Source organism: Harpegnathos saltator, unplaced genomic scaffold (assembly GCF_003227715.2).
Source record: "Harpegnathos saltator strain DR-91 unplaced genomic scaffold, Hsal_v8.6 scaffold212, whole genome shotgun sequence".
Taxonomy (NCBI): domain Eukaryota; kingdom Metazoa; phylum Arthropoda; class Insecta; order Hymenoptera; family Formicidae; genus Harpegnathos; species Harpegnathos saltator.
This window is the reverse complement of record NW_020229998.1, coordinates 257165-324382: the sequence shown is the minus strand read 5'-3', so window position 1 is coordinate 324382 and position 67218 is coordinate 257165. Positions and strand designations below refer to the sequence as shown.

General features: G+C 41.6%; 10 protein-coding genes and 1 long non-coding RNA gene across 33 annotated transcripts; 7 read left to right on the top strand and 4 right to left on the bottom strand.

Moving 5' to 3' along the window:
- Nucleotides 1–2855: 2855 nt before the first annotated feature.
- Nucleotides 2856–3408, top strand: LOC112588413 (uncharacterized). Its single transcript, XM_025298236.1, has one exon. The coding sequence runs from the start codon at nucleotides 2889–2891 to the stop codon at nucleotides 3348–3350; it is 462 nt and encodes a 153-aa protein (XP_025154021.1). The 5' UTR covers nucleotides 2856–2888; the 3' UTR covers nucleotides 3351–3408.
- Nucleotides 3409–5835: 2427 nt separating this feature from the next.
- Nf-YC (nuclear factor Y-box C) lies at nucleotides 5836–8490 on the top strand. Of its 4 annotated transcripts, none has more exons than XM_025298239.1 (5): nucleotides 5836–5896; nucleotides 7111–7243; nucleotides 7322–7789; nucleotides 7871–8098; nucleotides 8212–8490. In XM_025298239.1, the coding sequence occupies exons 1-5, from the start codon at nucleotides 5850–5852 to the stop codon at nucleotides 8383–8385; spliced, it is 1050 nt and encodes a 349-aa protein (XP_025154024.1). In that variant the 5' UTR covers nucleotides 5836–5849; the 3' UTR covers nucleotides 8386–8490. The 4 variants fall into 4 exon arrangements, with proteins under 4 accessions (XP_025154024.1, XP_025154025.1, XP_011143087.1 ...); XM_025298240.1 differs by having other exon boundaries at nucleotides 7871–8044; nucleotides 8212–8485; XM_011144785.3 differs by lacking the exon at nucleotides 5836–5896 and adding an exon at nucleotides 6384–6753 and having other exon boundaries at nucleotides 8212–8489.
- Nucleotides 8491–17302: 8812 nt separating this feature from the next.
- Nucleotides 17303–27294, top strand: eya (eya transcriptional coactivator and phosphatase 2). Of its 13 annotated transcripts, XM_025298234.1 has the most exons (10): nucleotides 17888–18011; nucleotides 18295–18380; nucleotides 23523–23644; nucleotides 24153–24318; nucleotides 24489–24672; nucleotides 24780–24915; nucleotides 25051–25137; nucleotides 25819–26084; nucleotides 26306–26762; nucleotides 27056–27294. In XM_025298234.1, the coding sequence occupies exons 3-10, from the start codon at nucleotides 23533–23535 to the stop codon at nucleotides 27235–27237; spliced, it is 1590 nt and encodes a 529-aa protein (XP_025154019.1). In that variant the 5' UTR covers nucleotides 17888–18011; nucleotides 18295–18380; nucleotides 23523–23532; the 3' UTR covers nucleotides 27238–27294. The 13 variants fall into 13 exon arrangements, with proteins under 13 accessions (XP_011143099.1, XP_011143089.1, XP_011143097.1 ...); XM_011144797.2 differs by lacking the exons at nucleotides 17888–18011; nucleotides 18295–18380 and adding an exon at nucleotides 17303–17584; XM_011144787.2 differs by having other exon boundaries at nucleotides 17304–18380.
- Nucleotides 27295–28941: 1647 nt separating this feature from the next.
- 26-29-p (C1 family peptidase 26-29-p) lies at nucleotides 28942–32883 on the bottom strand. Its single transcript, XM_011144804.3, has 12 exons — nucleotides 32741–32883; nucleotides 31859–31911; nucleotides 31581–31748; nucleotides 31293–31465; nucleotides 31006–31110; nucleotides 30775–30934; nucleotides 30447–30639; nucleotides 30160–30377; nucleotides 29989–30089; nucleotides 29730–29861; nucleotides 29428–29617; nucleotides 28942–29347 (listed from the first exon to the last, which is right to left on the bottom strand). Exons 2-12 carry the CDS (start codon nucleotides 31896–31898, stop codon nucleotides 29163–29165), a joined length of 1665 nt encoding a protein of 554 aa, XP_011143106.1. The 5' UTR covers nucleotides 31899–31911; nucleotides 32741–32883; the 3' UTR covers nucleotides 28942–29162.
- Nucleotides 32884–32910: 27 nt separating this feature from the next.
- On the top strand, nucleotides 32911–34732 carry LOC105185370 (trafficking protein particle complex subunit 2-like protein). 5 transcript variants are annotated; one of them, XM_011144801.3, is made up of 7 exons: nucleotides 32911–33099; nucleotides 33220–33343; nucleotides 33789–33832; nucleotides 33947–34119; nucleotides 34206–34293; nucleotides 34376–34455; nucleotides 34532–34732. In XM_011144801.3, the coding sequence occupies exons 1-7, from the start codon at nucleotides 33061–33063 to the stop codon at nucleotides 34572–34574; spliced, it is 591 nt and encodes a 196-aa protein (XP_011143103.1). In that variant the 5' UTR covers nucleotides 32911–33060; the 3' UTR covers nucleotides 34575–34732. The 5 variants fall into 5 exon arrangements, 4 of the variants coding, with proteins under 4 accessions (XP_011143103.1, XP_019697999.1, XP_011143105.1 ...); XM_019842440.2 differs by having other exon boundaries at nucleotides 32977–33112; XM_011144803.3 differs by lacking the exons at nucleotides 32911–33099; nucleotides 33220–33343 and adding an exon at nucleotides 33354–33506.
- Nucleotides 34733–35102: 370 nt separating this feature from the next.
- CCT2 (chaperonin containing TCP1 subunit 2) lies at nucleotides 35103–37729 on the top strand. Its single transcript, XM_011144805.3, has 7 exons — nucleotides 35103–35257; nucleotides 35608–35917; nucleotides 35994–36427; nucleotides 36506–36583; nucleotides 36726–36950; nucleotides 37026–37407; nucleotides 37533–37729. Exons 1-7 carry the CDS (start codon nucleotides 35255–35257, stop codon nucleotides 37703–37705), a joined length of 1605 nt encoding a protein of 534 aa, XP_011143107.1. The 5' UTR covers nucleotides 35103–35254; the 3' UTR covers nucleotides 37706–37729.
- A 585-nt stretch (nucleotides 37730–38314) lies between these two features.
- LOC105185374 (NADH-cytochrome b5 reductase 3) lies at nucleotides 38315–42092 on the bottom strand. Of its 2 annotated transcripts, none has more exons than XM_011144806.3 (4): nucleotides 41839–42092; nucleotides 39733–40065; nucleotides 39478–39666; nucleotides 38315–39027 (listed from the first exon to the last, which is right to left on the bottom strand). In XM_011144806.3, exons 1-4 carry the CDS (start codon nucleotides 41866–41868, stop codon nucleotides 38644–38646), a joined length of 936 nt encoding a protein of 311 aa, XP_011143108.1. In that variant the 5' UTR covers nucleotides 41869–42092; the 3' UTR covers nucleotides 38315–38643. The 2 variants fall into 2 exon arrangements, with proteins under 2 accessions (XP_011143108.1, XP_011143110.1); XM_011144808.3 differs by lacking the exon at nucleotides 41839–42092 and adding an exon at nucleotides 40261–40915.
- Nucleotides 42093–43474: 1382 nt separating this feature from the next.
- On the top strand, nucleotides 43475–44367 carry LOC112588412 (transmembrane protein 60). Its single transcript, XM_025298231.1, has 2 exons — nucleotides 43475–43820; nucleotides 44019–44367. The coding sequence occupies exons 1-2, from the start codon at nucleotides 43602–43604 to the stop codon at nucleotides 44193–44195; spliced, it is 396 nt and encodes a 131-aa protein (XP_025154016.1). The 5' UTR covers nucleotides 43475–43601; the 3' UTR covers nucleotides 44196–44367.
- On the top strand, nucleotides 44086–46527 carry LOC105185375 (uncharacterized). 3 transcript variants are annotated; one of them, XM_011144811.3, is made up of 5 exons: nucleotides 44086–44239; nucleotides 45308–45553; nucleotides 45622–45756; nucleotides 45834–45939; nucleotides 46066–46527. In XM_011144811.3, exons 2-5 carry the CDS (start codon nucleotides 45314–45316, stop codon nucleotides 46227–46229), a joined length of 645 nt encoding a protein of 214 aa, XP_011143113.1. In that variant the 5' UTR covers nucleotides 44086–44239; nucleotides 45308–45313; the 3' UTR covers nucleotides 46230–46527. The 3 variants fall into 3 exon arrangements, with proteins under 3 accessions (XP_011143113.1, XP_011143111.1, XP_011143112.1); XM_011144809.3 differs by lacking the exon at nucleotides 44086–44239 and adding an exon at nucleotides 44793–44960; XM_011144810.3 differs by lacking the exon at nucleotides 44086–44239 and adding an exon at nucleotides 45130–45173.
- On the bottom strand, nucleotides 44153–44782 carry LOC109504026 (uncharacterized). The gene is made up of 3 exons (XR_002162849.2): nucleotides 44634–44782; nucleotides 44477–44543; nucleotides 44153–44229 (listed from the first exon to the last, which is right to left on the bottom strand). It is a non-coding gene; the product is annotated as an uncharacterized LOC109504026 (long non-coding RNA).
- Nucleotides 46519–49567, bottom strand: APC4 (anaphase-promoting complex subunit 4). Its single transcript, XM_011144813.3, has 7 exons — nucleotides 49333–49567; nucleotides 48722–49104; nucleotides 48441–48641; nucleotides 48028–48309; nucleotides 47731–47954; nucleotides 47099–47670; nucleotides 46519–47017 (listed from the first exon to the last, which is right to left on the bottom strand). Exons 1-7 carry the CDS (start codon nucleotides 49436–49438, stop codon nucleotides 46614–46616), a joined length of 2172 nt encoding a protein of 723 aa, XP_011143115.1. The 5' UTR covers nucleotides 49439–49567; the 3' UTR covers nucleotides 46519–46613.
- Nucleotides 49568–67218: the final 17651 nt, after the last annotated feature.

The following is a 67218-nucleotide window of genomic DNA, read 5'->3' as shown; positions in this document are numbered from 1 at the left end:
TATACACTTTTAACAATTTCGGATAAATTTCTGTTGGTGTTAAACCATCCGAAACAAAAAATTTAATCACTGCACGATATTCAGTTTTTTTCATTTTAAAAAAGACATTTTGATACATCAATATTATGATACATCAATATTAAACTGCTGCTACTACTCGAATGCTTGATAGATCAAAATAAAATTTTACATGGGTTTATATCAAGGATGCCACTTTCCAATACAATTATAGTTTGACAGTTTTAATGCCATCTATGTGCCAGGCCGAGAAGTTTTCAGACTGCCCTCGTATGTTAGAAAAATTCAAAAGGATGCAATATATTGTCACATATTATTTATATATTTATATATTATATATATATAAATTAGAAATTGAGAAATGTCAAAATAAAAAACTCAGTTACTTTTATTTAAGAGATTTCATATTTTTTATAGAAATAAGTTCTGGATGGAAAAGTTATTTAATACAATAAATTCTCTTTAATTTTTATTAACTTTCATTTAAATCATTTAAGCATAATGTTATAATTGTAAAACATGCATAATATTGCAATAAAGCACAATTTCAACCAGTCTATAATATATTGATTTGGCCAATAAGCCCGTACGGTTTTTTACTTACAAATGATCGATGATTATTTATATATTAGGTGCGCAACTAAATTCTCGCTGTTTTTTTTTTATGAAAATGCAGCTTTATTGTGAAAAAATGGTTACAAATGAATCATTCAAAATATTGCCCATCGCTAGCGACAACTTTTTCCCATCTTTCTGGCAGAGCTCGAATACCGTCACGGTAGAAGTGTTCGTCTTTTGAGGCTATCCACGAATCAAGCCATTTTGAGATGTCTTCATATGAGCGGAACTGCTGATTAGCCAGACCATGTGCCATTGAACGGAACAAGTAATAATCGGACGGCGCAATATCTGGGGAATATGGCGGGTGGGGTAGGACTTCCCATTTGAGCGTTTCTAAGTAGGTTTTAACGGGTTTGGCAACATGAGGCCGAGCGTTGTCATGCTGTAGAATCACTTTTTCGTGCCTCTGCTCGTATTGTGGCCGCTTTTCGCGCAGTGCTCGGCTCAATCGCATCAATTGAGTTCGGTACCGTTCCCCAGTGATGGTTTCGTTCGGTTTCAACAGCTCATAATAAATAACACCGCCCTGGTCCCACCAAATACACAGCAAAACCTTCGCAGCGTGAATATTCGGCCGAGCCGACGACGTAGAAGCATAACTGGGCAGTCCCCATGATTTTGTTCTCTTTGGGTTGCTGTAATGAATCCATTTTTCATCACCCGTAACGATGCGATGAAGAAAACCCTTCCTTTTTTGCCGCTGGAGCAGTTGTTCACAGGCGAAAAAACGACGCTCAACGTCTCTTGGCTTCTAATCATAAGGAACCCAAGTTCCTTGTTTTTGAATCATTCCCAACGCATGCAATCGCTTGGAAATGGCTTGGCGGGTAACTCCTAATGCTGAAGCAAGCTCTTTTTGCGTTTGGCACGGATCCTCATTGAGCAATGCCTCCAATTCAGCGTCTTCGAAGGTTTTTGGCCTTCCTTCACGCGAACGGTCGTCAACATCGAAATCACCGTCTTTGAAGCGACGGAACCAATCACGGCACGTTGTTTCACTTAGAGCAGCATCTCCGTAAACTTTTTGGAGTTCTCGATGCGCTTCAGCCGCCGTTTTCTTCGAATGAAAGAAGAAAAGCAACACTTCCCGCAAATGACGATTATTTGGCACAAAATCAGACATTTTCACACAACCAAAAGTATATGACGCAAAAACAAAATCACTAATGTGTCAAAGCGGTTTGTTTACCATATGTCTAAGCTTGGTTCATGACGTTTTGGTTATGTCACAATCGACCAGCACTTACTACTGGAGCCATCTCTTGAAAAACAGCGGGAACTTAGTTGCGCACCTAATAGAAGATAATAACTTTAATCAATTATGTACTGGCCGTTGTTATCTACTATCTTTTGCCATCTTTCGGGCAGCTTCATAATTCCTCTTTCAAAGAACTTTCTGTCTTTCTGGGCAAAATATTGTTCCAAGTATCGTTTGACAGTTTCTTCACAAACGAAATGCTTTTCATTCAAGGAATTTTGAAGGGAGTGAAACAGATGGTAATCTGAAGGTGCAATGTCTGGAGAATACGAAGGATGTGGTAAGACATCCCAGCCTAGCGCCAATAATTTTTGCCGGGTTTGTAGAGATGTGTTCAGCCTAGTGTTGTCATGGTGAAAGACGACACCTCTACGATTCATAGACTACGTTTACACAGCTTCTAACTTCGGCTTAGTAACTACCGTAGTTAGTGCAGTCTCGAATCCGATTAGAGTATATTTTTAGATGTAAAAGAATATACCAATCGAATCAAAGAATTCACTAACTACGGTTGTTACTAATTCGGATTAACCTTGCCGTGTAAACGTAGTCATTGTTGCTAGATGCAATATATTGCGACGCTACAGCGCATGCGTGACATGACGTAGAGCTCTACGAAAACATATGCCAATGACGGCAATAAAGCGCATCGCAGGGTCCATGGAGGGGCCTGCGCTATCCGATCAGCTGTTTTCCCGCGTAGTTTTCCCGCGTTTCTTGCGCGAGTGCTTTGGAATGCCTTATCCCAGTGTATTGTGCAGTAGATACTAAGTAACAGTTACGTTACATTAATATTATAATTTCTCACTCAACTATGTAACTGTTACATAATATTTGTATTATGTAACAATGACATTGTTAAGTGAAAAATTGTAATGTTAATGTAATGTAATTGTTACTTAATGTTTAGTACGTTTTAACATAAGCCCAGTGATAGTGTGATTAGTAGTGATAAGTAAAAGTGCAGTGTATAGTTTATTTACCATAAAATATGGATGAACAACAGCCTTCAACATCAAGTGGCATTGAGAAGAAGAGGAGGAAGAGCGCTACATTTCAAAAAGCATGGTTAGATATGAATATTTTTAAATACTGGCTAAAACCACACATAGACACAGAAAAAGCTTTCTGCTCGGTTTGTCGCACAGTATTAGCATGCGGCAAGCAAAATTTAATAGCACATTCTCAAACAGAGAAACATGTTTGGAATATGAAAACTCATAATGTCAGTTCATCTGTTCCATTAACTGTGACAGAAAGTGCATCAGAGGATCATGCTATTAAAGTAAAAATAGCCGAGATAAAATTAGCTGCATTTTATGTGACTCATAATATAACTTTGAACATAGTTAACGACATGATCCCTCTTTTAAAAGATATTTTCAATGACTCAAAGATAGTCAGAGATCTGAGACTGAAACGAAAAAATTGTACGCAAATTATTAAAAATTAATGGCATTAATATGTATTTATAAGAATATTTTGTATTTCATATTTATTGTAAGAATACTAGTAAGGTTTTTCTGCAGTTTCCCTTACTTTTACGATGAATGTTGGTATTCATGTAATTACCTGCAGTCATTAGAAAATAAAATAATATGCTTATTAATTATAAACATTATTTTGTCTTTTCACAAAACCTTTATTTTCTCCCTATAATTCTTACATTTTTTATTTCAGATAAAGGATTTTACGTTCATATTAGACTATAGATTAATAATTACTATCGGATTAATTAAAGTAACCACGATTTAGATTATCTAATTTACTCAATTGCAATTCTCAATGCATAATATAATACGGGCGCTATAATATCTTAAAAAAGATACGATACTGAGACTTTTACTCAAGCAGCGAGCTCTACATCATCTCACGCATGCGCTGTAGCGTCGCAATATATTGCATCTAGCAACTATGCTGCGATTCACCAATTCTGGACGCTTCTCGTGGATCGCTGAATTCAATTTATCCAGTTGACTACAGTACACATCTGAATTGATCGTTCTGTTTTTCGGAAGTAGCTCGTAGAACACAACACCCTTCCAATCCCACCAAATTGAGAGCATGATCTTGCTCGGATGAAGCCCTGCCTTCGAAGTAGTTTGTGGTCGTTCGAGGCGCTGCCCCCACGATTTTTTGCGTTTGATGTTATCGTAGACGATCCATTTTTCGTCGCCAGTTACCATACGCTTCAGAAATGGATCACTTTTCTCACGTTTTCCGAGTGAATCGCTGATGGAAATGCGTTAGATTAAATGAGCTTCGCTCAGTTCGTGCGGAACCCAAACATCGAGACGGCTAACATAACCAAGTTGATGCAGATGATTTTCCATGCCTGATTTCAATATTTGGAGAACGTCTGCAATTTCCCGTATCGTGTAGAATTGGTGTCGATTATCGCCTTCAATTTGTCGCTGTCGATCTCATTTGGTCGGCCTAAGTGTGGTTTGTCTTTGACGGAAAAATCTCGCAAACCACCTTTGGCACACGCGTTATTTTACGGTATCCTCATCATATATTGCACAAATCTTTTTACAGGTTTGCGCCGCGTTTTTGCCTTTTTTAAAATAAAAAAGTATAATATGCCGAAAATGCTCGTTCTGATTATTCATTTTCAGATGACGCAAAACACACAAGATACACAAGCAATATTTACATATATTTTTTAAATGCACGTTGAAATGTCATCTGTCAATAGGCCTGTTCCTTTTGTCTGCACTGCTGAACTGGTGCAACAAGTTGAAGTGAGAAAACCTACGTTTGTTTCACTTTAACTTAGGTCCAGTTCCACAACTTGCTTTAAACCCCGTTTAACTGGGCCTTAATGCACCAGTTCAGCAATGCAGACGAAATGAACAGGCCTAATGATTATACGCTTTCAAGACTTTCGACTGAAGATAAAGCTTAGCAGAGCGCCTTGAAGCCATCTATCGAGAAAAACCGCACGGACTTATTGACCAACCCAATATATCACGCACAGAATTGGACGATTCGGTCTTAAATATATGTGGTAAAGTATATACGGGAAAGAAGAGTTTTGATATTTTAGAACCAGTGAACAATAAGTGTTCAAAGCTTCTAGAAAATTGTTGTAAAGGCTCGTCTACAATAGCTGTAAGAGTATGGCTGTAAGGCTGTAACGTAAGCTGTCAACGAATGAAAATATTTCATTTCGTGTCTTGCAATCTTACAGCCTTACTCTTACAGCTAATGTAGACGAACCTTAACACATTTGCGATTACATGTTCTGGAAAAATAAAAACAGGAAATACGGTACTCACAATCGAATCTAATTTTAATTCTTTAACCTACCAAACAACAATAAGAACAATAGAAATCGTTAAACGAGTGCGATGCAAAGTCGCCAAAAGGCAGGAGAGGCCATAAAGACCTCTTGTTGATCTTCTTACTAAATTCTTACTGGACCTCTTAAGCTCGTGTCAGACTATGTATTGGGATTGAAATTGGATTGAAATTTGACCAGTTGGAAAAAAGAAAATAATCTCAAATATAGTAAACTTTGCCCTGATTGGTTAAATCCAATACTCAATTCCAATCCGTAGTCTGATACGGGCTTTAGTGGGAGGCCTGCAGAATCAATATTCGGGATTCGAAAAGACTTCACAAGAAGCTTTGAACTCCTATTGTTTATCCGTTTATTGCTCATCAGGTTAATTTGTGTAAAGATCATGCTTCGCTTGACGCATCGAGCGAAGATCGATCCGTGTCACACGAAAAGACCGAGCCGGGATGCATTCTGAAAGTTGCAAAAAAAACAGGCACTCAGTATTGGCCTCGTTCAGTAGAACAAAGTGATCAGAGAGCGCTTAGTGATTATTGTCTGTGATTGGAGCATTCTTTTAGATTCTTCATAGACCCAGAAGTATTTACCAATCAGGAGCGAGATTCAGTGGTAAATCTAGTAATGTTGTCCAACTGATGAGTCTGCTGAATGCAGCCTTTATGTCCACGACCGCAATTTCAGTGGGATCTTGCAAGGTGACTAATGTCCGTTTGTACCAACCGTGGTTAATTTAACCGACTGGTTGTTCCATCGGAATGGATCAATCGCACTTAACAATTCTAATTAACGACAAATGCAATTGGTCAATTCTGTTGGAATAACCAACTGGTTAAGTTAACCAAGGTTGGTAGAAATGGGCATAAAACGGGGATAGTTAACTGCAGTTTATAGTAAAAGTGTCCCTTAATTGATCCTGGGTTAATTAATCTAAGTCCATTCAAATAGGCTATTATATTTAAAATTGCTTAAATTCACTTTCAGATGCTACGTTGTTCGTTTTATTGATTACAAAACATCTTATTTGTGTTATTTATCGCTGCACTCCTGCACTAACTACACTATCTCTCTTCTCTCTCATTCCACTATATATTTCAGTGACATGAGTTTTTTATCTGTTGGGGACAGTGTAAATTCTCCATAACTATTTTTCAATGAAGAATAAACGTCGTATATTTCAGATATTAGTAGAGAGTAATCGGCAGCGAATCAGAAGTCGTGTGAACGTATACACAAAGAAATCAACAGTCGAAGCTTGTAATTTTTGTGTTGATTAGTTTAACGTTATCGTTAACGTATTATTTGTTAATTTTACATATTTAATCAAATTTTCAACACAGTACCTAAATTCAACCATATTGCGAATGTAGTAATATTTACAGTAACAGGAACGCATTGTAGTTGGTTCACGATGTAATAGTTTATTTCATTGATTGTAATTTGAAAAGGCCATGGTTGTTACGATCCGTCATAAATTTTTCGTATGTTTTTAAATTCAATCTTTGTGTAATCACAAAAAACAGTTAACAAAGATGTCTGTGTTCTTTGTAAATACGTAAGTAAACATCTGCCTGTTCTCTTTTAGGTTATATCCTATTAAACAATATATAAGTATTTATATACGCAGCAACACTAGTAGATTACACACATACAAATAGGAAAACGTAGGATTTACAGATATAAAAATTTATCGATATCAATAAAATATTGTTTTAATTAAATTAAATGGAACAAAATATGTTACTTTAAACTGCTCTTAAATTACTAACTTAAATGCAAAATGTTCAGTTTAGTTTCAGAATTGGTGCTACATCTTTCATAGATTTGTTTCTGATTTAGTGAAGATAAAAAAATTGAAAACAATAATTATATACTGTATTATTTTACTTACAATGTTCATTATTTATAATAGTAATCAAGACAGTGAGGTAGAAGGAGATTCCAATGGTGATTTGCAAATTGCATCACCAGGCAATTCTGAGGCTCAACAATCTTTGACTCAGTTTTGGCCAAAAGTTACTGAGGAAATCAAGAAGATCACAACCGTTAGTATCTATACTGTTATAAAAGTTTATTAAAGTTAAATTCTTCAATATTTCTATAATCAATCATTCTTTTTGCAGATGGACTTGAAAACACAATCTTTGCCATTAGCTAGGATAAAAAAGATTATGAAGTTGGATGGAGATGTGAAAATGATTAGCGCTGAAGCTCCTATGCTTTTCTCCAAAGCTGCAGAAATTTTTATACACGAACTAACTCTCCGAGCATGGGTACATACAGAAGACAACAAACGACGTACTCTCCAACGAAACGACATCGCAATGGCAATTACGAAATATGATCAGTTTGATTTTCTCATAGACATAGTACCTAGGGATGAACTGAAGCAAAGCAAGGCGCAAACTGAAAGTACTGTACGCACATCTATGAATTCGGATCAAGTGCATTATTACTTTCAGTTAGCACAGCAGCAAGCTTCAGCTAATCAAAATGTACAGAGTAGTAATACTGCTGCACAGCCCATACAAATCGTGCAACCTTCCGCTGGACAAATCCAAACAATCAACATCGGGAGTCCTGTAGAACAAGTATATTTCCTCTTTACTAATCTGAGGAAGATTAAAATGGTCTCGCATATTCAATGTTGTCTTTTTCTTTATAAATCTTAGGAAGCTACCAGCACAAATACAACGCAAACGGTCACAGTGCAAAGTCCGCAACAGTCATCAGGTCAACAAATTATTCAATTGCAACAAGCACAACAATCACCTACTTCTCAAACAAGTGGACTACAAATCATACAACAAGTAGTTGCTCCCAGTGGTGAAGTTCAGAATATACCAGTGAGTAGTCAAGTTCTGAATATATCAGGATGTAATAAAGTTCAGAATATACCAGTAAGTAGTGAAGTTCAGATCATACCTTTAAGTAACAAATCCAGATTTTTATTGTATTATGTCTGGCTCATGTTGATGAGCTAATTTTCCTCTATATCATTGTTTTCTTTCAGATTCAGCTGACTCCCCAACAACTGCAGATGATTCGCATGCAGGTGCAGGGTGGAGGTAATCAGCCGATAATAATACAGACCGCTCCAATTCAAACTCAGCCACAACTTATACAAGTTGCGCAAGGCGCGCAAGCTCCAGTTTTCATACAGACCACCAGTGCCGATACAGAGTAATATTTATAATCATATTTGCTTTAGAATAAGATTACGACATTTAAAATTAAAGAAAAAAAACTATTATATAGTTTCGAACTATAAGATAAGAAAATGGATATTATCATATAAAAAGAAATATATTTCTCTTTCGTAAATTATCGATGATGTTTATTTCATTTTCCAGTTTTTCCTTTCTCTCTATTCATCCTGTCATTTACATTTCAATTAAAGTAAGCAAATCACATTTACCAAATTGACAAATTTGCATTTACTAAAAAAGTTTCACTGCTATATAATATCTCCTTAACATCCCACAGAATATTTTTTCGTTTTCATTAATTGTTTATTATTTATTACTGAAATATTAAAAATCCTTGATGAAAACAATATTAGAGATTAAGACAACGTGCTAAATAAATGACAAACATTTAAAATATCACCAAATCTCTTACTAGTTTGGATATCTTCAATCCTCTGTGTTTTACATATAGACATATTACGTCTAATATTTACGATATTCTGTACAAAAAATTTAATTATTAAATTATAACTATGTATATATGCCCCAGAATATCGACCGATATTTTTTATAAATAAATATATTCAATAATATATTTATATCTTCGAAGCGTGTAACGTACAAATATTTGCAATCAAATCTATAATATGCATATATTTGTTCGTGGCGTGCGATAATGCGTGCTAGCGTTGTTATAAGACGCCGATCGAAGGGTTGGTCACTGAAGCGAAATGAGGTGAATCGAGGCGATGTAAGGTGAAGAATAAAGATAAGCAGCCAACGCAAGATGTAATCTGATTCGTACGTCGCGTTCCTTAGCCGCTGGCTGCTTCGCATGGCTGAGCTTAGGACTGGCTGGTGCAACTTGTATTATGTTTCACGTTGCTGCGGTTCTTGTCTGGCGAGTCCTGAGGCACAGAATCTTCAATAGCCTCGAAATGTCACGTATAACAGTAACTATACGCACTTTTATTAAAACGTTATAACGCGCGCTCTCAAGGAAAACGTTCCATTGGTCTCGCGGAGGAATGTGCAACGAATAATTTATATGAAAAAACATCATTTTACATTTGCGTGCGTACGGGTGTGTGTGTGTGTGTGTGAATGTGTGTGGAATGTCCCGATAACGTTGATGATAAACGAACAACATTTTTCTCCTCGACAACAAGCGACACCCATTTCGTGAAAGGTAGAATGGATGGAACAGAAATTAAAGATGCATGCCATATTTTTGATTGCAAATATTTTAAATTATGAATCTATCTTTTTCTCTCTTTTCGGTCCCACTTCTCTCTCTCTTTCTCTCTCTCTCTCTCTCTCTCTCTCTCTCTCTCTCTCTCTCTCTCTCTCTTTCTCTCTCTCGATTCTCCCGTTTTCTTGTCTAAGCTCACGCCTTTTTCGTCCAGGTCAAAGTTCACCTGCGATTACGAGATACGGAGAAGAAGAAAGAGAGAAATAGAAGCAAATATGCAAATTTTACAACAATTCTCGTTTTCACGATTAGACGTTCGATTTTAATGTAAGTCGATCCTTTTAATTTGATTTTAATTCATCCATTAGTCATAGGAAATTCCAACTCTAGCGTGGAGAACGACCAAGTGGGATAAGAGATAAAATGAGAGAACTCCGACCGAAGGGACGTTGGAGACCGATATTTGCCGATGTATTAAAACACGATCGATCGAAATACCAATTCGTCGCGAGACCCTCGAGTATATAGGGTGCTGAAAAACCACGCATACGTCAACGTCGCTTATATATATATTTGTATTCTTTTCTCGCTCCGATTGGGTATCGTGCCTTCTGTCGAGAAAACTTTTATTTAGAATTTTATTCCTTTTACCGTTTCTCAATTCTCAACATTGAATAAGATGGGTAAGATGGGGGTAAGTTTATTATACTTAAAAAAAATGACATCGCGATACATCTCGTTTCGTTGAACAACCATTCCTGATCCACATTTACGAGGATGTTTAATTCTCTGTCATTTTCGAATACTTTCATCGCGAAATTCAGACTTTATCGCGAACGCGTGATTCTCCCCGCAACCGCGATCTCCGTATAGCTTCAAAAGACTACCACGACACTAAAGCGCATTCCCTGAACGAAATGAAGCAGGACACATGGGGTAAGGGCGAGACACACGCGGTATAAGCCGGCGTGTCCTTTTTATTAGCACGGAACAAAGATGCGTTCCCATTTAGTGACGCTGCCGCTGTGGTCCTGGTTGCCAGGGGAACGACGAACGCGCAACGTCGCGACGCCGCCGCCGCGCGTTGGATTCGACGCCGACCGAGGATTTTAATCGAGACGAGAAAATGCGTGGTGACGGAAGAGGAGTCGAAGCACGACGCCGATGCGTCGTCCTGCCACGCTTGCGACGAGACAAATGAAAGAGAGGAAGAAGAGGACGATTTTGGCGAGACGATTGTCGTCGTCGTGTCCTCGCGGAATAAGCGGAAGTCATTAGCGCGCGGCCGCGACATCGAGATTCGAACTCGTCGCCGTCGGGTCGACGAGGCGACGTGGCCTCATCGGGTGTGCACGCGGTATGCGCGCATGGCCGATTTAAATTTCGACGGGCGCAGCCTCCCGATAGAGCCTCCACCTCGCCACCTCGTGATCTACGCCACTGTCGGAATACTCGGATTTCACGACATGTTTACAAAGATCCTAGAGATAAGTTGAGAATGGCCGCCGCAGAGCCCCATGCCTCCTCCATGGGTGTAAGGTGACAGCTGCCTGCGCCTGCGTTACATGCACACACAGGGTGTCCCGCGCCGAAAATCATTCATTCGTCACTCGTTGGCGTGCGAGGACGAGCTCGAACGGCGAGAATGCGACTCAATTCGCGCGCGTGCGGAATGCCACCGCCACCGCCGCCGCCGTCGCCGTCGCTGCCGCTGCCGCCGCCGCTGCCGCCGCCGCCGCCGCCGCTGCCGCCGCCGCCGCCGCCGCCGCCGCCGCCGCCGCCGCCGCCGCCGCCGCCGCCGCCGCCGCCGCCGCCGCCGCCGCCGCCGCCGCCGCCGCCGCCGCCGCCGCCGCCGCCGCCGCCGCCGCCGCCGCCGCCGCCGCCGCCGCCATCGCCGCCATCGCCGCCGCGGAAAGTCGCCGAATGATCCCGTCTGTTTGGCCGCGCGTGCCAACGATGACGTGCTACTTGTCGACGACTCGTTGTTCACCGGGTGAACTCTCCTCTTTGACGCCGCTGATGATGACTTCCGGCACCGATGCGCGCCGGTTGTCACTCTTGTCCGGTTTACGAACTGGTGATTTACGAACTCGACGACTCGCACTCTGATAGCATATTCCGCGGGTCTACTAAAAAAAAATTATGTGAGTCTAAGGAAGTTTCTAGAAATGGATATCTCTTTCTCTCTTCTTCTCTGTCCTTCGTGAAATTTCGGGTCTTTTAATCGTGGAAATCGAACATTGACTCCGTCGACTCTTTTCTTCTTTCCTTACATGTCCGTTTCTTGGGAAAGCTTGTCGATGATTTGAAAGATCGATACCGCGCTCGGGATCAAAAGAATTAGATGGCTGATGGTCTTCTTCTTTCTCGCCGTGTTTCGGTGCTTATAATTTAATTGAGATCGATCCTGATTCCGTCGCCAAGAGATAGGCCAACGGAGACTCTCGGAAAAATAAGAAGCTCCCGGTGCACTCTGTGCACGGCGAACTATGTCCGATGTAAAATTAACAATTCAAGAATCAATAATTATATTTAGAATATTCGATGTGCTTTCACACTTTCATAAGTATTCGTTGGTACTTTGATCAAAATGTCGCAGCCCAGTGTGTGGGAAAGCTGACGCAGAAAAGTCCGCTTAGTTCCATCCAGTCTCGGAAGGGACCTCCTTCGAGCACGTCACTTCCTACCGGGAATGTTTCCGAGAACACATTTTTTGGCCGGTCCGTTGTAAATATACCGGTAACCAGCGGTCTTTGTTCTTAGCAACGGAACACCCTGTGTATAACCAAGGGAGAACGCACGTTTGTACATACCTACCTACCTACACACGCACCGATGTCCTCACGTTGCACACACGTTCACTATGTCTCTCCACGTCCCAACACGTCGCGCACATCGGTAAAAGGTAAAAGAGAGAGAAAGAAAGGGAGAGAGTAAATGTGTGTGTGTGTGTGTGTGTGTAAGAGAGAGAAAGAGAGAGAGAGAGAGAGAGAGAGAGAGAGAGAGAGAGAGAGAGAGAGAGAGAGAGAGAGAGAGAGAGAGATGGATGCATATCCCGCTTACTTAGCTCGACCCGAAACTCATCCGCAGGACTTCCACACACACACACACACACACACACACACACACACACACACACACGTGTGTGCATTTACCTCCGCAGGAACGTACTTTAGGTACGTGTCACGTGTCCGGCGCGAAAAGCGCGCGTTAACTGCAGCGCTTTAAGAGCGTGTCCGACTCTTCTCACCGTCTAATCTCTCGTGAATTCATCCGGAGGAATCCTGCAGAGTTCAAAGTAACGCGCTTGGCCTTTAGCTTGGCGCGTCCGCGCGGAGGTCCGGCGGCAGGCTACGAAACAACCCTTCGCTGTCATTACCGCCGTCCTTTTCCTTTACAGCTTTCCAATCGATAAATGCGTCCGTCTGTCCATCCCGTTTCACCGGTCCTCCGCGGATCTCTATCGACCAACATATACGTGTGAGTACTTATCGATTATCAACAGCGATAGCTTTCGGCAACACCCTGATCGTCATCCTCCGGCGTGTACGACTCGGCTTCGTCTTCGTCGACTCCGGCGACATATATGTTTCTCTCTCTCTCTCTCTCTCTCTAGAATTTTCCTAGAGCGCTCGTCTATACATGATGTACCTGGGTGGTCGTTACACTACGTGTACACATTTGCGCTCCGTGTGTATACGTGTGTGTCTATATACGTGCATATAGGTAGTAGACCACAAGCCTCCCGCATACTTCGTGAGACTCGACCGAACTTGCTCGCCCTCGACCGCGAGGGCTTTCTTTCTCTCTCCCTCCCTCCCTCCCTCCCTCCCTCCCTTCCTCCCTCTCTCTTTCTCTCCGTCTCTCTTTCTCTCTCTCTCTCTCTCTCTCTCTCTCTCTCCTCTCTCTCTCTCTCTGCCCCTCGCCCTTTCTCCGTCTGTCTTTCTTCTCTCTCGCGGTCTCTCCGCCGGTGTCGGATTTGTCTGCGCGCACGAGAGAGCAAGTATATACGCCGCTTCTCGCGGCGCGAGCTCCCATGCCATTATATCATAAAGGTACCAACCACCATTCCGCCATCTCTCCTCCTCCGCTCGGCGGCGGTGGGTCGGCCGACCTACAGGATGTCGACGCCATGTCTGCCTCCAGACAGCGCGCCTCTCCTTATCACCCGCCTTACGGTCGTCTTACGTCTTGCGCGACTCCCCCGGGAGACGCAATGACATCCGCGCCACGTAACGATATTTCCGATATTTCTCTCGCGCGAGCACGATGTATCGCGTCTGTCTCCCCGGGCTGTCGCGAGTCGCAAGCTCCTGCGGGAAGAAGCGTGGTGAATTTCATTGGCCGGCCAACGGCGAACAATAGAACGGCCATTCGCGAGGATCCCGTATTTTTGTCGAGCCGTCGTTGTTGAAATTTGGAAAAATACGCGGCTTCTATCGCAATATCGACGAAACTGTTAATCTGAATTTAAGTTTTTGAGTTTAAATCCGCGTTGAAGTTTCATCGACGTTGCTAGAAATGGGTATTAGATACGCAAGGTACTTCACGTCGGAGGAGGTGAACGTTTGTGTCTCTTTAAATACGCGGACTTTCGCGCGAGGATTTTCAAGGGTACAACCTGTCGACAGAAGACTCGACAGAACGGGATCCGCTGTCTCCGCGAAAGGCGATGTCGCTTCGGAATACAGGATATGTGCGGGTGAAACAAACGGATAGAGCGTGGTCGCAATGAGACCAGCCGAACGCAGCTGTCAAAGAGATAAATGGAGATCGCCGGTCTGTAAACCCGAAGAGGCCCCCGTTGTCCGACGTACCGTGAAAACACAAAAACTGGATTATCCGAACCCTCGCGTTTACTGACCTATTATGTAAAAGCATTATTCCTCTTTGTCATTCGTCACAAAGCCTCGATCAAGATGATCGAGCATCCCGCGATTTTCGTCGTAACGGCGCGGACGAGGATTCACTCCTCGATGGGAACGATTCTCCGGAAAATTGTGCGCTGTTGGAGAGACGAAGAATGGAAAATGCTCGCGAAATGTGGGGCCACGGGACGTTGCACCATTATGAATGTCTCGACATTCTTTCGTTATTACTATAAAATACTATTATTAAATTATTCAGCGCTTCTCTCTCTCTCTCTCTCTCTCTCTCTCTCTCTCACACACACACACACACACAGATCTCAAGCGTAAATCAGAATGAGGACAATTCATTGAGAATTTTCTACGATTTCCAACTTTACGTAATACACAAATAAGGTTGACCGTTTTACAAGCAACTGTAAATGCGAGAAGCAATCGAGTGTGTCGATTGTAAAATGTAACGATGCGAAATATATATAATAAAAGCGTTCCGAAATAATCGTGAAACGGGAGCAAAAAAGCGGTCGGAACGCGAAGCGCTCTTAGAACGCGAGAGTTTCTCGAGATGCTTTTATGGTAACGTTAGCGAGACTTTTAACGAAATTTGAGAGTCCATCAGGCCGGGTAGAAAACGTACAATGGATGTTGGTACAAGATGTAGAAAATTACATTGCCGCTCGCGTTGTTGCTCATTCTCGTCATCTCGTTCTTGAAAAATGCAGACTCGCCCTTCGCCGTTGTAGTTGCATTAGCCGCAAAGAGGTCGAGTCGAAAACACGCGCGTTGGCCAAATGCAATTTATCGCAGAAAAAGGGATACCGCATCCTGCGGCAAAACGCGCGTGTAAATAACCGCGAGCTTGTTCGCAGTTGCGAACAAGCTCGGCATTCGATCTCAACGCGGTGAATTTCACTCGATTGAACTCGATTTAACAAATTTCCGCCACACGTGCTCCGACTGACCTCTCTTTTCGCGCGATTCACCTTGCGCTGGGTTTCCTTTAATTTTAAGGATCCAAAGGAGAAGCTGCACACGCTAATTTCCCCCGTGAGCGGCCGCCCTTCGCCCTCCATTATTTCACTCGCGACGTAGACTCTAATTTATTTTGTCACGCGGTGACAGAGGAAGCGAACATCTCGCGGCGCTTTTATCGCGCCGTAATCGATAAAGTGAGAAAAAAGGACGCGGGAACATTCTCGCCTTCCAGGAACCCACCGAGTATGACGTAGTGCCGGTGTGGACCTCCCGTCAAGAATTCCTCTATAATAAAAAGGGTGGAAAAACCTAGGTTAGGCTCACACACAAACGCGAAATAAACGAGGAGACCGGACGCCCGGGCGAATTCGGAAACCCGTTCGAACGTCGTTCCTTTCGTCTCGATTCCACGACGTTAATTTCTCGCGACTCGCACGCGAGCGAGCCACTCACCGCAACAGAATTGAGTCCGCATCGACGACTCGTCGATGTTCAATGCGCGAATGTTAAACTGAAAGTACAAGACGACATACGTCACACATCCAAAAATGCGGCGCGCACACATGGCGAGTGTGTGTGTGTCCGTGTGGGCCGACGGTGAAACACGGATGTGTGAAAATGCGCGTCACCTTTTTATTCCTGCTTTCGGCCAGCCGATTCGTCGGATCCTAAAACACGTATTCTACGAGTCTTATCAAGATCACCCATATAGATCCCTTTAATCGTTGTCCCACGTTTCTCCTGGTGATTCTGAAAAACCTGTCCCGTCGCGGAGATAGAGAGCGGGGATAGGGAAGGGAGAGAGACAGAGAGAGAGAGAGAGAGAGAGAGAGAAAGGGAGGGGGAGAGAGAGAAACATCATTGCCGAGCGATTCGTACAAATGAACGGTGACAAGAGGTGACAATTATTCGATGTCGGGGTCGGAGGACGGGAGTTGAGGTTGAAGTTCGAAAAAACTCCTCCCCCGCACGAGCGGTTCGGCAGCCACTCATCTCCCTCTCGCTCTCCCTTTCTTTCCCTCTCTCGTCTTCGTCGTCTATCTCTTTCTCTTTCGTTCCTTTCTTATCTCTCGCGCCATCGCCTAGCCATACACTATGGCTCGTTAGCTCCTCTCACTTTAATTAACGAGCGACCTGTGTGCGCTCGTCGGAGAGCGAGAGAGAGCGAGAGAGAGCGAGAGAGAGGGAGAGAGAGAGAGAGAGAGAGAGAGAGAGAGAGAGAGAGAGAGGCGAAGAACGAAGTTTAAGCAGGATAGAAATAAGAAGCGGGTGAGAGAGAGAGCGCGCGCAATATTGCGAAAGGTAAAAAATTATACAACTAAAATGTGATATTATATTACATACAAGACATATTATTATCATAATTCCGTTATGATAATAATATAATTAACATGCCATGAGACACATCAAGAAAAGAAGAGAGACAAAGAAAGAGAGAAACAATCCTTCGTTCCGGAGCAAGCTTCGTCGAAGGCAAATTACAGACGATGTTAACATATTGCAAACGTGTGACAAATTTTAGGAAAATCGAAACGGGAGGAGGGGAAGAGAGAGAGAGAGAGAGACAGAGAGAGAGCAACAGAGAAAAAGAGAAACGGGAAAACAGCGGTTTTAGGACGACAAGGACAGCGCGAGAACGCGGAACAAAGAGGCGAGATGAGATGAGACGAGGCGAGAGAAAGAGAAAGAGAGAGAGAGAGAGAGAGAGAGGGGGAGAAGAGAGAGAGAGAGAGAGAGAGAGAGAGAGAGAGAGAGAGAGAGAGAGAGAGAGAGAGAGAGAGAGAGAGAGAGAGAGTGAGAGAGAACGAGCGCTGAAGTGGGAAAGGAGACAGGACGGAGAGGAGCCGAACGAACGCGACCACGTGACCACCGGGCGGGGGTGGCAGGCGACATTTCGCATGCTCAGAACTCCACTGGCCGCGGCGTATCGCACACGGCGGGGCCCCACGATACACCTCCGCGACACAACACAGACCGGCGAGAAACGATGGTAGCGAGTCGTTCGTGAAGGTAGAGCGCGCAAAGCGAGAGAGATCCGACGAGACGAGAGAGGAGGCGGCGCGAGATCTGGCCAAGTCGGCGCAAGAGCTCCGTTCCGAACGCGAGTCGGTGGCGCGCGATCGCGCAAGGGGTGGATTCGCAGAGCACACTCGCGTCTGTCCGGTACGCTCGAGGACTCGGCGAGCGGTGCGTCCCGTACGCGCGGACCATCTCGGGCGGGACGGTGTCCTGCGGGAGAGAGATTTGATATCTCCAGGATATCTCGGAGTTGTTGATTCGTCGTCGTCGTCCTCGTCTCCCAAAGCTCTCCAAAAGTCCCGACGGTCGATCGACGAGATATCATAAGGACTTTTCGCGTCACCGCGACATCATCATCGGCGACGGAGTGTTTCGTTTCTCTCTCTGCCTCTCTCTCTCTCTCTCTCTCTCTCTCTCTTTTGCTCTCCCTCTTTGTGCGTGTGTGTGTATGTGTCCGCGTATACGTGTGTATGTGTGTATGTGCGTGTACGTGCGGCTGTGTACGCCGGGCGGTGCGCTAAACGTCGTAACGTGAGCGTATCGCGGGACAAAAGTGACGATCGGTGGCTAGGTAGGTAACTGCGACGATGTTCCCGTGGTCGTGGAAAGTACGAGAAAAGTGACGGACCGAGAGAGGAGAGCGCCGGGAGACGTCGTCGAGAACGTTATTGCGCTACGCTGCCGAAGAGGCGTGGATCTCGGCGCACTTTACGTGGCGCGTAATTCGCGCACGCACGCATACACGCACACGATTGCGCGTACGCACGCACGCACGCACGCACGCACGCACGCACGTACGCTCGTTCGTTCGTTCGTTCGTGTTACGCGCTCCGGGATAACGATGCTGTTGTCAGGAGGGAATCACCCACGGCTCCCTTGAACGTTACCACGTCGAAGCAACCTGTCTCGAGAGTCTGAGAGGCCAGCGACGGGACGCAAGGTTTGACCGGCGTTGTTTGATTAGATTTGCGCGGAGGGTTTCCTTGAGGTTTTTCCCCGAGCTCTCCTCGAGCACCGGAGGGTTTCGCGGGGGATTGATGACGCGTGGCGGGCCGGGATTTATTGTTGTACCGCCCGATATCGTGTCGCGTGTATCGCGACACGAGACTGGTGAATTGCAACTGCTCGAAACATCGCGGGGGCGGGTCTCTGCGGAAGTTGACAAAAATTCAGATTCTATATAAAAATATGAATACGAAGTGGACAGAGAGAGAGAGAGAGAAAGAGAGAGGGAGGAGAGATTAGTCGGGTATAACGTATGTAGGTTATCGTATCGTAACATAGGTTGATCGTATGTAGACAGTTTCTGAAAAAGAAGCTAACGTTTGCTCGCTTTCCATCAAGTTAATTTTTCAATCGGTGGTGTTTTAGAGGAATTTTTACTTAGCTTAATAAACACCATCTGTAAATCTCTCTTTCTCTTTACGCACGCTGCAGCTCGACTGCGACCTATTTTTGTAATAATTTTCCCGCCGGTGCTTCGTTATCCGTTTCAACCATCCGTTTCTCCGACTTCCGCTTAGAAGGATTATATCCCTGGAATTATATATATTTTTCTACAGTACAATTGTCTTGCGCGCTAATGGAGCAAACGGCAAACAGGAGAATGCGCGAATTGGCGGTAAAATTAGGAAGATTCATCATCCCAGCTAGCACGTGGACGTCGGCGTGTTTCGCGTGTGCACGTTTTTCTCGAAACTGCTAAATAGACGAGAAAGAGAGAGAGAGAGAGAGAGAGAGAGCCGCGGACGCGGCAGTTAGTTACGCGGATGTTGCACACACGCGCGCGCGCGCATACGCGCACACATATATACGCGCGTAAACGTCATTATCAATTGAGCATGCGTAACTTATGCATCTCATTCGGCTCGTTACCAGTAATGTATTTTAATTGGCCGACCGTTGCGTAGTAGTATCAGACAATACATTCCGTCCCAAAAAGCGTCGCCGACGCGCTGTTCGCAACACGCGACGGATATCTTGGAAATATCGCAACGATTCTCGAAACAGCCGCGTTCTTGAGACACAACGAAAGCACGTATTCGCGGTAACGCTTCTAAGGGTATCCGATGTCCCGTAATTTCACACAACTTGACAAAATTCCAGATAGATTAGCAAACCCAGCAAACATAATGTAACATTCCTGTTAGTTGTAATCTCCTACTCAACGACTGTTATATAACGCCTACGTTATGTAACAGTTACATTGTTGAGCAGGGAGTGATAACTAACAGGTATTTTACATCGGTTACCTCGCGTTTGCTGGGCAAAGATGGTGACGCGATGCCGTGCAAACGGGCGTCCAAGTCCATCGTCTTTTCGATTCTCACGATACGACACGCTCACGAGTTTATTTTCTCGCAGCATCAAAGTAAAAGCTCGCTACGTTAACACACCTCGAATGATCATTCATCGGACGCTCGCATCGCCTTAACTTGTATTGTGACTTATCGGTAACTTCAACGACTGCGCGTCTTCGCGCTTCACACGCCGCGCGTGTGGCGATTTTTAAGGTTACCGTAGAATTATTTATCGAATCGAAGACGCGAAGGCGTTCTGTAGCAAAACATACCGGGAAAGATGCAGGCGACGCGTTCCTCCGTTTCTCGTGACGATTATATCAGCCAAAGTGCATAAAGTCTCGTTTCGCAGCCTTCAAACCGACCGAAGTTGAAGCTTTGGCTTGCGGAAACACCTAGAGAGTACAGCGGACGTGCGCGGATAGAAGAAGCGTAAATGGTGAAACTTAGGCGGTAAGCGAATTAGCCAAATCGCGACCATTATCGAGTATGATCATTTTGAAATCGTCGGCTGCGACTGGTCGATTCGTTCGCGCCTCTGCCTCGAGCCTCTGCTTGCGTTTTTCTGCCACGGCCCTAAAAATATCGCGAGATATCCGCAAGTGCTCCTTCTTCGATAAGACACAGGCCGTGTATCGATTCGTATTCGATATCGCGATTCGTGATGGCGAAACACTCAACGGGTCTGTTCGTCTCAGCCGCGATGGAGCTTCGTTCTTCTTTCCTTCGACACTCGGGGTAGATATCTGCTTCATTTTGGCAAGTTTTACCTAGTTAGAAAAAGAAAAAACCTGTGCAACACGTGCACGAAATATAGGCGAGATTCCGACAGCATTTGGCCGCAAGAGCAACGGCACACATCAAGCATCCCCGAGGGTCGGCTCGACTGGAAAAACAATCTTTCCGAATGACGCTGGGAACGCTGTCGCTACCTCTCTCTTTCGCTCTCCTTCTGTAACAGCGCGCCGGCACTACTCGGCTAGATGGGTTCGGACAAAAAGCTTTTGTCTTGGCGAACTGTAGCCATCCGTGCTAACTTCTCTCGTTCTTTTAGCCTGAGACGTAAACCGGCCAATTAAGCGAACCGAACGAGAGAGAGAGAGAGAGAGAGAGAGAGAGAGAGAGAGAGAGAGAGAGAGAGAGAGTTCTACGAGCGGCAATCGCGGCAGCTTGGCGACACGTTTTTTTTTTCTTCTTCGTCTTCTTCTCCTCATTCCCTCTCTTTCTTCGCTGTTTCGCTGCATTTCGCTTTCCTGTGACGGCTGACGGACAGTTTAGCCAGACAGCAAGCTAAGCAACTCGCCCGCGATAAACACTTCGACGCGCGCTTTTGTTTAGATAAGCAGAGTGCCTTTCATCTCGCATCACCGTGCATTACGCGAGAGGACCGGCGGAGATGAGCCGTGGCCGCACATATACAGGGTGGCGAGTTCGCGTTCCTGTATGCATACCGCGGTGTGTCCGCGGTATGCATACAGTGACACTCTTCTCCGTCCGATCTGAAGCTGTCGGGCTACGAAATGTCGGAGCGCAATCAGTGGAAGAGACACGCCGGTTGCGTTCAGCAGAAAAAGCTGCTTTGCAACTTTCATAAAATTCGTAAATCTAATTGACGCGTGTTCCTAAATTTGGCCGATTCCAGAAGCATACACCTCAGATCATCAGATTCACGAATTTTACAACAGTTAAAAAGCAGCTTTCTCTGCTGAACGTAGCCATTACTTACGTTCAGCAGAAAAAGCAGTTTTACAATTGTTGTAAAATTCGTGAGTCTAATTGGTGTGTGCTATTAAATTTGGCCGAATCCAGAAGCATACACCAATCAGACTCACGAATTTCACGACAGTTAAAAAGCAGCTTTTTCTACTGAATGTAGCCATTGCAACGCTTTCACCTGGATCAGCCTGAGAACGCATCCGGTATCCGATAGGAAAACTTATCTTTCGGGAATTAGCAAAAGAGACGCAAGTTCTTCTGTCGGATACAAGTGCATCGCGAGACCCATCCATCGGAAGAAGCGTTGCAAGCTTCCTGCCACTGTACCTGTTAATCTCGATTCGCAATGAAGGCTTGAAGTTGCCAACGAGACACGCGTTCGAGAACGCGCGGGAATAATTTGCACGAGCGACGTGCCGGCGCGCTCTTGGCGAAAATTACAATTCCGACGGGATCGCGCGGCAGGAAATCCACTCGAACGATCGTCCGTCGACGACGAAATTGAAATTCCTCGGTCGGAGCGAGAGTCTTTAAGGAGCGAGATCGTAATGAAGGGTTACAAAGCGAGTAGAACGCCGAGCGTCTCGACGGTCGAAACGAGCGCGGAGCGCGAGTTAATCCGCGCGTGCGCTCGAAGCGTTAATTAACGTTGAACGTCGCTCGGAAAGGAAAGCGATTCCGAGTTGCTCGGAGTTGCCGAGCGACAGAGAAAGAGAAATAACTCATAGAGAGAGCCACGTCGAATATCGAAGAATCGCGGACGCGGAACGAGAGGTCGCGCCAAGCGCGGGGGGAAGTTGCCATTAAATCAGCCGAGCGACGTCGACGATGATTACATTATCTCGAGTGCGAAGAAGCCCTCGAGGTAAAAGGCAACCATTTCGTCCATTGAGGCACACGCGTGTAAGGCGAGTAAATAGCAATTTAGCAATGTGAAGATCACTTCGTGCAAGGCGCAGTAATGATGCGATGGTAATGGCTTTAGGAAAATAGATCTAGCTGTCCGGATATTCGATATGGAAACGTCGCGAGTCTCGTTTGTTTATTAGACAATCATTCGCAAGGTCAAGCGGTAAATACTGCGAAACTCAAGTAGTGACAAGCTCTCTCTCTCTCTCTCTCTCTCTCTCTCTCTCTCTCTCTCTCGAGCGACCCTGCTGATTGCTCGCGCGTCATTTGCATCGGGACATTTTGAATTGTTCGTTAAACTGAAAACTGTGTGGTAGCCAAGCAAGCGAACGTGTTGGATCTTGTGTCGCTGGAAGAAAGCGTGAATCGACAGCTTCTATGAAGTATATCGCCTCTGTAAAGTTATCTGGAGTGAGAAATCGTAGACATGAAAGCTCTATTGACTCTCTCAGCAGTCGATTGTTGATCGAGCGTTCGAGGTAGCGCAAGCCAGTTGACGACACTTGTGAGAAACAATAATGACGTACGCGTGAAGGAGTGTCGCAGCTCTGCTCTCGACTTTTTCTTTCTCTTCATTCGTCTACCTGTACCTGTACCTAACTAATTCGCAAACATCTCACGGCCGTCCCGAGACACTTTTAATCCTGACTAGCGAGACGCCTTTACAGTTCTCGCGAGGTCTCTCTTGCAATAATGTAAAGCGCGTAGTGAAAGGAGGCTCCATTGGCTGCTTTCGGTTCTTCGCGGTGTACGCCTACCCGGCCAGTCACTCCACCTCTTCGACACGCAATTGGCAGACAATAATGAAGTTCACACGCGAGCGACCCTCGCCTCGCAGGTGCAGCCTTCTTCCGCCCGCGGAGTCGCCGTTCGGCTAAAACTGCGACCGCTCGACGGCCGCGCCTCGTCATTACGCCGAGCAATCGTTGCAATGATGAAGAATCGCCATTGATATTAATTAACAATCACCTCGCAGACGTCGCCGTGCGTTTTCCCTCGCATGCATCTTCTCCGGCCGCGTCGAACATAGTCGAGCCTAAGCTTTCCCGGTGTTTTCCCCGATCGCGGCGCGACTCCCGCTTTACGTCGTTCTATTCTACGGCGATTCTATAAACAGCAGCGACGTGCAGGTGAACCGGTGATTTATGTCGTTGCAGATAGAGTGATATGTTAACCGAAGACAATGATCCGACGAAACCAGCAGGGGTTTTAGACAATGCTGGCAACGTGTCTTCCTCGACAGAAGCCTCGGTACAGCATCCTCGCGCCGCAAACAATGGTAGATAGAGGATCTAACTGGCATTGGCGTAGAGAGAGAGGTAGATGCGCCGTTCGATGATCGGATGTATTTACCCAGATATTGTTACACGGCCGTCGGTGTGCCGATAAGGCTTGGATTAACGAGTGCCGTTGAAACTACGTAAAGGATACATTATTAACGACGATACGTAAGGAAGAAAAAAGGACGGAGATGAAATCGACGAGGGGAACTCGCGCGTTCTCATCGGCCGAACGGTCGTTCGCCCCGGCGCATCTACCCTCGCGATAACAAGTTCAACAACGTCTTGCGTTTCGTTATAATTAAGAAAAATCTTATCTCTCCATTTGCATGCTCTTTCTTTTTTTCTCCGTTGTATTACAATCGTACATTTTGTGTTACGGACGTACCGCGAGGATCCTCGATCTCTCGTCTACCGCCGACAGATTGTTCTTTTCCCCGCGAAGAACGCAAGAACGTTTCGCTCTTACAAGCAAGCCACTCATCCGCTGGTCTGCATGATTGTCAGAAACCGAAGTTAAGAACGAGGTCCAGGATTGTCCCGAGACCGACAGCGTACCCGGCGGGGAGTTGTACATCGACGAGAATGCCGAGGAGAAGGAACAGGAGTATCCGGATTCGATGGAGAAGACGGATTACGGATCCCTGTACGGTGCCAATCAATATTATAACAGGTAAGACGAGTATTAACACAACCGGGCACCAACTGGTCTTCGTCCTAGTAGTCGTCGTACGTACACACGCACGACCCAAAAATTCATATCGCTCCTCCTCATATTGTCTCTCTCTCTCTCTCGTCTCGACACGCTTCTTCTCGCTCCTCTCTACCTTTTCTTTCTCGCAGTCTCTACAACTCGCCGCCTTATGGATCCACGACGGTCTCGAAATCTGCGTCGAGCCTGCAAAGCTCATACCTAAGCTCCTACACGTCGTCGAGTTCGATGACGCAGTACCCGTCCTACGCCGGCTACAACAGCGGAGCGACGACTTTCCCGAACGTGGCGCAGAATATATCGCCAGCCTCTCAGGTGACCACCGCGGCGTGCTCGATTATGTTACCTTCTTTCTGTTGAAGCTTTAGCTTGAATCCCCGCGCGTCTGAAGACGAGCCTATTTTCTCTGATTTTTTTTGCAGAAATTAGACTACAGCGCCTACAGCAGTAGTCTGTATGGGAACGACAGGGTACCGCTTCAGTATTCCGGATACTACCCCATGCCCGGTTACCATGCACCGCCCGCCTCCTTCAACATCGGCAACATCAACTTCGCTGGTAATCGTCCGTCTTTATAGATCGTGCAAGACGAGCCGAGACAGACGTCTCGCGAGTTTCTTGCACGCTTTAGTAGCTTACGCTTCCTCGAGATCAGTGCGGTTAACTAACTACGTCGTGTTTCGTGTGTACAAGAAGACTCGACCAAGTCCGCACTCACGTTGGACCCGACCACGCACGATGCGAGCGAGCTGACCGCACGGGAAACCGCAAACATCGAAGGTATAACACCCGATACGTATCTCTTACTTTGCCGTAACCGTGCGTTTTGCGGGAATCGATCGAGCGGCGTTACCGCAGTTTCGGAAACACGGGCGAATCTAGCCATTAGAGCTGGTTTTAGATCGAGAACGAAAAATGGCAAACCTACTTGCCTCTATCGCGGTGATATCTACGTCCTACGTATTTCCGGAAAAGGCACGGCGAAAAAAGATGGATTGGATTAACGCGACGACGACGAGCGAACCAAACGCGTTTTGTGCGAAGAAAACCGCAAGCATCGAGAAGGTACAACACCCGATACGTATCTCTTACCTTGCCGTAACCGTTGCGTTTTGCGAGAATCGATCGAGCGGTGTTACCGCGGTTTCGGAAACTCGAACGAATCCAACCATCAGAGCTAGCTTTAAATCGAGAAATAAAAATAGCAAACCACTCATGTTCTATGTGTTTTCGATAAGCACACGGAAGAAAAGAATTGATTGGATAAACGCGACTTCGAACGAAGCAAACGCGTTTTGCGTCGAAGGAGACGGGATCTCTGGCTTTTAGAACCGAATTTGATTCTTCAGATAAATTCCAGCGACAAGGTCGTCTCAATCAATCGTTGTCCCTTCGTGCGATCGCGTCCGAATAGATTCTTGGAAATTGACGAAACGATAAGCCGTCACGAAACTGTTACAGTGGCGGCGACGAAGCCATGCAGGCGCGGCAGGAGGCAAAGCGGAAGCGGAAACAGTATCGGTTCTGCGGACACGACGGAGGCCGGGCCTGATCGTATATTCATCTGGGACCTTGACGAGACTATTGTTATATTCCACTCCTTGCTAACCGGGCAATTCGCCTCGAAGCACCGCAAAGATCCCACCCCTTTGGCTCAAGTGGCGTACAGAATGGAGGAGATGATATTCAACTTGGCGGACACGCACTTCTTCTTCAGCGACATCGAGGTGATGGGGATTTCCTTCGACGCATATTGCTAATTCCTAACTTTGTTGCATAACTGTCGTTGTACGGTCGTATTTTTCATGTAGCCGAATATCTGATACACGAATGCGTGACTATCTTCAATGAAAATCTCCAAAGTTCAAGCGGGTTGCGTTTTGGTCAGGTATCTTGCGATGTCCTTCCAGCAAGGTTTTACTGTAGTTTGATATCTTCTCTCTCATAGGATTGTGATCAAGTGCATATAGACGATGTTGCGTCGGACGATAATGGGCAGGACTTATCGTCCTATAACTTTGCGACCGACGGCTTCCAGTGCGCGTCTGCGAACAACGGAATATGCCTGACTTCCGGCGTACGAGGTGGCGTCGATTGGATGAGGAAGTTGGCATTTCGCTATCGCAAGATTAAGGAGATCTATTGTAACTATCGCAACAACGTGGGTGGTCTTCTGGGCACGGCGAAGCGAGAACAATGGCTTCAACTGCGCTCGGAAATCGAAGCGTTGACCGATAACTGGTTAACGTCAGCGGTCAAGTGTTTGAGTCTCATCAACAAGAGGAGTCATTGCATTAATATCCTGGTGACGACCTCGCAGCTGGTACCCACGCTCTCCAAGGTTTTGCTCTTCGGCATCGGCGGGATATTCCCTATAGAGAATATATATTCCGCCACCAAAATCGGTAATTACACGGCGAGACATGCAGATAACTACGTTAATTGATCGCGTCAGGAAGCGTGAATTATGCGACACTGCACATACATATATATATATATAACAATGGAAAATGTTTGTGATACGAAAAGAATTATCAGAAAAAACTTGCGCTTATGCTTTATACAATAGACATAAATCCATGGTCTAACGTAGAGAACATAATGGCGTAGATATATAAGTCAAAATAAAAATTCAATCATCTTCCATCGTTGTAGGAAAAAATACAGAGCTGTTGCGAAAGTAATACCATTGTTTCAGGAAAGGAAAATTGTTTCGGAAGAGTGGTGGCGCGATTCGGCCGCAGGTGTACGTACGTAGTAATAGGCGATGACTCGGACGAGGAGAATGCGGCGCGGGCGCACAACTTTCCCTTCTGGAGGATAAACAGCCTTTCGGACACGCAAGCCCTGTACAATGCCTTAGAGATGGGATTTCTTTAATCAAAATACGGTTGATTCGTGGCGCTGAAAAAATATTACGGTTAGCGCGCGAATAATTACACGGCACGCACTCGCGCGTTTCCGCACAATCGTGCAAGCGAGGAAAAACCAGTGACGGAAGCATGCTTAATTCTCCGGGGAAGCTCTTATCATTCCTACAGCTTATCGTGTGTAATATACGTAAAAAAAAAAACGGATGGTCGAGACTTTCCGTAACTGTCACGTATATTGGCTATATTCGCCGATGATCAGATATTTTATGAGCTCGGTCGGACTCTGTCCGTAAGTGATATAGAATGAAAGTAAGACTTAAGTGATAATAAACACAAAGAGAAAATCGGGAAGAACTAAAAGTTATGTATAATAAGATTTTTCGGATGGCTCTCTAGCCGATCTTAGTCACGTGTACTATACTAAACTGAGACGGAATCTGTGAAAAAGATATACCGGGTGAGTCGCCGAAAACAGAGCTTAATTGAATAATTGTTCTGGATTCGAAGACTCACTCTGTATGCACATACATCTTTCGTGTACTTAAATGCATTACATTTGCATACTTTTATTTTTGACGACGATGAAATCGAATAATTTCTACGAACTACATACGATCGGACGGGTTTACTAATACGGCGATTATGATTTTTCGTTGCTACATATCGTGCAGCTTGTTCGTGATGTTTTTCATTCGTGATGGGATTCATATTTATTTTTCACAACATAGTATTACAGCTACCGTGCGCTTTTTACATTACTTTCACGTGCAAATTTATCACGAGAATTTAATTAAACAGTTAGTTGATGTTTCATAGATCGCCTTAATATCTTTGTTTGTCATGCTACATGTATCTTCACATTCCTTTAGCTCCTATGTCATAATTATAATTATAAGCAGTATTATGTATATTTTGAAAGTATCCATCATATCAAACACACATTACCATGGACACACTTACCGGACACAAATGTGTGTGTATTAGGAGAAGTATTTATATATTTGTAAAGATACTATAGTTATATACATATATATATACATACATATATATATATATATACACACACGACCGTATTTTGGAATTGTACAAGGACATTTGACAAACCCTCGAGGAATGCACTAATTAATATAATAAAGAAAACGAATTAGAATATAATTGGTGAGAGATTGCAGTTGACATCGTTATGTGTAAAAACAGTTTATAAAAATTTTCTGAATATATCGTATTATTCGTTAAAGCAAAGATATTAATAAAAAATGTAATTGAAAATATGTAAAATACCGTTTATGTCTCGAAAGACTGGTATCGTGCAAAGATGAAAGTAACTTAATATTGTCCTTTACTTTAGTAAGAAACTGATATCTGTATCAAATCCACAGAGTAAATTATATAACATTATATAATTTAACATTATATAATTATATAATTATATAATTTAATATCTGCTGTTCTCAAGATAAATTAATATTCTAAGATTCTCGTTTTTACTTGAAATATATATATATATATATATATATATATATATATATACACGGCTATTTCAATTTCATAAATATAATTAAGCTTGCCTCACTTGCCTACTGCTTTCTATCATACTTCAAACTTTAATAACACAATTTCTTTCATGCCTTTCTCGTATAGAAAATTGTTATTTTTATCTTCTTAAATAATCACCTTTTGATACTAATAAAAGAAGCGTGTTTAACAGATGCCTTTTTTAATTATGAAACACTTTATTTTCCTTTGTAACACATAGTAAGTATAATTTTCAACAATTTAACTTATAAAACTCATGTCGTTCATCGTACAATACAGTTAAAAATCTAAAATATGCTCGATATTTTATCTATATTTGGGCACTTCCTCATTAGATGAATGCTAGAGAGCTTCAAACGAACAACTAATGAATAACTCTTAGAAATAGAAATATTCTTACATAGTAACGTATGTGGGAGCTAGAAGAACACCGCAATTGTCATCCTTCTGCGCCATGAGAATATAGCCATCATTGCCCCAGTAATTTGACCAGGAATTCTTCACCAACCAATAGTCTTTTCCATTCATATTACCGTAGCCAACGGCCAAAACGGCGTGATCCAATTTATCCTCAGTATTGCCTGTATCACCAAAAGCATAATTGTATGTTGATTGGGAATCTTACATACAATGACAGAAGTGAATAAATATGCAAACTTACCGCAAGCTGGATCGTAGTACACTCCGTGAGAGTAGAAGGAGAATGTTTTGTGGGAAGCATCGATAGCAACAGAGATGGGGCCATGTTTGGCGATGGCGATTTTCAAAGCTGCTACACTGAGTGGAGTAACATTAACATAACCAGTGATCTTAGCTGTCTTCGTTACGTTATTTATATGACAATATCCATCCTGAAAAGAGAAATATTTTTTTAGATTTCTCGTTTATATGTTTCAACACATTATATCAGCACGATTAGACAATATTCTCAAATAATCATTTGATATCGTCTAAACGATTTACCTGTCCCAAGTAACCACCGTAATCCTCCTCAGTAGGTAAACCATCATGCTTCATAATCCACTGATACGCACGGAAATCCTCTCCACCGTCGCAACCATTATTTCCATAACCCCATGAACAATCGATAAGAGCCTGAATTTTATTAATATTTTAATATTATTTGTAATGTTACATACATTACACCAAACCAAACCGAAGATTGTAATTAACAGGATAACAATAATAACATGCGATTCTTATATTTTTACAAATCTCTTACCTGTTGAGATAAACGCACTAACTTATTGTACTTCATATAATATGCACCTTCTATTGTTCCTGTGGTACCAAAACTCCAGCAAGAGCCGCAAACGGATTGATCTGTTTAAGTAATGTGTATTAATATGTATATAATTTCCATATAATATTAAGATGTATTGAAATTGCGAACCTTTGACTGGTGTCACAGCACCGTATAATCTCCAATCTATACTGTCAGGAACATCGCTGATCTCATTTTCGATATCATGCTGGAATGGCGCTCCACCATTGTAACCTTTAGTATGTCTATTGCCACGTAAAGCCCTCAATTCTAGATCGGTGCGGTCTGCTAAATGATTCACATTTAACTGGTAGCCCAAATTGGCACGATTCAAAGAATGGATAAATCTGAAAATATATAATTTACTTTAGATATGTATATAACTACATATACATACAATTGTGGCATGAGCCTACCTTATGTTCTGTCTGAATACTTCTTTGCGATACTTGTGATCCAAGTCGCTGTTGTAATATTTCTTGTGGGTCTTTTTGAAGTTGTGGAAGGCTTCATCCAAATGATCTTCATAATTGTGAATGAATTCGCGCATTGGATTAAAGGTGTATATGTGATTTTCTCCTGGGCCTGGGAAGCTGACACATGTAGCATCTGTAAGAATAATTAATCTCATGTAACTAGTCTTGTGATATAAAAAAATCAAGTCGATTATAATATAAAATATATACATGGTAGTAAATCGACTATTATGAAAACTAGATATTTTATATATTTTATTATACATACTTTCCGTAATTTTAAAGATATCAGAACTGGGTGTTTCGGAGGAATACCAATCATATTCCAGATAATAATGATCGTAATGTGAACCTAAAAGACTATTAAATCCTCGCATTTCATATCTCACAGGAATAGCTTCTTTCAGTTGCGGTACATAGGGTGATTTCTTTAAAAAAATGTTTGTTTTAAATACTACAAATGCCACTCTATTCTATGTACAAATAATTTCATTCTTACTTTATAACGTATCCACAGTGTATATTTATTTGTTTTCTCCTCAATCTCTTGTACAAGTCGCCATTTTTCACACATTAGCCCATTTATCATCTCTTCACCAATGCACTATATACAAATTTTAATCTATTAATCTGTATTATTGTAAAATTATCATTATCTACTGTATACAATACATATTAAGTAAATAAAACATATAATTTATTATCATATTAAAGATTATCATATTAAACATCTAAATATATTTTTTGTGATTTATGAAAACGTCGTTATAAATATTTCTTTATTACCTCCATTTCAGATGTATCTGGGAGGATAGTTTGAGGCTGTATCTTCAAATCACTAGTACCATTTACTTGAAGACATGTATCTTTATTACTAGCAGTCTCTGTAGTAACAGGTGCTATTTTTATGCTGGCTCCATATTGTCCTTTGTGAGACAGTTGATAGGTTTTAACCATTCCTGTTAGATAAAAATAGGATTATATATAGCTTATACTTTATATGATATATTAACTGCTTTGCATAGCTAAATCCTAAGAATAGATAGATCATCATAGGATAAATTAAAATTGTACCTCCATAATAATCAATCCGACTTGATCCACTGGCACCATCATACCATGCATAAAAAGGTTCACGAATTTCTGCATATGGTATATACAAAGTTCCTTTCACCGTATACGTTTTGCTAAATGCTGGACCCTTTAAAGTCTTTTTGGGCAACAATGATGTATAACATACCCCTGAGAAACATATAAAAAGTATTGTGTTAAATAAGTAAGAATACAAGTATAATACATAGAAAATTATATTAATATCACATCTGTATTATATAATGATTTTAATAACTCACCACAAAATATTAAAAGTAAAATATTCCTTAAGATAAACATTGTCACCGAATCTCTGAAATATATAAGGAGTGGAAATTTATATACTGGTATATTTTTTTTATCAATATTCTGATAACACCAGTAAGCCTGTAGATTTGATTGTAACGACTGATGAACAATTACATGTACCAATAGGATTAATATAAATGTTATTCTTCCTTATATAGAAAGAATAACAAAGCTATGTATCATATATGTATCATTATTGCGTATATCAAAAGATAACAAATAATGTTTATGACTGAAGCAGGGATAAGATTAAAATTATCATACAGAATGAGTTATTAAATACAAGGTTAAAAAGCTATCATCTATATATGTATAAAAAATTGTACTTTAAAGGAAAAATTAGAAATAATACTTTAAAATCTCATAAAAATATTATATATACAATTGTCATAAAAAAAAAATAATTCACAATAATTGCTCTGTTTCCTCGTTAAATACTACTGATAGTTGTAATTATTTTGATTATTTTCATGCAAAATCACATTGCAGTAGCATGATTAAACAAAGATAGCTAAATTGATTCATGGAAATTTAAGTCTGCTTTTCATGAAGTTATATATATTTTATCCAAACCGTATTTGAATACAGATAAGACTTATTCAAATTAATTTCTGTTTGATTGAATAGAAAATAAAAAAATGTTTGGTAATTACATGTCCACAATGTAATAATACAATAATATATATATAAAGCAAAATGTACTAAGTTCTTTGATTGTTGTATACATATGTGTGTATATGTGGTGAGATTATCCTTTAACAATGCTACCCTTTAATAATGCTATTATAATATTAAAACAAAAATCGAATATTTATTTTGTATAAAATTTTTACCGTAATTGCGTCGCAGTAAAGAAAACTAGTCTTTTCGAGACACGACAATACTCGCACAGTGCCAAACGACGAATGCAAGTAAAGCACAAGCACAACTGGTTGTAATTGCTATCTACAGAAACATCGTGTTTATCGGGTGAAAACAGTTCGTTATAAAACTGACGTCACGAGTTCTATGCAGCGTGGTTCACACTGCTGATTTCATATCTACCCATCTTTGGTGGAGACTATCGAAAGTGATAATAATGATAACTTATCAAATAACTTTCAAGATGCAGTTTACAAGTTAATTCAAGCTGAGTCCAGATTTATTACGTGACATGTCACAGCGCACTAAAGTTCTCGAGTTGTACAAGACGGTAATACAGCATTGTAAATAGACTTAAAAACGCAACTTCTTTTTTTCATATGTATTATTTCTTACATAATTTATTGTATCCAACATTTCCTCGTTAAATGTTTGAAAAATATGTTTTCAGCTATTATACATGGGTCGAGACTATCCGAAGGGATATCAATATTTTAGGACCAAGCTGAGGAGAGCCTTCGACAAAAACAAAGCAGAAACCGATTCCGAGAAAATCGATAAGATGATAGGACATGGTAATTTCGTGATAAAGGAACTGGAAGCGTTGTATATGTTGCGCAAGTACAGAACTTTGAAGAAAAGATATTATGACAATTAACAGACAAGAAGTTTACGTCGTGCACAAATGTCCGACGATATTATGAGTTTTAATTTTGTGAATATTGTTTAGTGTGTACAGTACGTTTTATCAGTTAAAATTGCTATTTTTGTAATGTATATATTTCTGACATGTATCTCAATATCTATGTTTTGTAAAATTTACAATTAAAATCGTATATCAAAACAGCATTTTATTTATTCAAGCAACTGCACACGTGTCATTCACGATACTGTCATTCTAACCTACATGTTACTGTTGCGTGCAGAAAATTCGTAATCACGACAATTTTCTAAGATAAAATTATATCTAAAAAAAATACATATCATATTGTAATGAGACATTTCTCTGCGTTTTCTTAGAATCTGAAAACATGGTCGCTTGCGTAGCTGTTATTGGTAAGGATGTAAGTATACATTATTTTAGTATTTATAGGTTACTATTGTTGCGCAAAAAATTTCTAAATATACACAACCGTGAAAATTTACTTGCTCAATTAACTGATTAGTATGCTTTGTAGAATTCTCCAAAATATATCAAATGTGCGGATGAAGCTTCTGCACTACAATTTCACTACAAGGTACACACATCCATCGATATCATAGAAGAGAAGCTGAGTGTAGGAAATAAAACAGCAGTGGATACACGCGACTTGTATCTAGGTTTATTGTTCGCAACAGAAGAATACAAAATGTATGTAGATAAATGAAATATGATGACATCTTTAATAATACTAGAAATTTAAGTTCTACTTTAAATATGGAATATTTTGTTTTCAGATATGGTTATGCAACTAACACGAAAATTAAATTTGTCATAGTACTACAATCATCCAATGTATCATTAAGGGAAAATGACGTAAAGATGGTAATATATTTCATATTTCATATGTATAGATTAATTTTAATAATTTTTTACATCAGTTTAATTCTTAAAAACTGATCAACAGACCTTTAAGAAGTTACATGCTGCATATTCCAACGCAGTTTGTAATCCATTCTACATTCCAGGCGATCAAATCAATTCTAAGTAAGCATTCACATAAACTTACTAAGCTTCTTATACAAATATAAACAGGTATTAATCTTATGTACTGGTTTTTTAGGTCATTTAATGCATCAGTGATGGAAATAATGAATGTTTTATAATATCTTAGGCATATAGGATAAGATTCTATTTATTCAAGTAACTGCACACATGTTACAATTCAACAAAGATAAAATTAAGCGATACACAAATGTTCTGTAATAATATTCTCGTTGGTGAATAATCAATCAATAAATGATAATTCCGAAAGATACTGTAATATCCTCAGTTTATATTTATTTCCTATACCTATACATTTTTCATACATTCATTTCGATTTCAACCTATCTCATTGGGTGCGCAAATCAGGACTTAAAAGGAGTTAAATTGAAAGTTCCATAACATGCTAAAGCTGAGAACACAAGCCGGGTTAAAGTGAACTACACATTTCCAATTTTGATTTACATCGATTTCATTTCTCATTTCTGACTGGTTCATACATGTTTTCATCTTTTAAACTGAGTTTTTTAATTCGCTAGTCCTTCGATTGTCCAAATTTCAGCCAATCACCGATAGAGAAGAAATTTGAATATTACATGAAATACGTCCTTTACTAAGAACTAACAAATGCGCATGCGCGAGTGTAAGACATTCTATATTCTTTTGTCCCTCATCTTCCATTATTTCATCAAGTATTGCTTGACTAACGTGCTGCGTAATCTTGTTTTAGAATTCACTCCCTTTTTAGAATTCACATAATTTCTTCGGAGTGACAGATTGCTGTTCTCCACGTCAATTCAAAATGGTAAGTCAATGTGCGATACACTTCTTCAATATATACTGCTTTAAAATCGCAATAGCGTCAGCGATCGTTTCGATCGAAGGAGCCGGTCTCTCTTTTACCTTAAGAAAATATATATATACATGGCACATGGTTTCTGTTGAACTTAATCACTGTTTTATCTGTATTATATATACGCGATGAAAATTATGGAATGATTTCTTTCAGTCATTTCTTAAACTAATTTTCAGTTCTCGCCATTTTGATGTCATCGTTCAGAAAAGTAATGGTTATCTCATTTCAAAGTAATTTAAGATGTGAATTATATTTTAAGTATATAATTAAATTATTAGATCATTTTGTTCTGTTGTAAGGTTTCTCTAAATCCAGTACGGATCCTCAAAAATGAAGCCGGGGAGGAAAAAGCTGAGATAGCCAGATTGAGCTTGTTTGTCGGAGCTATTGCTATTGGAGATCTTGTAAAGTCTACTCTTGGTCCTAAGGGTATGGACAAGATACTTGTTGCTCATGGTAGATCCGCAGGACAAGTACAAGTTACCAATGATGGTGCTACTATACTCAAGAGTGTTGGTGTGGATAATCCTGCTGCCAAAATTTTGGTAGATATGTCACGTGTACAAGATGATGAAGTAGGAGATGGTACTACTTCAGTCACTGTTTTTGGTATGTCATTTATGCAAATTTGTCACTTGATTTTTTTTTTAATTGAATTTATCATAATTTCCACATATCTTTATAGCTGCTGAACTTTTACGAGAAGCTGAAAAGCTTATTGACCAAAAGATACATCCGCAGACAATTATTTCTGGTTGGAGAAATGCTGTGAATGTAGCAAGAGAGGCTCTAAAGAATGCTGCTGCAGACAATTCTGGGGATCCTGAACATTTTCGCGAGGATTTGATGAATATTGCGCGTACAACATTGAGCTCAAAGATCTTGTCTCAGCACAAGGAACACTTCAGCAAACTTGCGGTAGATGCAGTATTACGACTTAAAGGTTCCAGCAATTTATCTGCGATACAAGTTATAAAGAAACGTGGTGCGACACTTGCTGACTCATTCTTGGATGAAGGTTTCTTGTTAGACAAGAAGCCTGGTGTTCATCAACCGCAGAAAGTTTCTGATGCACGCATACTTATTGCTAATACATCTATGGATACAGACAAGATCAAAGTATATGCTTTTCTTATATTTGCATATAGATGCAATAAGAAATATATATATATATTAACTCTACATTTATTTGTTCAGGTATTTGGTTCCAGAGTGCGTGTGGACTCGATGGCAAAAATTGCAGAATTGGAAGCTGCAGAAAAAGAGAAGATGAAGGTAACGAAATTTGTTTACTTGAAAATATAATCAATATATTTCCCTGATGCACATTACATATGTATAATTATATTCAGGTCAGATGTCTATCCAATGACATCATTTGGACATTTCTCACATATACAATTATTTTCAATTTCAGGACAAAGTTGACAAAATCGTGAAACATGGATGCAACGTCTTTATCAATAGACAATTGATTTACAATTATCCGGAGCAATTGTTCGCCGATGCTGGTGTTATGGCGATTGAACACGCTGACTTCGACGGTATTGAGAGACTAGCGCTCGTTACTGGCGGAGAAATAGTCAGCACCTTCGATAATCCGGATGCGGTGAGACTCGGAAAGTGCGAGCTCATCGAACAGGTAAATTTATTACTCGATTTAAGACGGTTTGTTAATGCAAATTCTTCAATTATATTGTTTCAACCATGCACACAGGTCATGATAGGCGAAGATACGCTTTTGAGATTCTCCGGAGTCCCGTTGGGAGAAGCGTGCACCGTCATCATTCGCGGCGCAACCCAACAGATCATCGATGAGGCCGAGAGATCTCTGCATGACGCGCTCTGTGTCTTGGCCGCTACAGTGCGCGAATCGAGGATAGTTTACGGTGGCGGGTGCAGCGAGATGATCATGGCCTGCGCCGTGATGCGCGCGGCTGCAGCTACTCCGGGCAAAGAGGCGGTCGCCATGGAGGCATTCGCCCGGGCGTTGCAACAGCTACCGACTGTTATCGCGGACAATGCTGGCTTTGACTCTGCCCAGCTGGTCAGTGAGCTAAGAGCCGCACATAATTCTGGCGGTAACACTATGGGATTAGGTAAGTTTTCTTGATATTTGTTTCTTTGTCGTTTCCGAGGATATTCTATTTTTATGACACGAAGCATTGTCTTTCGATTTTCCGCGTTGGAATGTAGAATCTAATCTGTTTTATAATTCCTACAGATATGGAAACTGGCAAACTTGGTTGTATGAAACGACTGGGAATTACCGAATCGTGGGTGGTGAAGAGACAGGTTCTCTTGAGCGCGGCCGAAGCGGCCGAGATGATACTGCGCGTGGATGATATCTTGCGCGCGGCTCCTAGGAAACGCGTACAAGACAGAGGACGTTGTTAATCTACTACAAGAAAAAAAAAAAAATTGTCCTTTGGGTTCTACGTTGCTTGCAATTTTTCGTACCAGACGTGTGGTCTTCAAAATTGATTAACATGCTTTAGTAATTGTATAAATTCTCGTTACTTCAATATTATTTGATATAATACTGCATTTGATAATATTAATATACTAATTATATCTATATATTGTCACAGTAAATATAGAATATATCTCATCATGTTTCTTCGAACGTCGTTTGAATCATATTTTTAATTTGTACTTTGGTCTTGTTTCTCTTTTTTAAATGCGGTATTATATATTAAAAAAAGGAATACTGTTTGACTTTTCTGTTTTTTATAACAATACAACGGTATCAACGTCAATAAATGCTTCGAGATACAGCACTTCCTTTGAATAACACACGTTAGCAATAAACCTTATTCAACCAGTTTATATATAAATCATTTTTAAAACAGAATGTAAACACATAGTTGAATAAAGTATATTTCACAATGGTAAAGCAAGTAATTGTGTATTATTCATGTGTAATTCCATCTTGAACTTATTTCTCCATTTAAATTCTACATATTTTATATATATGTATCAAGAGGAAAATAAAAAAACCGGACATATTTCTAGTGTCTGTTTCTCTTGTATGTCAACATTAATGTGCATAAATTTTCATGTGTAACATAACTACGTTGATTAATTATTACGTAAGTTAATTATTCTTGCGTAATAATCGTCAATACTGTTGAACCTATTTTACGCGTTTTCACGGAAAATTTGTAGCAAACAACTCTTAAATTGGCACCATTTTGCGTTATTAGATATTTCGCCAAGTGCAAAATAATATACTCACAGCCAAACCATAAAAGCTCATAGTTCTTTGTCGAAATACTAAAGACGTTGCAAGTTTCAGCCAGATTCACTATTTATGGTTTTTAGCGGCAAATCAACTAGTACACGAATCGTAATTTTGAATCGTAGCCGAGTTTATCGAGATTCGGCGTACAAGCGAAATTGATCATCGGAGCTGGCCCGCACATCAACACAATAGTATCAGGAGATGGTGGAAACATGTGATCCTTTATCGTATCAGCTTTAATGAACCCAGTACTGTAAGGCCATCCGTCATTGCTCGTGTCTATTGTGTACCAAAGTTTCAATTTGTCTGGATATTCTTTGGCAATGCCGTCCAGTTCATCTCGCAGCAAAATGTCCTTCTCAGTCTGATTGGCGAATAATAAAGACGTTTGTGTCTCATCCGTGGGGTCCTTTATTATCGCGCGGATCAGCTGTAGCATTGGAGTGATACCCGTACCACCAGCGAGCATGACGATCTGCAAGATTTATTATTTATTTTATTAAAAAGCACAGAAAGTTATTAGCCATGATGGTAACAAGATTTCAATCATTGTAATTTAACAGATGGATATAAATTAAAATTGCAAGAAAGAGGACAATAGTCATTTCGAATTGCAGAAGATCAGCACATACAATCCAAATTACATTACAGTAGTTTACGCGGAACCTTTCGACCATAGTATTTGGTCATCATCAGCCGCATACAAATATCTAACTCAAAAACATATATATTATATGTATAAAAAAAAATGTAAACGCAGTCGACACCATAGATTCCTAATATCGGCTGATGAGTCCAAATAAAGATCTCAGAATAAAATCCACGTTAGCTGACGTAGATGTAATAAATTAGGTCAGCAGTCAGCAGTCACACAGTAAAGTAATAATAAACAAATAAATCATTAATGTCAAATGGATATACTTGCCTTCTTGACATTATATTCTACAGGCGGCTCTTTTCTAAGAAGTTTTATGGAAATTGTGCCATTTCCTTTGTAAATCAGTCTGCCAGATGGTCCTCTAAAATCAATGGTATCTCCTATCTTCATGTTTTCTAAATATTGAGACAATTTTCCACCCTCAGGGAATTTTGGATGTACATTTTTGAAGTATACCTAAAAGTCCTATTTAGTTAGAATATTTTCTTTTTTATTATCTTATTACTACATTACTTTATTTACCTTGATGACAAGATCTACATAGCCTTGATCGTCGTCACTTGAAACAGGTGTGTATGCTCGTATCACAACTTCTCCTTCAACTTTTGCTGTTAAATGTACATGTTGACCAATGGGCAGACCAAGAATATGATTTGGCGTTGGTAATCCAAATCTGAATCTTCTTGTATCATGACTTATTATGTCTTTTTGAATGAGAGGCAGGCTATATTTAACTACTGAGTCCACGAGTAGTATTGGAGCAGACTTCTTCTTCTCATTCGACCAGGATTTATACAGCTTTATGACAACTCCTATAACGATTATTGTTCCTACCGCAGCCAAGATTGGAAGCATCTGGACATAAAATTATGTTTTAATATAAATAATATAACGTTCTCACACTCAAAGTTATCACTTGCTGAGATAAAAAAAATAAAATGAATATCAGAATGATTTAAAGTGGAAACTAATCAACAATCACGCGGTAGTTTCGCAATATTCTCGAGATCGCGTTCGATTGTTCGGTTTTTACTTTGGAGAAACACTTACCAATATTCGTACGTGTGACATCGTGATCGAGGACGCACGTGCTAAGGGAGGTTAAAGAGCAACGCGAACGAATGAATGAACGAATGAATGAACAACAGAGTGGTTAAATCACGGTGAGGAGTCGATCTTGGAGCAGTCGTAGGATCTACTTCCTTTTCTCTCTCAGTACCTATCCCGAGATACAATTTCTTGGAACACAACAGCACTCCTTTTTCCTATCTTATTCTATCCTTTTCTCTTTTTTTTGGTAATCTACTTTGTCTCTCACGGTAATTGTTTAAAATTTGCCGTAACTGAGAACGTCGTGTTGTTTACTTCATTATCGTGTATAAACTGTCTCAAAGTTCGAGGTCGTCAGTCAGAGAGTGACAAAGAGTGAGTTGCGTTGCATTCGAACAACGCTTCGAACAACTAGTTAGCCTCGTGCTGGCGACTTGCAACCGGCGTCTATGCGGACAAATATGGATGAGGTCATCGGAACGCGCTCCAAACTTGCTTATCTGTTAAAATAGACGTCGCTTCTAGCGTTTTGGGAATAGGCATTATTAGGCACATGTATTTATAGTTACGTCACACTAGAAGCATTACATATGCTTTGTCACCGGCCGATGCCGAATAGTCGCCGTGGTAGACTGTAGCGTGTACCGATTTGTATGTCGTTGGTAACGGTATTAATTTAAATTCTGTCTAATTGAAGTGAGTGAACAGTAGATGATGATACATTCTGTTCTTTTTAGAATGATTTTGTATAGAAGAGAAACGAAACTTCTCCCACAATATTCGATTTATATACATACCATAATTCTTAATATCAACATTTTTTTATGAAGTGATTACATATAAAAAAATATAAGTTTTACAGATTATACATTAAAAAAACTTCAAATGTACAACGGTAAATTAAATTAATTTTACATAGTTTGGTATGACGGAATCTTATGAGTTTTAATCGATAACAGAGAGCGAGATAATCAACATTAGAGCTTCTAAAATGTCGACAAAAGATAGTTACAATAATACAAAATTATTTAAACAAAAGAGAAAATATTCTGATAATTAAAATATGCTTGTTACTAGACATGTCATCGTCTAGATTTGATATAATCATTAAAACTGTCTTGATGTAAAGTAGTCAAAGCTATAAATAGAGCAAAAGAAATGATTTCCCTTGTAACAATGGAAGTGCGATTATTTTTAAATAAGTTTCCATATGAATATTCAATATAATATGCGAATACTTTTGAAGTGACCTGATCGATTCATTCATATTTCACAATAGATATAATAGGCGATTTTTGGCGGTCGTTTGGTACATGTACCAGGTTGTCATTGGGTTAGTTCATACTAAATATTTAACATATGTACTAAATATCTATACGGCATAAATGTTTAAAATATATTATAGAAATGTCTCAGAGATATTTGGATATCTCTGGAATATATTTTGGACGCTTGTGCTTTAAGAATATTTAGTACATATATTAAATGTTTAGTTTAGTAAACTAGGCCAGTGACAACCTGGTACATGTACAAAATAATCGCCAAAAATCGCCTAACATAGATAGCTGGTATATGTACCTGAGAATCCGTCGCGTTCATACTTTCCATTTCAGTTGCATTCAAAGTTTTCGTCCGCACAAGCACGTTTTTGTACGTTTCGTAATTTTTCACGCACGTTGTATCTCCGGCGAAGTATGAACAAATACTAATTTATCTGCCATTCTTGGAAAGAAAATGACGAGAGACCAACGTATCACGCAATGAGAACACAAACGACGTATGATTGATGATTACTCGGCAACGGTGTAACTAACATTTAAGTTTCCCTTTTCCTGACGGAGGAACAGATAAAAATATCATGAATTTTAATCAATGTGAACTTTGAACGTATTTTTTTCATCTTATCTAGTTTCACTTTTAACAGCTTATATCAATAAATTACTAATAAAAATAAAAGAAACAAAATGTAAAACTACATATATAATATTACAATAGAAAATATAAAAGGAAAATTATTTATTAATTTACCTTTTTGGTTTTCATTTCTTTTTTTCTTCTTTTCCTTGTTCCTTTGTATCTGTTAGAGTTTTTCCCTTAGGAAAAATTACTTTAAGATGTTCAAATTAACTTAAAGTTACTTATAGTTACCTAAAGTTACTTATAGTTTATATAAGTTACTATAAATTACTTACAGTTAACTGTAGGTAATTTTAAATTAATTTGAAAATTTAAAGTAATTTTTCCTAAGTGTTCTTTCTGTTCTTTCAGTGGTATGTATCTATGGTAAAACATGTCTGAGTTACATTACTGTTTCTTGGTGATTTCACAATGACGTTTATTTATATGTGTAATTTCATTGGTTGTTGATATCACGATACCACACTTATAGACCCATATTCAGAACTATTATTATATATTATTATATAACTAATCAGTACCGCGATTCTGTAACTCGTTATTGGAGTTAACGACACTTTCGTTATCGTTGCGCAGCTTTTGTATACCGTAGAAAAGCTGCGCAACAATAACGAAACTGTCGTTAACTCCAATAACGAGTTACAGAATCGCACCACTGAAGGCATATTGCATGGCTTTTCATTGGTTTTTTCATTGGTTAACAGCGCGCTGACATAGTTACAAGCGTGTTCTGAATATGGGCCATAACGTTTATTTCTGACAACTCAAAGATAATCTCACAGTTTTACGTTTTATTAGTCTTAATAATGCCACACTAAAAATTACCGTAAATTACGATGTAAAATTTAAACATGATACTTCATTTTGAATTTAATAGCCAGACTTTCATAAAGCTCACAAAATATTGTAACATATAGATACATACGTAATATTGTAACGTATAAATACATGAGGAAATTTCATAAAATATTAGTAAGGAAAATCTTTTCGTTATCTTTGTTAGATAATTGTATTTTTTTAGCAGCATATTATATAATTGTTTTTATGTCTAATGTGAGAGAAGTATATATTGATATTAGAGAGAACAAGAAGGAAAGGACCGAAAGAGAAAGAAATTGGAAGAAACGCAGGCATAAAGAACAGATATTTTTCCACACCAATCTTTTGTACCTGTATAATGGTATAATAATTATGCAGCAATTGAACCCATTGGGAGAATTATGGAATACGTAGCGCTATCTTACATTCTTTCACAGTATTATCATAACCGACGAGGCTTTGTCGATAAATCAGGAAATCTACAAGTAACATGGATTGTTGGCCTCTCTCTGTGAAAGGTTAGAACTGTCAAATGCACAGTAACTACAAATATATAATAATTTTATAATAGTGCACTATTACTTCTTTTTAAATAAAATCCTTCCATGGCGATTCTGCATCGCGCCTTGTTTGCGTGGTTCAATGTGCTCATATTTATGATTGTGCTGGCCCTGAGACTTGATCAGAAGATACAATGGAATTGGTTTATTGTTTTCATCCCATTGTGGCTCTATGATAATTTTCTGCTTATATACATTGTTTTCAACATGATCTCACACTGCAAGAATCCGCTTAATAGGCATATTATCAGTCTGCATCGAAAAGTAAGTATTCAAGAATTTTTTTCCCACAGTCAAGATATGTAAACATTTCATGTTGTTATTTTATGGAAGTATAGAAATAACAAAAAGAAACTAATGAAATACAAGATATCTATAGCTTTAGTTTTATCTAAATAAATCAGTGTTTTGCATTTTAGTGCAATATCTTAATGTGATATAACAATCACAAACTTGTTTCAGGCATGGTACATGACTATTGTACTTATGTTCATGTGCGCCAAAGTCCTAATTTGTCTCAAACTTGAAGCACCTCATTGGTTTTTACCTGGAAAAATAGTAGTGGCACCTTTCTGGTTGCTTCTTCCAGCATTAACAGTGGACATCTTCATCCATTTAATACAACACTCCAGATACTGACGATGGATAAATCCAACTTTGCTTCCTAAGTTACCTAAAGAAATGTATGTATCATTAAAAGCAAAATACTAAATAATTTAATTTTTAATGTAAGGAATTAATCCATTAATATGTTACGGATACTGTGCTGTAATTTTTGTAATAAAGTATACAATTACTCTTGTCACAATTGTTAATTATGAATTAAGTGATAATATTCTAGTATAACATTGTTATTGTATAAATATATCCATTATGTTGTAATGTATATTAAATTATATTCATTATATAAAAATATTTACATGTGTATATGAATGTTCCATCTTTGTTGTTTTAAACCAAGTACCTGATAGTACCAGACTTCTTTCTCTAAAAGAAATCAGTAGATTGATTTACAGCAGAATCTGAGAACATATCGTAGTTATTAGATACATACAGTAGTTTACTATAAATACTTACTATTGCACAAGGCCAAATAGGACAGAGTTAAAAATAAGTAACTCTATGGCAGTGCATGTTGTAGTAAATTGCTCATTGGTGAATAGAGTTATTATATCATAAAAATTGTTAATTTATACTAGTACCATTAATAGTCTCTGTTCAGTTATTATATAAAAATAATAAAAGCAGTGAGCAATTGCAAGAAAGTTGCTCTTTTGTGATTACACAACATTCAATCGGTATATAGTCTCTCACCTTGTGTTGTGTTGTGTATTGAATAATTACTGTGACAACCATCTGTGAAGAACAAACTGGTTTTGCAGCATTACAGCTGTGGAGAAAAAGGTGATCCATGTAATTAGAATATAATTATGGAATGAAAGAGGAGAGGCTAGCAACAACCAACAGTCTGTTAACATTGGTTGTGGTAGAGTGTGCAAATTGCACATATTTCTAGTTTAGGATTTTTTCTTACATTGTAATTTTTATACAATTTTATTGAAATATAATTTCACATATAAATATATTTTGGCTAATCTTGGAAGAGTGATAGCAAAAGTGTGTGATAGCCAGTAACAGATATATCTTTCTTTGTTTGATGTATATTTTTTATATCATTTTATGTATAACTTATAAACTAAGTGAGTTTTTTGTGAGAAGTTTATATAAATGTTCGGAATATCGTTTTTCAGGTGACCATGTGGCTTTTTATATTTTTTTATTCATCACTTATACTACAAAAGTCGGAAAGTATAGATGATGTAACAGTGAAAGAAGTTACAGCCGGACATTTGGCTGAACTTCCATGTTTAAGTATTGACGATCATCACCGTTTTATGTTCTGGCAATTTGGAAATAATGACGTTATCGGACCAGGAAATTCTTTAAATGAAAAGAAATATAATTACGAGGTACTGACTGGCAAACTTATGATCAGAGTAAGTGTTTAAATGTAAAATTTAAGTTTTTTTTTTTCACAAGAGCAATTTAATTATAATTTTTATAGGGCGTATCAACAGCAGAATCTGGTTTTTACAAATGTGTTTCAAGAGGATTATTCGATGAATCCAGCTTCAAGATTCACTCTGTTGAATTAGTAGTTAAGAAAGATTGGGAAGATGTTTGGGAAACTGATTTTGAGGTACCATAAGGCAATATATGCAAAAGAAAATAACTGTAATTCTTTACATTTTATTTTTAAATATACTTCTTGTTTAGACAAATTTATTACGAGGATTGTCTGCTGTAATGGTGATAGTTGTTGCTGTAGCCGTTGTTCTTCTAATTATCACCGTTAAGAGAAAGAGAAGCCAAAAATTTTTCGGTAAATCTTTCTCAAGATATCTTTCTCAAGATATAGAAAAATATAGAATTATATAGAAAATAAAGTACGGAGATATAGAAAAAAAAAGTACGGACAATGGATATTACCTTTCAGTTATTTTTATAGATTTGGAAGAATCAAGAGAAAATTCTCCTGCACGGTACCATCCCAATAATACACTAGGTGTTACATCAACTGCTGAAGTTAGTGGTGGAGTCGATAATTCTGCTCTTGATATTGATTTCCCCAGAGTGTTTAAACAAATGCAGAAAGAACAAGCAATGCCATAGATTGCAGAAGAAAGAGAGAGAATAAGAGAGATTATTACACAACATAGTATTATTATATAGCGCACTTGATGCAAATGCTTTGTTCCATTTTCAGATAAGGAAAAAAAAGTTTTATTATTGTACAATGTATTGCTCTGTATCTTATTGTACAAACAGTATTTAGTTTATTAATTACGACAGCAAACATATCTTAGACATGTACAAAATATCATATTTATATGACGATTGAAGTAAGTCAAATAGAAGTTGAATTTGTTAATAAATGATGGTGAAAACAAAATTCTCCGCATAGCCACTATTCGCATTTATAATCTATTTGATATATGTACATTACTCATACCTTGATTGTATCTTATTTACACTTCTTTATCTATACTCTTGTTATTACGAAACTTCCACAGGTGCACTGGATGTAGCATCCATCATGCTATCTTCAATCCCAGTTTCGTCATCTTCATCGTCTTCCTCATCCTCAGGTTCTACTTCAGTCTCAAATAACCGAATTTTCCTATTATTTTCGCTCAGAATAGCAGCTACTTTCCGAGCGCCGCTGACTGCTAGTCGCCTGGATATTCCTTGGAACGGTTTTGACCATGTCACACCGTAAATATCGAACAAAGTCACCGTATCATCATTTTGATAATCAAATACGCATGTGTCCCGTAATGGTACTTGTATGAGGAACGTCGTGTGAGTTTGTTTGTTCAGTGTAAGCAAGCTGAGATAATCTAGCGAGTAAAACTGTAAATCCACTATCACAGTATTGGGGCTTCCCTTTGAATATTCACCTAGATATAGAATATAGAGAAGTTAATTATTTTCATTATATAATGGATGTATAAACTTTTAATTTCAGCTATGTAATTCACCGTGTTCGTGATCCATATTTATTGTCATCATTTTCGAGCCGAGTGACGCAGGTTCCGTGGACGAATATTCGATTTTGAAAAGTTTGATAGACTTGCTGCCGATTTCGCTCATGGCCACTAAGAGATTTCCATCGCTCGTTACAATTTGCGAGGATATGAGAGACACGAGTGACGGCAAAGATGTCGATATCATCGCGAAATGATCGACCAAGCTCTGATAGGATTCAGTAAAAACATTTTGTGTGGCTGTGACTAATTTCGCGTGAGATTGCAAAAGAGATAAGTTGAAATCCTGCTTCACTATATGCGCGTAATCGCGTAAGCAGTCATTTGTATCGAGCAGAGCAGCCCATTCGCTTCCCTCCGGCGTCAAACAAGTCTGCAGATTCTCATGACGCAGATATTGGCCTAATTTTTCTAGATTTACCACTCTTCTGCCATCTGTTCCGGACACGGTCTTGTCAAAACCATGCAAAAATTCGGCAATGAACGTTAATTCTTGCTGGCTCACACGACTTACTTCCGGTGGTATCCTTTCGTCTGTTAGTTGCAGGATGGCTACATATAACCAACTAAAATGAAAGATTAAAAGCATTAACAGCAAATTAATTGACAAAATTTCTAATACATACCGAAAAAATGCTTTGTAATTACGCATACTCTGATCTATGACTTGCTCTATTTCATACGACTTTGCTAAGAAAGCTTCGGCTTCGTTTACTGCATTAGTTATGAGTGTTTCATCGCGCAATCCTATCGCCTCGTAAGGGCCACCTACTCTCACTAATCCTCTCAACTCGGCTAACTGATAAATCAGTGCCATGCCGACGCTGGTTAAATTTTTCGACACCAATTTCTGCAACAAAAAAAAAAAGATCATTTCAGCATTCAATAAGTAACGTATTATTCTATATTATCTTTTACAATACCTGTATGTTACCGTAACACATTTCAATGCTGTGACCAAATTTTTTTAATCCCTTCTCTGTAAGCTCTCGAAGTAGAAAATTCTCTACATTTTTTGTAGGTACTCCAATCATTAGTAGTTCCAAGAAATCTGCAGGCATACCACCTGGTGGATTTGCTTCTGCATAACGTGTGAGTTTTTCATCCATTTCTAAGAGTATCGTTTCCCATGCTTCAGAAGTGGCCATTAAGGTACGTGAAAGATAATCTTTTAAACATTCTATATTGGCTTGAATTTGTGCAATCTAAGAACAAAATGTATGAGCTTTCATGATTTATATTTCTTAATACAATGTTAAATTATTACTTATATTACTTCAAAAAAGAACTCCTTTTTATAATCTATATTACAAATGCAATAAGATATATAAAGAACCTTAAAAAATGCTATATTCCTTTCCAATAGTGGACAGGATACTCTGGTTGTTTTAATGCAACTTTTGTCTCTCCATGTAATCCACATTGGACCTTCAGATCCACCTGAGATCTGTAAAATTGGCCCATGGCCCACAGTAATAGTGCCACAATAAAACATACCAAAAATATACATCAATACTGTTCCATTTTCTTGGCCAACCTAAAAATGGTACATATAATTTCCGATATTATTTGCAATAATCATACGATTACCAACAAATTGTCTTTTGTGATACATACATACAGCATATCCAAAGTATGTGTGAGAAATTCTTTACGTTCTGGTTCCTGATTGAAGGTTCTGTTTAAAGCTGGCAAGGGTGGCAAGTAATCACCCGTAGGTGAAATATCAGTTTTATCAATTGTTGATGAACTGTCACATTCTATATTAGGTAGTAGTAGCCATTTAATACAGACAGTTGAGTCGTTTGTTGGCATTTTTGTTTTATGAATAACATTTTTAGTTTCAACATCAATGAGAAAGAGCAGCTTGGAATTCTCATAACATACACCAAGAAGTTTTCCATCTGGTCTCCATGCCAGATGGGCGATAGTGTCCGATTCATCTTGTGGGCTTAGTAACAAAACTTTTTGCCACGTAAGTCTATGAAGAACAACTTCACCTGCAATGTTTTGTAATATAATAATAGAACATAATGGAACATGATGACTGAAAGTTTTTCTGAAGCTATTCCCTTGATTACAGTTGATTAAAGTCGAATAGAATCTTTATCTTAGGAGAAACACAGGACTAGAAAGAAGAAGAGAATAAATCCAATGAATCTAAATAATTTTAATGGTCTAAATTTTAATTTTAATAGTCTAAAAGCTGCCGGTTGTTAGGCTCTAACCTTTTACGTTGGTGATTGCTAAGAGATCCATTTTTGGTGACCATTGCATCGCTCTTACTTCCGCAGGAAGTTGTCGCACTTCTAGCTGTCTCATAGCACCGGCCATATCTGAAATTTCTTTTTAGACACGCTTTACACAGAAATCCTTATATCATAGGTGCCTAATTTGTACTCCTAAGTTCTGTCATGTTTGAATGATCATACAGTAGCCGCCATTATTATACGCTTTGTGTTGTCAATCACTTGGTACGTAGTGACATACTTCTGTGTAGAGATGGCGCCACCAGGCTAGTGCACGACGCTGCCAAACCGTAATATAAATTCAAAAATATCTGAATCTTTCCTTTCGCGCTTCGGCTCACGATGCATCGGATGGTTTCCCGTTGACTCGGTATTTTAATAAAGCGCAATGCTAAATCACTCACAAAATTGCGCTACAGTGTCGTAATATCTCGCCGTGCTTGGCGAATAATCGAGAAAAGAAACGTGTCGGTCTCCCGAATCGCGTACAAGCGAAAATGCAATTCGCGCGTTGCAGGTTGAGGTTATTTCCACAGCGAAGGTAAGCCATTTTACAAAATTAAGTCCCATTTAGAAGAAATTACTTTGAATATTTGATTTTATGCGCTTTGTGCACCTGTAGAACAGTTCCATTCAATTTCCGTTGTGATTATGAACTGCTTTTAGAGAGAAATTGCTCGACGTCAGTTTGAACCTGCCATAACCCATAAGTTAGGTTAAAAAACTTCGCTACGGTAATAATGACGATAAACCGCGCGAATGTAAAGACAATCGATAAGAACTCATCTTGAAAAAAAATCGAGGACTTTTCGTTTTTAAAGAACTTTTGAACTAGTGTGCATTCGTTCAGAAGTTCTTCGCAAACGAACAAACTTCTTTAGAATCAAGATGAAGAGATGAACATGACTCGAGATTCTGTAGATATTTTTCTATCTCAATTCTCGCGAGCCAATTAACAAAATGGCTCCTCTTTCTCTCGGAATCAAGACGTATATATGAATACTCTGTATTTTGCTCCTTTTCTCATATTTAATTGCATCGCAAGTAATAAAAGTAATAAAACAGAGACGTTGCACACTTAATTCTCGAAGCCTGTTTTCCGGTATAAGACGAGAGGATCGTGAAAGTTTAATCATCCCGGAACAGAATACGCAACTTGGCTAACTTTCGAGGTTACGAACGCACTCGTAAAGCCCCTAGCACAATGCCAGGCAACAGGCAATAAGAATAAAAATAGACCAATCACAATAGATTATTCTTGTAATAGTCGATTGTAATTCGTCTATTTTTATTCTTATTGCTTGTTGCCTGGCATTGTGCAAAGGGCCTAAGCGTTTCCCGCGACTGAATTCTCGAATGATTTCTTCGCTGTCGATTCGTGCGGTAGCTTATTCGCTTGGCCGTTTGCGCATATGAGAACACAGTTTGTGCAGCCGCAAGACGGCGAGTGTTCTAATGTGCAATGGTTGCGACGATAGGTGACATAGAGGTAGAATACGAGAAGACGATAAGGGCTCGTCGTTGTTTAGGTCTGTCGGCAGCCGCCGCCACTGTTGTTGTCGCCGTCTCCGGACGGCGGAGAGATATCGCCTCGTATCAACAGAATATTCCATTGTGACTCGCGTATATACACGTCCGCATTTATGTCGGCACCTGCGTTCGCAGGTGCGAGCGGGACGATGCGGGACGTTTAACGTTCGAATCTAAGTCTCGATCGGACGCGGATGTTCGCATGAAAGAGACGCGTTTCGAACGTTAACATAGTCGTACAGAGTTCGTAAAGAGCGTCGAAGAGATACATACGCATTATTCGCGTTTAAAGTATCGGGTACGCGATTGTAATTGATTTGGGAATGATTAATTACAAACGAGGGAGTCTGCTCTCAACGGTCACGGCGCGAGCAGATCGTTACGAAATACACGCGGCCTAGTTTATTACATTTACGACACGTTTTAAACGTGATGCTATTCAATTCGAAGGATTAAACAGCCCGCAATGGCAGTCTTTGAAAACGTACAACACGACCCCTTCAATAGCCTCTCCGCTCTCGCGCGTTCTCGTCCTCCCGCGCGCGAACGCGAGTGTACACGTCACGGATATTTTACCGTGAATGAGCGCCGCTTAAACATGTATCGGATAATGTAACAATATCATTTGTGCCATTAATACCGTTCGCCCTGGATTTGTAAATTTCATTATACTTGCACTCGCATTGTTGACCGCAATTATCTTTATAGCGACATAATGCACGATATTATACGTCGTTAATTTACCGACTCCACGGTATCGATTGGATCCCGATGAAGCGAGAAATTCCGAATCGGCCAATGAGACGCGCGTTATTATACGTAATTCCGTGTCACCTCGCGCGGCTCGCCGGGCATGAGGAACGCGCAATGTGGAATTTTTCTGTTTAATTTTTCAGTCGCACGCAGAAACCGAGAAACGTCCATCCGCATTCTCATTCGTCTCTTCATCTCTTTCTCTCTTAACTGTTTTTTTTTCGCGAATAGATATTGGAAAATAATCTTCGGCTGTTGACATTTTTCCTATTACGGGATGCCGTCGACAATAAATTTGATTATGCTCAAAGGACGGTATCCGTTTTTAAATATCAAAAGATATCCCAGTGTCCCGCTGCATTAAAATAGATGAAATACCGTTAAAAGAGACGTAAGAGGATGAAATGTGATAGGAAAACGAATTCGGTTACCAAGAAATAGCCTCGAGTTCGTTCGTGGATTATCTTGAAGAGAAAAATCCGCTGGCAGTACAGTGAAAAAGAAAAGTAGTGAAAAATAACGAAGCTTAAAATATCGTGTGCATAACCGTATATGCCGCGCATACTATGTACCTTAAGATTTTAGCGCGGTGAACAGATCTTATGCACGATTAAGTGCAGATTTTCTCTCAACGGAATATATATTCATGTACATATATTTTTCCAACGCAGCTCCAATCTGGGGATCGAGGGAAGAAGCTGCCGCTAGAGGTAGGAGACGCGAAAGATGTCGCGGTGACGGCGGCGATGGGAGCAAGAGACATGGATGGCGAGGGAAAAAGCGGCGCGGAAGGAACTTGGCGAGTACGGGCGAGCACGCAGGAGAGAAAGAGGCTGCGAGAGGACGAGAGGGATGGAGAGGGGAGAGAGAGAGAGAGAGAGAGAGAACGAGAGAACAGTGGCACCATCGAGGTGAGTAAGAAGGAAAGAACGAACGTTATTAACACTATGCATCATATACCGGCTACAGGCTACCGTAGAACGCTAGCGAGGCTTTTTATTGCTCGGAAGATAAATCACGGCGAAATACTGGGAAGTTGATGACTTTTCGCCGCACACTTTACTCTGATTAAACTCCGCTACATCCTCGCAGAGACGTTTGACTCTAAGGTTGTCTCGAGTTTCCGCTTTTGTCTGTGTTGCGCGCTTCAGGCTGGCATTAACATCTGTAACACCGTGATGATGAGGGGAATGAGAGGAAACGCGAGGGAGTGAGGAAACTTTCTAGTAACCTCTTCACGAAATTCATTGCGAGGCAGACATCTGTCAGTCTGAATCATAGACAAGCCATTAAGTATATCTTCCTTAATAAAAGCAGTCATTTTTCATTAAGGAGACGAAATTTTGGTTCTACGGTAACCCTCCAGACAGTAAATTCTGTCCGAACTTGAAAGATCGATGAAGAATCTTGAAATATCAAGTTATATGAAATATCGTTCTATTTTTATGCATTCCCTATATTGAGTTTTAAAGAAAGGTTAATTTCAGAGTTGTGCATTAAATTCTTCAAATTTAGAACACCGGTATTCCTAATTGCTATAATAAATTATTGATTTTTCATATCGAGAGTATAGTTAAATATAGAGTTGTATTTATAGACTGTTCATCAACTATCTGAATTAATAATTCTTATATCAAGTACAGATATAAGTAGACGAGTAATCAGAGATTTATTAAACTTATATGGTCCTTCTATAATTATAATATCACACTATAATTCTAATAATGGAAATAATTGGCGACATTAATTTATACCTTGTTTCTTTTCAAAGATCGTTTCGGCATTTATATACGTATCGTCGTGATACTTGTAATTTCGAACGAACATATATGTATATAGTGATGATGATAACGAGACGAAAGCACGCGCATGACTTCCTCTTTCTCTCGCATCTTAGCGTCGTTCGTACTGATTCTGCAGCGGCGAATCCGTACGTATAAACATAAATCGGTCGCCGCAAAATCGATGGTGTACATACACGCCGTGTACATGGTACGTTTCTCGCGTTTTACCAGGGTAACGTGTTGCAACCCTGTGTTCACCCCTATTTGTACGTCTACGAAATTTCATTTCCAATTCCAATGGACACCAATCTCCAAATTGAGCGCCGTTGAACGCACATGGTTCACGAGAAAGAGAGAGAGTGAGAGGGAGGGGGGGCGCGGCAGGGGAAAGAGCGAGAGAGAGAGAGAGAGAGAGAGAGAGAGAGAGAGAGAGAGAGAGAGCAACCGTTTCGGCGACGAGAGACGGTCTCTTACCAAACTTTATGATTTGAATTTAGAGCGCGGTCGGGCCTCCGGTTTTACGTAAAAGAAACGACCTCGCTTCGGATTGACTGCAGTTATTCGGCGAATAAGAATGATTTGCGGAATGATAACATCGTCGGTATTTTCAATAGTGAATTGAGTGTCGTAAATTTCGATAGTCGTGCGCGAGAGGAAGATTGCATTGCAGCGGACGAAACGCGTTGAAACAAATAGTCCATTGGATAAGCGTGCAATGCTTATTTAGCGTCGGTTTATTATTAACGCAATATTAGTCATTAGCTATATCACCTAGCTACAACACTTAACGATAACTTAACTGTAACGATAATTTGTCTGTATCGACACTCGATGAGAAGATAGTCTCCGTCTAAGAACGTTTGCCTAAAACGTCGGCTAAAGCGAGCTCAGTCTGTTCCTTCAGTTCCCTTCCTTTCACATGTTCTTTCCATTTCTATCTGCCTGAATCTCCGAAAAGATTTTTAACTGATTTAGTGAGTGCGAATCGCGAGCAACCGAATCACAGCTGACGTGGAATGGGAATACGTAGAAGCGATAAAAAGGCGCCCCGTAAGTTGAAATATCAATAACGCGCGTTTGTAAAATATCGCTCAAATTCGGCCGGGCACGTAACGCAAATTCAGCAAACATTCACTCGGAATGGCAGAACTTGATTATCCAATAGTCTTAAAGGGTGCTTTCTCCCCTCCTCTCTCTCTCTCTCTCTCTCTCTCTCTCTCTCTCTCTCTGTCTCTCTCTCTCTCTCTCTCTCTCTCTCTCTCTGTCTCTCTCTCTCTCTCTCTCTCTCTCTCTCTCTCTGTCTCTCTCTCTCTCTCTCTCTCTCTCTCTCTCTCTCTCTCTCTGTCTCTCTCTCTCTCTGTCTCTCTACTTCTCTCAGAAGATATCGCTACAAGTTAGGCGACGAGAGCGGACGCGAGTACGGCAACAGATACCATCTAGGGTGTTGCATTCCATTTGCTGACAAGTTCAGTTAGATAAGGACGCGATGATCTTCCGGTGGCTTTGCCGCACGGTGAATGGAAATTCGGGCAAGCGACTTCGGGAGTTGATAACTCGGATTCCGGGGACGTGCGCGGGACGCGCAAGTGGCATTAACCTCGCATTAGCGCGTTAGCCCAGGGCAAAATGAATTAATTCGCTTGTTATGCGCGAGCCCCGACCTGCATCGCATGCCCGATATCGTTTCGTTCAATTTAATTTGCCCCGCTTTGGCGATCGCTCTTGCTGCTGGTCATACGACCGCGGCCTATTTTATGCGCCCGACGTGTTACCGTCGACGTGTACGTCACCTGTGACGTTCGTATCTCCCTCGCTTATATCCTTTTCAGCGGCGCGACGAAAATTTCCACAAAATCGCGCGACGTGACACACGTGGCCCATGAAATCTCTCGCGTTCGGACAACGCGAGAAAACGTATTTTATTTGGTTTGGCAACACGCGCTTGCGGCTCGAAAGTTCCGAGTGCATCTGGTGTAATATCGCGAGAGAGGGAGAGAGATCAGTTTATTTGCGTCCTGGGGCTACGCTCCCCAAAGTTTCGACTAAGTTTACATCACATTATAAAATATTAACAAGTGATACGACGATAAAAATATACATAAATATAAAGATACAATTTGTGAAGGTTGAGAGAGAGAGAGAGAGACAGACAGAAAGTAACTCTTTTTACCGGATAATACGGGAACACTCCCGACTCGTGGCTGTCACATGTAAGATTCGGTGCGCGCAATATGCATAACTTCCGACAATAGTCGCAATTTTTGGGCGAGACGCGAGGCGCGATACAATATAATACGAATGTAGAAGCGCGAAATAAAAATACGCAAAATGCTCCTGTTTGACCGCGCGATTCATCATCCATGAGCGGTCTTTTCGTCTCGTTGTTTCGCTCCGTTTAAAAATTGAAAATTTATACGCGTTATTGATTGCTTCCTGTCTCTCTTTCTCTCTCTTTTTTTTTAACATAACAAATTGATATATTATTCGTTTCTCTCGCGTATCAAGATGCGCGCATGCGTTCGTCAAATAAATCGTGGATTTTAGGTGAAAAAACAAGCAACCGGTTGCTGCCGTTATAATTGCAACAGTTTTAATATCCGAGATTGCGGATTAGCGAAAAGTACGACGGGAGGAGCTACGTTGCGTATAAACACAGGGACGGATCGCTTCCGCGCGCATGTGTATGTGCGTGTATGTGTGTGTGTGTGTGTGCTATGTTTGTGCGCAACATCGAAATCCGACGTGCACTCCGACGAAGTTATGGCCGAATTGTATCCCTCCATCCACTATTGTACTCTCATTGTGCGAGTAATTAAACCGTACGCGTTTCACCGTCGTCCTAACGTACATGTGCGTGCCGTTTACATTTCGGTGCTCGAGACATCGTCGCGTGTGCGTTGCTTTATCGTCCTCTTCGAGCGCGCTAGGCACGAGCGAGTGTTCCGTTTTGCGGTGAAACAGCGTTTCATCGCAAGCGGGGTGGCCCTTCGTTCTCTTCTTCGCGGTGCGCACAGCACGACGGGGCGGGAAGTGTCGTTACAGCTTTCGGGAACAACGAAGCGACGGACGTGGGCGGGATTTTTCTCTAATAAACGGCGTTTCAGCGCGCGTTAATAAATGGCGGTGCGCGTCAGCGTGAAATGAAATGATCGCTCCGCCGCGCGAAATTAAACACCGCTCTCCACTCGAGTGTGAGAGCGGCATGGAGGGAGAGATCGCAAAAAAAAGAAACACAAAATCCGTTAGCACGCTGAGAACACGCCAACGATCGGCGCCCGTCGCGCTCATCCGCGCGCAATGAAACCCACTGCGTCGTCAAAAGCACGAAACGGCGGTCCCTTCGGATTTCCCGGCCGCCGCCGCCGCCGCCGCCGCCGCCGCCGCGTTTCCCCGTGGCGGCAATTTCAAGTTTGGTAAGGGAGACCCGGGCACTCGCTCGGCGCGCGCGACGATTCCTCGCCGAGTTTTCCCGTCGTCGCGTCGATGTATTTTACATGAGCCGGGCACTCGACTCGCGTATATCGCGCCGTTTTGTCATCGGCCGCCATTATTTCGGACAGCGAAACAGCCAAGTCCTCAGAACACCCCGGCTTAACTTCCGTGCACTTTGTGCACGCGCGCGCGCGCGCTCGCCAACTTCGCTAATTGTGCTTTAGACGGCGTCGCGGCATTTATATCTTCGCCTCGCAGTTCGAGTTATTTCGTCCCCGAAGCGGCACGAGAGCCTGCTTATCGTGCTTCAAGTACGTCAGATTGGCACGGCAAATGCGCTCCACTTCCGTCGACGGTTGAGGCGGATTCGCTGAAGCTCCTTCGCTCTTTCTCTCTCTCTCTCTCTCTCTCTCTCTCTCTCTCTCTCTCTCTCTCTCTTTCCCTCTCTCTCTCTCTCTCTCTCTCTCTCTTTCCAACGGTGCAACAACACATCGTCATTACGGCTGTCGCGCGGTTGAAGGCGCCCCGGTAAAGAATATTAACGTTCGTCCGACTAGCGCGCGCATCTTAATTACAGCCGGTGACACTTTCCGTTCAAGTTTCCTGCCCCCGTCGGGTCCGCCGGCATATCGCTTATGACTCGTTAATGTTACCGTTTAATAACATACGTCCATTACTGCAAGATCGATGGTGCAGCGCGGTCGTTAATGGGTCTCGTTTTTTCGTAAACTCTCTTGACTCCGGTCGAGCGTCTCTTTTTGCGCGAGTCCCGGAATGAAAGCTGCTGGAAATAATGGTAGTCGCGTCGGGCACGTTGGTATGTTTCGCGAAACGTGGGAGAATTCGCTGACGCACGAAAGGCGCATCTCGTGAAAAATGGGCTCTTCCTCTCTTTCTCTCTCTCTTTCTTTTAACCATCGTGACGATTTGTGTGTGTGTGTGTATCTGTGTGACGCAAGGATCGTTCAAATTTGTTTTGGCTGTCGGCTCGCAACGTCAAACATTCCGCAAACTTTTATCTCGTCGGTGTCAAAAACTCCCATCGCGAGAGCCGGCTCGTCGAGTTTCATTAAGGATATCGCCCCACGAGCGATATCGCTTTCACGGCGTTTGCAACGCCTGAACCAGCCGTTCTTGCGAGCTGTTCCCTCTCGCAAGAGTCACGAGGCCTAATCTGTCGTTTAATTGCGTTTACGTGTGAGAAGCGCTCGATAGCTCTTTCCCCACTCTTCTCACGCTCCGAATTTATTCCATCGAATTAAAACGTCATGCAGAAGAACAGATTGCTCCCCGAGACTTATTTCCGTGACGGACACAGCCACGATTCGCTATTCTTACGTCAAGTTGGTTGTCTGTTAATTGATTAAGCGTCGTACCGTGAAGCGAGCGCGAGACGAACACCATCCGTTTCTTCCAACGATAACGGCGATGCGCTTTAATTCCATTCGCGCGAGGACGATGGCCAGAAGCTTGTTCCCTTTCGATATTTATGACGCGGAAGAGCGGACTCGCGCGCTCGGAACGGATGGCAAATCTTAAGACGTACACATGCACCTACGTGTGTATCTTGGCAAGATTCCACCCGGACGACTGTCTAGGGAAACATGTTGTCAAATATTCCAGGCCTCCCCTCGAGGCTCGTTCCTCTTCAGGAGCGACTTTGGATTCGTCTCTCGACCGCTCGTTTCCTTCCGTCCCTGAAGAACTTTCGCGACGACTACCGCGTCGATGGCAACTTGGACGACTCCGACTGTGACTCCGACGACGACGAAGAGTCCTCTTGACCTACGTAGGGACAGACGGGCAGGGGTCCAGCTATGTCCGGCCGTTCTCGCGTACTTGAGATTCCTGGCCGCGCACGTTCCGATCGGCTATGCTCTCGTTTAGGGCGTCAGCCTTTCCGGAGAGGATGACGAAGCGCGTAGTAATGCGAATGGGGCGCGAGCTATCGGGGAGTTTGCGTGAAATCACGAGATGAGCGATGTCAGCCCTTTATCCTTCGACGTGCGTAGCTATCGAACGACAGACGCGAACGGAACGAACGACGTCCCGTATAGAAAATGTTTTAGAATCTATTTGGGTTCTATCCCGATTTCCCAAAATATGTTTGGGTTCTAACTGGGAAATCTATACAGATTCTAGTTAGAAGTGTAATGTTTTAAAAATGCGATTTTAAACGGGAAACACAAACAGATTCTGTTTGGTCACTCCCAACGTTTTCCCAAAAATGTTTCTGGTTTTCATTTTACATTTTATGATAAGAATGAGATGTACAATACCTTAAATATTTACACTTTACATATATATGCATACACACATATACGTGTAAAATGTAAATCTTTAAGGCGTAAATACTTGAAGCAATATTTTGTGAGAAGTTTTTATAAAATAAATGAATATTTAAAACCATATATATTTTTTATTGTAAATATTAATATGTAATAATTATCTCTTATATATACAACAATAATGCATATACATAACCGAATTAATAATATGATATATATATATATATTAATTCGATTTTTTAAATAACTCAAATTGTTTGCGAGAGAAATAATTATGAAAAAATATTAATAGAAGGCTTTCAAGCTAAAAAAAAAATAAAGAGTATATATAAATATCCGACAAACTCATCTAATTTACACATGTACGAATTAATCAAATTATCTTCAAATATAAAAATATATTCTATACATTGTACAAAACGAAAATGTATTATATTACGTCCGGATACGGAACAATTTAAGACAAAAAAAGACATTTGTATAAATAAAAAAGGTCGGAATTTACACGTTATTTCTGTTCCAATTCTATATAGAGAACCCATTTTTAGGACAAGAATGGGATTTCTAATTGGTATCGTGATGGGATAACCTATTTTGGGACAAATTTGGATATTCTAGTTGGAATCTAAATTGTATCTAGGAAAATCCTAAGAAATTTCTATACGGGGTGTGATGTAACGTGTGACAGCGAGCGATTTTCCTCGCCTCGAAAAACTTCGGAGGAGAGTCGTCCACGAGTCGAACGGCTTGTCCAAGTCTGATATTCTTTTCTCTTACGTAGCCGATAACTCATCACTTCATTTTGATGTCTTAATCCGTATAATATGCAAACGCACACCGAGCGGAAAAATCCGATCGCTCGAATCTTCGCGGTATGCAAGGTATCCTTCGCTTTCTTAGATCGCGGCGTAATGCACGTCGTCGTAATTTTCCCCCGAGTTGACTGTGACACGAGACGACTCTCTCTCTCTCTCTCTTGCGCGCGCGCGCGCGCGAGAGATGCCGACGAGAATGTCACGACGTGTAATTTTAACCGCGTCATCCTAATGCAATTTACATCGTCGGTGAGTCGATATTTTAACCGGGGCGAGGCTTTAACGCGGTTTTTCGAGTACCTATCTAGTCAGGTCGAGTTCATCGCCATCTCTTTCTCGTCGTGTCACTCCGTAATTCGCGCTCCATTTACGTCGAGTTTTCGTCGCGCGACGAAGAATCGTCGCGCGACGTGTTACACGGGGCGCGTCGCGTAACGTCGGCTGCAATTTGCACGGCAAAACGGATTAGCCGGCGGCGGCGGAGGCCGTATTCGCGGGGTCGGAGGCACGGGGCCACCGGGGGCACCCATCGGTTTTGCATTTAGTGATTGCGGCGGAGCTGTTGCGGTCGTCCGTCAATCGCAATGGCACACGACGCGCGACATATCGAAGCCGACCGCAAAGACAGAGGCTGTAAGCGACGTTTCGAGCTGTTGTAACCCGACGCGTCGGATTTTGTCGCCGTACGGGGTGTCCGAAAATCCGAGCGAGACGAGCCGCTCGAACAGTTCGAATTGGATTCGGATTCTCACCCTCGATCTTTTACTCTCGAATAGTGAGCCGGGCGTGCAACTTTGTGCGACTGCGATCGCGATTTATGTGCTTCACGGAGGAGCACATGCTCTTTCAAGGTGGAGTATAAATTTGTCTCAGAAGCCTCTTCTCTCCAGTGTTATTCTCCCTCCAGCGGCTTGAGATTCTGAAAAATCCGGAATATACGTTGTAAAATGCGCGTCTCTCTCTCTCTCTCTCTCTCTCTCGTAGAAGCGAACGAGCGTAGAGACGAACACTGCAATGGCAGAATGCATGAACTTCTATCATTAATTCGCCCTCGATAGAATCGAATGGCTGCGCTGGAAGGGAAGTAATTGCCTTCGCGAAGCGTTCGATCTCGACGTTTTACGAAAATACGCGTCTTCATTGTTTGCTCCGCGGGAGCACGCTGCATGTATTCCGAATACCCATTTTCTACTCGTGCCTACTTCGTTACATCGCTTACATGTTTCACGAGGATGCGAAGGAAAACTGTGTATACCGCGATGTGGAACGCGGTATTTAAAGCAGCGAGGTATATACGCTAGGATTCGACAATGGATGCGATGGATAACGAGTCGAAAGATTAACATATCCCTTTCTCTCTCTCTCTCTCTCTCTCTCTCTCTCTCTCTTTATCTCTCTCTTTTCTATCCCCGTCCTTCTGTTCTCTTTTTCTCTTTTACGACCGCATTCTGTATAATCCCAGGTCGGTCCTTCGTTTTCCTTCAATTTCATCCGCACTTCGTTCGCCTCGTTCCGCCTACCCTGTCTTTCTCTCTCTTTCTCTCTCTCTCTCTCTCTCTCTCTCTCTCTGTCTCTCTCTCTCTCTACGTGGTCCCTTTTTTATGGCCGTTATTGCATCAACCGGGGGATTAGTTACTCGCGAACGCAACGCGCCTGCCGTATGCATCGCCACTACATGGCCGCGTACGCACGCAATATTCCGTTTTAAGTAAATTTGCGCCGCGCCGGAAAAATTAAATATTTTCGATGGAAAAAGATTAAATGCTCCGCGCCCTGTGCGCTCGCTCGCACTGGCCAGCTCGTGCGGCAGAATACGTTTTCGTAAAATCGACGCGCGATGTGCCGCGGCGGAAAAGGCGTATACACTTCTGAGCGCGCGTGCTCGCGCTCGCCATTTTACGGGTCCGTCCTGTTTGCTTCGAATATTTGCTGTATTTTGGCGGGAGGAAAAAACACGCCGCTTAACACGAAAAGCTACGGCCGCGCGCGAATTTGCAGGGGCCGGCAACGCGCAGATTCAGTACCTATTATGCGAGGTTGCATCAAGAAGCGAAGGTAAAGTTGCACCCCGAATAACTCCGTCCAATGCCGTTGCGATGGCGACGTCGAGTCCCGGATTTCACGATACGCGCGCAGCCACGTATTTTTCTTCTTTTTTTCGTATTTTCGTTGCACACTCCTGCTCGCTTTCGATTTTATTATACAACATGACACAAAAAAGAGTGGAGAAGGAAAGAGGTCCGTATAAAATAAAAAAAAAAAAAAGAGGGAAATAAAAAATGTAGATCCACATAGAAAAAAGCAAACAAATTATTCACCGCATGCTCAATGGATATTGCGTCGGCTGAAATTTTTCGAGTCCCTTTTCACAGATCACCTCATATCTCGTGCATTACAACACACGCCTTGCGCGTGATGGGTACTTTCGACATAGTAAACCGTGTATTTACTGCAATTGATATGTTTATGGTGGGTGTCCCATCAACGGAGCGGTTTACAAAGCCGCGAGAATCGTCGAAACGTGTGGCGCTACACTTCATTTCACGTTACAACCGACTAAATCGCCACAATAAAAATCAAATATTTCAGCCGTCACGTCCAAACCGTAACTCGTGTGGTGCGAAGCCACCACTCCACTCGAGCCTCAGCAAAGAGAGAGAGAGAGAGAGAGAGAGAGAGAGAGAGAGAGAGAGAGAGAGAGAGAGCCTTACTTCGATGTTATCGTTTTGCAAAGTCGCGACACTTCGGTAATGGACCGATATAACGTCTTTTATGTGTACCGTTTATCGATTTGCTGCTTTTCTCGTCGCATTCAGAATTTCAGCGACTACATCGATCCACAATTACACGCAGATATCAGTCTATAGCTCGATCAATTCGCAAACTTCTTCAACGAAAAATTCAACCTCTACTTTTCTCTCCAAAACAAACGGTTCACTTAAGATTGATCTTTTCGTGTTTTTAAACGGTATAATAGATTCCGCGGTTACATCGAGCCCTTCAGCTGTCACTTGACTTGAAAACAGTACGTAATACAATTTGGGACAATACCCGAATAAGCATCGTTAAGTGGCGAATAATCGGCAACGACAAAATTTTTCGCAATTCACAATCAATTGATCGGCTTTTTCACCCCCTCGTTGGCCTCTCGTGCGTTATCTCTTTGCTATTGCTCTTTTTCTCTTTGTTGCCCGAAGGATTAGTGACATCGGTACACATGAACACGTGATGTGAGTGCCACGTGCGCGCGCGCGCGGGTATGTGTGTAGGTGTATGCATGTGCGTACTTTGAACACGGGTGCACGTGTCGTGTAAAAAAGAGGCTCGAGAGGAGCACAGGGATAGAACGAGGAAAGCGTGGGTGGTCATGGAGAGAGAAAACGAGAGGGAGAGGGGGAGAGAGGGAGAGAGAGAGAGAGAAAGAGAGAGGGAGAGAGAGAGAGAGAGAGAGAGGCAGAGGGAGAGAGATGGAACGGACGAACGGTGAATATTTCAGTCGGCAGCACATACCGCGCGTCGAAACGAACTCTGGTTTTAGTCAGGGTATAGGTCAGGGTTCAGCTTAGCCCGGCTTCAACGTGAAACTCTAACCACGTAAAATATACAGCGGCAGGAAACACCACCCTCGCTCGATGGGCCGCCCCTCCGTGTTCCGCTGGTCTCTCCTCTTCTCGCTGTAGTCTTCGACGTTTCGATGTTGAGAGCTCACTAAGTATTTAGATTGCCGCGGCGAGGTTGTTTCCATCTGATCTGAATGGCCGTGATTAACCTTTGAGCGTATTTACGCTGGTTTAGATCGGGGCGCCGTTTCGCCGAGTTCCGCCGTGTCCTTCTCTACAAATTTGTGGTGTGCGTTCCAATCGGAACGATGATGGAGCATTTGCTTTATTCACCGGTTAAAAAAAAAAATATATATATATATGCTAAAGTAACAAATAGAGATTTTTTCTCTGAATCGGCCGAGGTAATCAAAGTCGCTGCAAATAATAAGCAGAGGGACGGTTCGACGGTTTTTTCCCGCGATAAGATAGTGAGGGAGAAAAATAGAGTGTGAGGGGGTGACAGAATTCGCTTGTTGGCTAGCGAGAGAGAGAGAGAGAGAGAGAGAGAGAGAGAGAGAGAGAGAGAGAGAGAGAGAGAGAGAGAGAGAGAGAGAGAGAGAGAGAGAGTGAAAGAGAGTATGGTCGGTAAAAAATTACGTTTCGCGGAGTTAGTTCAACAGTCTCTCTGTTCCGGTGAAGGTACATCGCGATGGGATATGCGCGCGCGACACCACCGTCGGCTACACGAAATTTCAATGAATTTTTTAATGACCCCGCCATCGACCTCGGGACAAAGTCTGAAAAATGTAACGCGTCTCTCTCCGCGAGTGGTTACGAGTATCGATCAATCGTACAATACGCGCCCGTTGCCACGCGCATTCGTATCACGGCGGCCAATAAGAAGGAGAACGGGAGAGCGTTTACATTGAAATTTAAATCGCCTACCGTCGATTTTCCTTCCTTTTTTTTGTATCCCGTTTATATCGTGTAGTAGAGTACCGCTCGACTAGTTCGGTGTACCGCCGAGTTGATACGTTGCCAGGAGAGGAGAAGGAGGAAGAGAAGGAAGCGGAGGAGGGGAAGGTGAGGGGGAGGGAGTTGGCAGGCGGGGGAGTTAGAGAAAAAAAGCAATGTTCCCCTTTGTGCGAACTGTTGTAAGCTTTGAATCACAAATTGATATATGAACGAAGAGGTTGAAAGATAAAACTGTCGCGCGGCCATGTCGGCGTCCGCTTTGCTTTTATAATTACGAGTGAAACGTTTGACACTCTCTTTCCTTTTTCTCTCACCGCTTTAGCGGCCGGTCATCCGCGGCTCCGCGTATCCTCGTATCGGTCGACTTTGTGGCTCTAACGAGATACGAGCCCGTGGTGCAGGGAGCAATTAGCAAGACAGGGCCGCATACGTATGTCGCTTCGATAATACGACGATACGACGATATTTTCGAAAGCGCGTCTCGATCCTGTCCGATTAATATGGATTACAATAGAATTAGTTTAATATAAGCGCACTCGCGTTTGCGTTCTGCTTGGCGTTTGATCATCTCGCAAACGCCCTACCTAATAACGTTTGATCTGACGTTACTCCCGCGTGTTTCACGGAAACATCAATTATACGTCGCGAAATTTTAATCGGGCCAAATTTCCGAACATATACAGGCAGCTTGCGATTTTCCCGTTATCCTGTTTGTCCCAGACTCTCCTTGCGCTCACTTTGCCACGAATATCCACGATTATCCGTTCTGTATAATGGACATGATGAAATTCAAACATAATCGATCGTCGGGGAGTAATAAATATTTTATAAATAAAATTGAAGCGCACACACATACGGGAGCCGGCGCGCACGTCACGCGTAATGATAATTTTAATTACAACGTCCATTCCGTGTTGTACAGTAGATAAAAAAGGTATTGGCGCGCGTGCGCGCGCGTTCTACCGTCCTTTTCGGGATCAATTTACGCGAAAGGGGAAATACTGCTGCAAAGAGCCTCTACTGACATATTCATTTGTATGAACATATCGGACGAGAGCGCACATTTGTAGCAGCCTGTTTCGCGCGAGATTATCCCAAAAGGAATGGAACATGCGCGCAAATATTCCCTCTCTCTCACTCTCTCTCCTCCTCTCTTTCTCTTTCTCTCTCTCTCTCTCTCTCTCTCTCTCTCTCTCTATCTCTCTCTCTCCCTCCTTCGACACGCTGTATCGTCGTTGCATTAAGTAGCACGAGACACGTATTCAATCGAGCCGTGCGAGTCATCTTCTTCTTCTGCCTTCCTCCCGTTGAAGAATTTGATTCGAGAGGAGAGTATCCCGCGCGTACGAGATTTGCGAGACGTAGGAATGACGCGCAATTCGTGGATATGTGTGAGGAAATTTCCCATGGCGACTTCAAGTCGTTCCTGCATTATCTCTCGCCGTGGGGTGGTATACATATACGTAATACCTTACGCTTCAGCACTCGCGCACAACGCGAAACTAACTCCCTTCACTCGGCCGTCGTCGTCATTTTTGCCCGCTTCCAGCTTTCTCCTTTCTCGGTATATCTTTCGCAACAGCTCTTTGCGTCGCCTGCTAATTTATCCCCGCGCGTGTCCCCGTTGTCGTTGTGGTTGAAGGAGCGTGAAATCACTCGACCTGTTATATGACGCCCGTTTATACGAGGGAATCCTCGTTGACTCGAAACAGGTGGATGAGTGGCGCCAGGCACACATCTGCCTCCACGAGTGAAGAAAAAAAGAATCCTCCGCGCCGGTGAACGAGGAGATCCTTTAGTATTGAGATTTTCGAAGCGACGAAGGAAAATGTGCCGCGCGAATTAAATATAGCGAAATACATCGAAAGAACACACACAACAACACACGCAAATACACAGCAGGCTCGACTCTTTATTCGGTGAAAATTATCCATTCTGAATATCCTGCGCACATCTACTTTATATTTCATTAACGTAGAGCGCCGGGTATTGTCTCGCCGAACCCATTATCGCAAGTTGCGAAAATCTCTTCCCCTCGTAAAGGAGCGACCGTGCAGATTTCGATTTAATCTTCTAATTAGACATATTCTCCCGTTAGGTTCCGCGAAGATTTTCAAGTTAACGAACGGAAAAAGCGGCGTGTTATTAGCCCCAAGTACGTCGTGCCACGGCGCTCTGCTGCTGCTGTATGTGTGTGCTGCTCTCTGCCGCTACCGCTGCTTTTTATCGTCGCGGAGCGCACACAACGCGCGCGCGCGCTCCTTCCTATTAGATGCGAAATTAAAGGCAAATTTTTAAATGGCCGGGGCGGACCGACTGGTGCTTAACGCGAGGCACCGCGAGGCACCGCGAGACGGGCCGCTTGCGGTCTAAGAACAAAAACCAAATCACCTCTAAGCGTTAAGCGTTAAGCCCGCAGTTTAATTAGTAGTTTCGGATGGCGGGGAAGTTTCCTTCTACGTAACCCGCGCCAGCAAACATTGTCGTTTGATGTTAACTAGCTCACGAAAACCGGCCGGCCGGTCCTTTTTTACGGAGATAAATTTTCCGAGTAATCGCGTATTTGCGCTCGCAAGTCATACACTCACGTAAACTTACGTACGTGTGTGCGCACGTACGGTGTGTAGGTAGGTTAAATTCTATGCTTCATATTTCCCTTTCAACTGACTCTTTGCGCGAACAATTCTATACAATGCATAAGCTCGAATAAAGGCGCGCGCGCGCACGTGTTACAGATTAAACCAGT

What these genes read in the sequence shown, in the direction of transcription:
- LOC112588413 (XM_025298236.1), top strand. Translation starts at nt 2,889, where the DNA reads ATGGATGAACAACAGCCTTCAACATCAAGTGGCATTGAGAAGAAGAGG.
- Nf-YC (XM_025298239.1), top strand. Translation starts at nt 5,850, where the DNA reads ATGCAGCCTTTATGTCCACGACCGCAATTTCAGTGGGATCTTGCAAG. An exon ending in AAATCAAGAAGATCACAACC is followed by an intron (nt 7,244 to 7,321) that starts GTTAGTATCTAT and finishes TTCTTTTTGCAG; the next exon opens with ATGGACTTGAAAACACAATC. An exon ending in ATAAAGTTCAGAATATACCA is followed by an intron (nt 8,099 to 8,211) that starts GTAAGTAGTGAA and finishes GTTTTCTTTCAG; the next exon opens with ATTCAGCTGACTCCCCAACA.
- eya (XM_011144797.2), top strand. Translation starts at nt 23,533, where the DNA reads ATGTTAACCGAAGACAATGATCCGACGAAACCAGCAGGGGTTTTAGAC. An exon ending in ATATATCGCCAGCCTCTCAG is followed by an intron (nt 24,673 to 24,779) that starts GTGACCACCGCG and finishes TTTTTTTTGCAG; the next exon opens with AAATTAGACTACAGCGCCTA. An exon ending in CGGCAACATCAACTTCGCTG is followed by an intron (nt 24,916 to 25,050) that starts GTAATCGTCCGT and finishes CGTGTGTACAAG; the next exon opens with AAGACTCGACCAAGTCCGCA.
- 26-29-p (XM_011144804.3), bottom strand. Translation starts at nt 31,898, where the DNA reads ATGTTTATCTTAAGGAATATTTTACTTTTAATATTTTGTG. An exon ending in TCGGATTGATTATTATGGAG is followed by an intron (nt 31,466 to 31,580) that starts GTACAATTTTAA and finishes TTTATCTAACAG; the next exon opens with GAATGGTTAAAACCTATCAA. An exon ending in TATCTTTAAAATTACGGAAA is followed by an intron (nt 30,640 to 30,774) that starts GTATGTATAATA and finishes TTATTCTTACAG; the next exon opens with ATGCTACATGTGTCAGCTTC.
- LOC105185370 (XM_011144801.3), top strand. Translation starts at nt 33,061, where the DNA reads ATGTCACAGCGCACTAAAGTTCTCGAGTTGTACAAGACG. An exon ending in GCAACAGAAGAATACAAAAT is followed by an intron (nt 34,120 to 34,205) that starts GTATGTAGATAA and finishes TTTTGTTTTCAG; the next exon opens with ATATGGTTATGCAACTAACA. An exon ending in GGGAAAATGACGTAAAGATG is followed by an intron (nt 34,294 to 34,375) that starts GTAATATATTTC and finishes ACTGATCAACAG; the next exon opens with ACCTTTAAGAAGTTACATGC.
- CCT2 (XM_011144805.3), top strand. An exon ending in TGGATACAGACAAGATCAAA is followed by an intron (nt 36,428 to 36,505) that starts GTATATGCTTTT and finishes TTATTTGTTCAG; the next exon opens with GTATTTGGTTCCAGAGTGCG. An exon ending in CAGAAAAAGAGAAGATGAAG is followed by an intron (nt 36,584 to 36,725) that starts GTAACGAAATTT and finishes TTTCAATTTCAG; the next exon opens with GACAAAGTTGACAAAATCGT.
- LOC105185374 (XM_011144806.3), bottom strand. Translation starts at nt 41,868, where the DNA reads ATGGAAAGTATGAACGCGACGGATTCTCAG. An exon ending in TGAACGCGACGGATTCTCAG is followed by an intron (nt 40,066 to 41,838) that starts GTACATATACCA and finishes TTTTATGTCCAG; the next exon opens with ATGCTTCCAATCTTGGCTGC. An exon ending in TAGAATATAATGTCAAGAAG is followed by an intron (nt 39,028 to 39,477) that starts GCAAGTATATCC and finishes TAAATCTTGCAG; the next exon opens with ATCGTCATGCTCGCTGGTGG.
- LOC112588412 (XM_025298231.1), top strand. Translation starts at nt 43,602, where the DNA reads ATGGCGATTCTGCATCGCGCCTTGTTTGCGTGGTTCAATGTGCTCATA. An exon ending in TTATCAGTCTGCATCGAAAA is followed by an intron (nt 43,821 to 44,018) that starts GTAAGTATTCAA and finishes AACTTGTTTCAG; the next exon opens with GCATGGTACATGACTATTGT.
- LOC105185375 (XM_011144811.3), top strand. Translation starts at nt 45,314, where the DNA reads ATGTGGCTTTTTATATTTTTTTATTCATCACTTATACTACAAAAGTCG. An exon ending in CTGGCAAACTTATGATCAGA is followed by an intron (nt 45,554 to 45,621) that starts GTAAGTGTTTAA and finishes TAATTTTTATAG; the next exon opens with GGCGTATCAACAGCAGAATC. An exon ending in GAGAAGCCAAAAATTTTTCG is followed by an intron (nt 45,940 to 46,065) that starts GTAAATCTTTCT and finishes TTATTTTTATAG; the next exon opens with ATTTGGAAGAATCAAGAGAA.
- APC4 (XM_011144813.3), bottom strand. Translation starts at nt 49,438, where the DNA reads ATGGCCGGTGCTATGAGACAGCTAGAAGTGCGACAACTTCCTGCGGAA. An exon ending in GGAATATAGCATTTTTTAAG is followed by an intron (nt 48,310 to 48,440) that starts GTTCTTTATATA and finishes TTTTGTTCTTAG; the next exon opens with ATTGCACAAATTCAAGCCAA. An exon ending in AATTACAAAGCATTTTTTCG is followed by an intron (nt 47,671 to 47,730) that starts GTATGTATTAGA and finishes CTTTCATTTTAG; the next exon opens with TTGGTTATATGTAGCCATCC.